At 34.1% G+C, this 72,089-nt stretch overlaps 2 protein-coding genes across 2 annotated transcripts; both read left to right on the top strand.

Moving 5' to 3' along the window:
• Window positions 1-2,681: 2,681 nt before the first annotated feature.
• Window positions 2,682-21,086, top strand: LOC137396289 (FERM domain-containing protein 6-like). The gene is made up of 11 exons (XM_068082485.1): window positions 2,682-3,143; window positions 6,504-6,594; window positions 8,069-8,136; window positions 9,982-10,058; window positions 10,731-10,896; window positions 12,668-12,889; window positions 13,760-13,831; window positions 16,202-16,367; window positions 18,011-18,286; window positions 18,641-19,344; window positions 20,465-21,086. The coding sequence occupies exons 1-11, from the start codon at window positions 3,051-3,053 to the stop codon at window positions 20,756-20,758; spliced, it is 2,229 nt and encodes a 742-aa protein (XP_067938586.1). The 5' UTR covers window positions 2,682-3,050; the 3' UTR covers window positions 20,759-21,086.
• A 25,006-nt stretch (window positions 21,087-46,092) lies between these two features.
• Window positions 46,093-71,034, top strand: LOC137396754 (uncharacterized). The gene is made up of 10 exons (XM_068083065.1): window positions 46,093-46,534; window positions 48,585-48,743; window positions 54,365-54,519; window positions 57,798-57,915; window positions 59,295-59,483; window positions 60,157-60,321; window positions 64,096-64,262; window positions 65,906-66,023; window positions 67,338-67,526; window positions 70,758-71,034. Exons 1-10 carry the CDS (start codon window positions 46,108-46,110, stop codon window positions 70,769-70,771), a joined length of 1,701 nt encoding a protein of 566 aa, XP_067939166.1. The 5' UTR covers window positions 46,093-46,107; the 3' UTR covers window positions 70,772-71,034.
• The last annotated feature ends 1,055 nt before the right edge of the window (window positions 71,035-72,089 follow it).

Below are 72,089 nucleotides of genomic sequence, written 5' to 3'. Positions count from 1 at the left end.
TATCAGACAAGGATATGTACTCCTTCGAGCTAAGGTTTAAAAATTATACAAAATTTATGGTAAGTTATAGTATATCAGTGCTGAAAGTGACAGCATTACTTAGACGATAAAATAGTTGCATAAGAACAATAGACATGGTTTTATTGAATGCGTGAAGTATATTTGTGAGAATATTTTGACGAATGAGGTTGCGTGAAAGTGTAAACAGAAGCCATCTTGTACAACTACGTCCCACTTGAGGAGTTTTGAAAAGATATTCTAATTTACGGCGGTTTTGTGTTGGTGGCAATTAACTGTTCGTTTTTGAGCCTTTAAGAGCTTGTAATCACATTTCCACATATTTTGCACCTACAACACAGAAGAGTAAGACTTGGTGAATCTTTTGGTACCAAATAACAGTGATGTGAATTTTGTTGCAAGTCAACATTTAGGTTAATTTCATTCATCGGTAGGCATTACCTTGTTCCGATGAATCACGCTTTTAGTATGCAACTGCTGGAGATACATCCTGAATGGAAACTGATTATCCTGTAACCAATGATCCTTGAAAGGATTTTTTTATATGAGGATCAACTTACCATCAAAAACATTGGAAATCATAAATCATAATAGTCTTGTTGATGTGCTCATCTGGTCATCAGATTTAACATTATTGAAATAAATTTTAAAAAACTGATTTTGAATTGTCACTGAGTTTCAAACTATTCAGTTCTGCAATCAAAGCAAAAAAATTAAATCTGAAACAAGCAATTTATGAAAATGATAATCTATTACATTTTTGGCAGTTTACAAAAGCCAATGACTATTCTCAACGATATTAAAATCACGTTTTTTTATATAATTTAAGGCCGTGATATGCCCTAAGATCAGTAGGTCAGGAGTTGACTCACATAAAGACCATTGTTGACATTAAAAAGGGCATCTAACCACAGTTGCGTCTGTGGCAAGTCAGGTCATCGGTGACTAAACTGACTTACCCAACTGCACTCTAGCATGCAGCATATCTTCAAATAAGGATATGAGCTTGTATTAGTGTAAAACATAATCTTTACTATCATTTTTTACCAAATTAAAAGCTGTGTCAGTTCACTCGTCTCTCTGAAGACAGAGTGGGAGGTTGGAAACACGATATCGCACCATATAGGATACGAATCAATTACAACGGGCTTCACCACCTGCACAACACACTATTTGCTTTCTGTTTTAGATTTATTGTGTAGATACTTATCCTCTGCGCTTTGTTGGCACTCCTTATGATCTCTCATGTTACATCGGGTTATTAAATTAATAGTTTTATAAAACAAAAGTAGTATCTGTCCAAAGTGAGAGTTAAAAAAATTATCGATAAAACTTGAACTCATGTCATTAGGTTTTGTAAAATGACACTCTCACACTCTCACTAATCGGCTGCTCTTTATAATTTTGAAATAACGGTTCCGATACATAATCTCTGTGCTTTATCGTCATACCAAACGATCTCTTGCTGCACATGAGTTTGCCCGGTAGCTAGAGTTAATAACCCAACCAACCAAACACACAAAAAATTATATGCTGTTGTAATCATAATTTCATGGCAAGTATTACCAATGTAATAATAATTCTAAAATGTCTATGCACAGTAGTTGTCTCAAGTCAATTTCCTAGTATCTGGTCTCAAGGAAAATCTGTGAACAGCAGATAGCAGGCTATAGCCCCTAAACCTTGAAACATGCAGCCATGATGTATTGGCAAAGCTGTCGAGCTGAGTGTCTCATGTGTTTACTTTGTAACTCTGAACTCTGTGCTATGCGTGTAAATGTTAGTAATTTGCAAACATTTGCTACAGTGTTCTGTTTCTGGCATGGATTAAACAGATTATGTAAAGAGCTGTTTGAAGTATGCAATTGTTTCCTGCAGATCTGTTTATGGCCTGCCTGATTTATTATTTTTGTGGCTGCCGTCAAAGTCGAGGTGTGCGTTTGAATGAGATTATCTTGAGCTTATGGGGCCAATTTTTGTTGACCAATGGGTCTTAGCATCCTGGTGTGCTGACACGTTTCAAGTTCTTGCTACCTTGAATCATCTGCTCAGTGTATTCAGCCTGGTTTTGCTAACCAGTTAGACAATGGGAAATTTATTTACAGTTGTTAGTGTGAACTTTGTACAGTATATATATAAAAAGAGTAATGCTGTATGTAATTAAATGATTCATCTATTTTATACTTAAAAAATTTTGATTAGAGAAAGTCAAAAAAATAAAAAGTTTTATAACGCTTTGGTCAACTTATACGAGTTACCGGCTTTCTCAGTAATCTTTTAGTGTATAGTCTTATAGTCTCACTTAATTATAACTCTTTCTTGTGGTGAAATGCAGGCAGTTTTGAATTAATTTAGCATTGGTTTGACAATCATCTGACTGGATCTTCAAATATGAATGTATCTATATAAAACTTGCAGATTTCATCTCGCTAGAATCTGAAAAATTTGCATGACCAGGTCTCCGGCACTGAATGTCACATGTTGCAAAACATTGTATCAATTGCATCATTTTAGTCTTCTCACAAGTTAAAAACAACTTGAGAAAACTGCGGCATGACCAGTTGGTAGGTCTGTAAAGATATTTGCCATTCCCAGCGTGATAGATATCTCTCTACATTCAATCTCAATTTACATGTAATGCAATACCATAGGCAGAGGCGTGTACGAGTGGATAGCAATACGTGTTCAACTGTAGCCTAACATAGCCATTGGGCGCATATTTCCCTGTTTTATCTACTTGTGCTTTTGGCCACACGCCCACAGAAGGCCATAGTTGAGCGAGTAACAACAGAAGATTTTAGTTAGCGTCAAAGAGTTCTCATTGACATACTTTTCGCAGCAGATTCCATCTCGCATCGGTTTTTATATTCCACATAGGCGGTATCTATCACAAAGGATTTGTATCTAATGGTAATTGCTCGACGGATGAGGTTTCTCCGCGGACTATTCAGAAACATCTGCTGAAGTGAATTACAAATACATGGCTGAGGTTGCTTTTGGAAACAGGCGATTTACTTTAACTACTCATCAGCATGAGTGGAGAAGGAAGGAAGTCTAACTCAAGCAAAAAGAAAATCATTACCGTTTACCTTTTAGATGGATCTAATATTGAGATTCCTGTGCAGGTAATCTTTCATTCACCTTCATATTACTGCCTATAACTTTACACCAATTATTCAAACTTTTTTTGACGACTTTTGTATCATTGAGTGTACATGAATGTAGTCTGATTATATGAAGTATTATACGTCATCACAACTTCATTAAAATGGCAGCTCAGAGATGTTTTAAAAAAATGTTTTTAATCTTCATCGCTACTAGTTACTAATAGATAGATAAAATTGAAAGTATAAAAATGTTAAATTTTTAATGCAAATAGGCCTACCTACTATTTACGCAATCTGTTAACATTGAAAGCATGTAAAGATGGTTTTAGCTTGTTTTTGCATGATCTTTGACCATCTTCATGACTGCTGAAGTGATCCTTAAATGGCTGGTATAACTGACACAACCACTAGTGGCAGACAATCAATGCATACTTTAAATTAAAGCAGTCATACCTCTTGTCATTTATTCAGAACATGTCAAAGATTTCTTTGTTTACCGGCTGAAGTGAGTCAGTTCAACACGAGTTTAGGGTTATGGCTGCTAATGGATATGTAAACAAAGATAGCTGATGTATTTGTTACGCTGTGAAACTGGTTAATATAGCTTAAAAACTGAGTCTTTAACACTAAGAAGTATATCAAATCATAGAGCAAAAAAAGTAGACCACAGAGCGCAATGATTACTCCTCAATCAAAAAATGTTTGAAATGTAGAGCTGCTTTCTAGCAATTTGTACATATTACGGTTAGAGATCACTTACCCGTAGCATAACACTTTTTCAACTTACAGTATTCAATAGGTTAGCATACTTCTACAGAGCATGTGTGACCTAATGTTCTAGAACGCTTGACACGCAAACAACAGGTTGTTGTTTGATCTTCAAAATAGACCACCAATTATAGCAGAAATGGCATTCAACCTTAATTTGCTTTCTGCAACTATACATGTTTTTAGTTGTGGAGGCTCCTTTGCAGCTGAATTCAGGCATGTCTAGCCAAAATAATAAATCTATCGCTGGTGCAACATGCCATCGGTGGTGCAACAAACCATTGCTGGTGCAACAATGCTTTTAAAAACACTCAGACATACGCGTTGGTCGAGGAATTGCTCACACAGCATTCTATCCCGACTTTAATAAAATTAGGTCAAAATGGAAAATAGGAGGTTATTACTGTCACTATACTGCTTAGTGTAAAGGGATTTAATCTTTATATCCTAATCCCTTGAGAGCCTATTTTAAGTCCTGTCACAGCAAAACTTGATAAAATCTTTTTTTACAGCTTTACGTTTTCCAGCTGTCTATGCTTAGACAATGCTTCTCGTTGATGAATCATGAAACAGATTTTATTACATAATGCTAGAGGTCTGCGGCTTCATCAGACTCTAGAAAATTAACTTGGTGGTCTACCACGATGTTTCAACATTTAGCACTGAGATAATTTATTTGTGTTGATATCTAAGCTGCAGAATGATCCAAAAGAAAAAAAACTTTCAAAACAATGAGCATTGGCTTATATTTGTAGAAATTCCAAACATAATTCATTCAAGACTTAAGTTTATAGTAATTGTCATGGTAAAACGAGGCAACTAAGACTAACCATTTGTCAGTGTGCTTCTTTTATCTTAGTTTGAGCTACTTGATTTATCTGACTAAGCACTTCTTAAATAGTCTGAAACTTTCTAAACATTTCCAAAAGAGTGTTTACACATCATCCATTTTCCTTGTTGATACTGACAGAATACAAAATATTAAACATTAACCACCAAGTTTTGATGATGATTTGAAAATTTTTACTCTCACTTCAATTTCATGTTCTTACAGTTTTCTTGCCTATTCTACATTGCAAGTCAAAGTTGAATTTGCATAGGAAGCATTCAGCTCACAAGTTTTTAAAGGTTTTAAGCTCAATATTTGACACTTACACTAAAAAACTAGTCAATTCAAATCAAAGGTAACTAGTCTGGTAACGATTAAAAACATTTCACACCAGTCCTTGATTTTAGGTGACAATCAACCATAAAATAGATTAAATTAGCCAGCAATTTCCCATCTAGATAGACCATTTTATATATCATGGCAATAGTTTAGTTTAAGTCCAAGTTGAAAGAAACATTTCCAGGAGAGAAGTACTGGAAAGCTAATCATGTAGTAGGCCTACAGCAAAAGAATTTCTTGAGTGTTTGCAATTTTTTTTTAAATCATTTGTACATATCCTACAAGCTCATTTATGTTTTCCTCACCAAAAAAGTCTGATTTTAACTGAGGTATATTGTGCGTTATGATTTACTGTTTATATTGAAATCCTGTAACTCGAGGTGGCTACAAAACAGTATTTGGACCAAGTTTTTTCTACATTATATAGATAGTCTGTCTTTATTGAGCTGAAATCAACAAGCTGGTTTTAACAACAGTATTCAAAACTGCCCAAAGTAAAGTTTTAAATGTGAAAGCCTTGGCCTATTAATTAATTAAAACTTCAATTTGAAAAGGAGAATGTTCCTCCGAATTCATTAAAGTATTTTAGCTTTTCTTGATATTTCTTCACAGTGTTTGGTTTTCTTGCGTGTAACTCTTTAAGAGAGATATATATTACACTTTGGCACACGTCCATTAAGCAACTTTTTGAAGTCCCCAAATAATAAAATCTGTAGCAATATAACCTACAAGAATTAAGAGACAATGGCATCTAGGAAACCTAATCCCTGATTGGATAGGCACTTTGTCTGCCCTCTTTTTGAATTAGGTGAAATAGCAAAGAGTAACAAGTGGCACCTTATAATAGATTGAATCTTTATCAAACCTACAAAACAGGTGAGCCGGCATCATTTTTTTACGCAGCATGCGTTACCTCTATTTTTGTGCTGATGTAAATCGTTTTAACATGAACACTATTAGCAATTGTTTTAGACTGACACACTATCGACATTGTTTTTAACAGTGACAATATAATAACTGCTGAGCGTTCACTGTTTAATAAGTTGGTAGAAAAACCCACTCAACTTCATAATGTTTCATTAAATCAAGATTACTTCAAATAAACTTGCAACAGGGGAAGTAAGTCTGTTCAGAGACATAACTTCAGCGCCGTTAATTTTTCTCTAGATTTTTTCTCAGAACTTCTAAATTACCCTATGGAAACTTCTATTGTTATAACTTGCCAATTTTATTTAGAATGCAAGCCTATCAAGGATCAATAAATTATTTCTATAATTTTAATTGCCAGCTTCCATCATCGGGTTGCAACTAACGGTTAAAATAGTTCAAAATGCTCTCTGACCTTGACCGAAAAACCCTAACATTATTTGTATCTTGCCTTAATATGATCAGCGATCATTGTTGAATGTAAAGACTTTCATTGAAATAATTTTGTTTTACAGCATAAAACAAGATACGGCGATATTCTAATTAAGGTCCGGAAGCACTTAAGTCTGAGTTCTTCTAATGTGTTTGGTCTAGCATATAAAACAGGTAAGCTTGGTTCAACATACCTACGCAGTTGAGTGAAAAGATTGATATGTTAATTGCTTGAATAAATGTCTGTTTGAAGCTCTTGAGCATTCCAGCTCATACTCAAGGGCTAGGAAAGCGCTCAATCCTGAAATAATCCTCTGCGGTTACTGCTACAATCGCAAAAGAATTGTGGCTGGCTGTGGTTGATTGATTCATTTTTTAAAACACAGGCTTTATAGGCTGAAAGTAGAGTTTTTTATCTCTCCTTACTGAAAGCAAGCTTAACAAGTTAAACTATGTAGTAAAAAAGGAAATTTCATGCAGGTCTACTGCACAAGTAAATATGGCTGTTTTAAACATGTCCCAGAACTGAAACCAATAATTCCCATCTAAATCTACTAAATGGAAATTTTTGCAGTCGAGATACAAAAAATAAATAGAGTAGTGTTATTGAGGGAATCTTAGCAACATGATGATCTCAAGATTTTTCACAAAACTGTGATGGTGTCTCTAAAGCTCTAGTGTAATGTGCTACTTGATATATGCTAGTAGGCTATACTAACTTTTCTTGTAAAGACTTGAGGCAAATTTCCATTGCTTACTCTAGATAAAAGTTTGATTGCAATGATGCAATTCCCTCTACACGGTGTTTTCTCAACATATATAGCAACTTTCATACATTTGATTACCTTGATATTCCTTTAGCTTTGGCCTAATTTTGATTTTTATCATTCAAGACTTTTTGGCTATATACTACATTTGGTGAACATGCAGCAACTTGCATGAACTTGTTAGCAACAAGGTGTTTTTGTCTCTAGAGTAGCTAATGGCAACTACTTTTGTTGTAACAATTAAATTAAAGTTGGTTAAGTTGGTTGACACATTGAACTGTGCATACGGAAATATGATGCGCGATTCTGGTTCATGTAATTGCTATTTTTAACATTATATTTACTAGTTTGTGGTGGTCAATAAAATCACTTGTAATTTTTAATAGTTTTATTTTAGCATAAAAATACTGGTTCCTGTTAACAGGTAACTTTAAAGCTACGACTCAGATAACTGCTATTAACAGAACTAGCCAATCACACCACATATGTTTTAAGTTGGTTTTGTAAAAACTATCAAACTGTTAATTTTATTAGTAATCAACTCAATAAAAAAATCATTGATTGCAGCCAAAAATTTGGACTGACATATTCAAAAGTTGCTGCCTACTTTGAAAACATCTAATACACCTAATAATGGTGCTTTAGGCAACAAATTTGTATTAAAGTTTTTAGTATAAGGTTATTTATTATTTTTTGCTAATGTTTAAATGCATTCTTTTGTTTTCCTATGTAGTTCACAACATTAATGCTAACAAAATTACCGTTTCCTGTTGCTTTTTCTATGGCCTGGTTATGCTATATCACCAAATGCATAGCCTATATATTGGCAAATTTTGTATCATTTGGAGATGAGAAAATGTTTAGTGAAGCTACTGTTGTAGAGCGTGGTGACTATGCTTTTCTTGACCCGCTATGGAAAGTCTGGAAAAAGGAAAGAATGACAAATCAGGTTGGTTAGTGTACTTTTGGTTTTTGTCAAGCAGCAATAAGCTGGTGATTATTTAGAAAGTTATCATGAATAGAAAAATAATAAACTGTCTCTGAAAAAATCTCATAAACATGGCAGCTTTAGAAAAATATCGAAAAAAAAAAATATTTTAAACTTTATATTATGGCATGAGATTAATTATGTGGCCAAATTAAGAAAAAAAATTCTGTATAAGTCTTTAGTTTATATATTAAGCATTCAAATTGTTTTTAGCCAAATAGAACTTTCAAGCGATGGTGTCTTCATTCCTTTCAGTAGTTTAGCAATTGCACAAAGAAAAAAGCTTTATTCTCAATTAACGTTCTGATGCCTAACTTTGTAGACACAAGCAAGTCCTCTTATCCTAGACAATATTAACAACTTTTCACCAACTGCGAAAGCAGCTAAAATAATTTGATTTCTTTTGAATTGAATATCCTGTTCAAGATCCAAGCTTGATATTGATATTTGATATTTGATATTAGCTTGACTTTGATATTTTTGCGGTATCTTAAAAAATAATAGTCCAAGGAACTTGAAGCTTTGGAATATACTGAAAACGTATTACGTACAAAGCGAACACATTTTTTAGGCATTCCAACAACCAAAAGTAAAAAACCTGAAGCAAAATAGGAAGCCAAGTTTGCTCTGGTGTATTGTCAGTTAAGAGAAATGCCTCTTCCCACTCCGAGTACTTTGCCCACCTAGACTTCAAAGTCTTAACTTAACGAGCAACTAGAACCTGTCACATTTTTAGTAAGCTATAATGAAATGATCCTTGACTAGATTCATTCATCAAACTTCAAGTTGTAAACAATGACAGATTTTTTATTCCTTCCGAAATTGCAATTGATTGCAGTTCAAACAAACATTTGCTTTAAAGAAAGAACACTTAGTATGGACAAAATATCACATGTTTAGTCAACTAATATGAAAAATAGCTTTAAGTTTGTTTTTTACTAAACTGGATATACTAATCAATGATGAATAAGAACATTCCTTTTGGTATTTCAGCTTATTGCAATAGAAATAAGCATGAGCCATCAACAAAGAAAGATAAGTCACATGCTCCGTGAGTTATGTAGAATCGATGATATACAGCAAATTTCATGACAGGCACTAGCAAAGAATGTTGAATCAACAAGCTTGAGATGTTATTAGTCGAGTTCAAGCATAGGGTCGTTGGCTGCTTGCATTCCTTCTTGTCTGACCAACAACTATAATCAAAAACATGTTTCCACATTCTTGGTCTTCTAAAAATACTAGATAATTAGCTTTATTCAAATTGAAGGGCTCTAGCAACATTATCATCAAAGCTCACTCTTTCGTTACGTCGTTTCATGTTATGACCTTTTGTCTGCATGTACATGAATAGAGCAATAACATTCAATCTATGGAAGGAAAGAAGGAATCTGCTTGCCTTTGTTTTGCGCATCTGCTTTCTCAGTTTTATTGTTTGTCACAGCTGTTGTGAGCTATAACAGGGGTTACACTAGTTGATTGGTCTTTTGATATGTCCGTAACACATATGGCAGACGCAGTACGCATAGCTAACCTCATTTCTAAAGCTCTCTCTTGTCTTGCGATATGAAATTGTTACTCCTTCCCACAATTATCCTACTCACAACCAGCAGAATGGAATGTTTTTGTTCATTGCCACCGCACTTGCCAAATTATCTTGAGATATGTAGCTATGGCATGATCACATTGGAATGAAGGGCAAGTGGCTTATAGAACTAGAAAGAATTTTTGAGCTGATTATTTTCTGACAGTTTTGGCATGACGTTGAATTATTCATCAAATGATGGAGATTGTTTTCTCTTCTAGAGCTTGGACTCCAATGGCAAGGGGCGTGTCATCTATCTCCGAGTACAGTATTATGCAAACGCATCACACCAGTTCCGGTAAAGTGATTTTTTCAACTGCGATTGAGTGGTTTTCATTAAATAATATCAGTCAGCAAACACAGACAACAGTGAAGTTTTTGAATGCAATTGACTTGCCAACACAGATTAGAACTGTCAAATTAAGCATACTTGTAAAACTTCATGCAGCGACTAAAAAGCACACACCTCCCCGAACTGACATCCAAGCGCTTTTTGATTAGAAAGAGCTCACATGGCATATCAAATTTAAAATATTGGTTAATTTGATGAAATAAAATCACCCATTTCAATGATATTATAATCACAGAGTTAGTTTCTGCTCATGTTATTTGTGAAAAAATAATTTACTAAAGTTGTTTTAATTTAGCTTTAAAGTTGAAATCTTTAAATGTTTTGCGTTTTAAACCAGTTGTCACTTAATGCAAGAATCAAACAGTTAAGGAATTTTATTTATTTTTGTTTCTGCATATCGTTGGTGTTGTTGCCAAATACTCAGGTGTAAATAATGAGGTTGAACTTCATCCAACTAATTGAAATGCAGTTACTATTAGCTTCTAAAACTATTTTATATTATTCAAATAAGAATTCTTTTTGTTTTACTATTTCTCCTTGGGCCAAGGTTTTTGTGCCAAACTTGTAAAAGTTGTCTTACAGGTCACATGTTTTAGCATTTTGTTTATGCTACTGCAGGTCAGAAACCGACAAGCAACATTATTACCTCCAGTTAAAAGAGAACTTCCTAAGCTATGGCTTCAATTATCCAGACAACAGATGCTTTCTGTTAGCGAGCTATGCAATATACTCAGACGAAATCCAATGGAGAGAGTTTGATCCAAGGGCGTATTTTCCTGCAAGGGTATGTGATGACGCACTTAAAAACATTGTTCAAGATTATGTAATGCTAGCCATCTTGCTAGAAAAAATACAAAGCAAACAGATTTTTTCTTTAATTTTTTTGCCTCGCCACAGCATGTATTCAATACTTTAGCAAACATTAAAAAATGTGTTTTTGAAAAACAATAACAATGAAATTTCAAAGCTAAAGTCTAAAATCGAAAGCATCGCAAGTGGAAAGAAGTACACTATGACAGATCGGGTGTTGCATATTATCTATGTTATTATATTATACATTGTATGTTATTATACTGTGTTGCATATTATCCTTATCGCTATGTTATTAGTTCTGATTTACTATTCCACAACTTTTGCAATTAGATCACAAGCTTTTAAAACACTTTCGTTCAACTCACTCCATAATTCTTAATTTTCACCATCCTTTTTGTCTTTTTATAGTATGTAATGACAACAATTTTGTTGACGATTACCAATGACAATAAAAAGCTATGCAAGCATACGCATTTTATACATTCACACACACAACCAAACACACACACACACACATACGCACACTTAATTGTACCCAAATATGTATGGGTACAGTTAAATATGCAATGAAAGTACTAGCAAATGCACATGGTGAAACTTTCTGGCCCTTGGCTTCATTTTGCATATCTGTGGTCTTTATTTATGCTTCTGGTTAGTAGAGCATTTCCCCATCAGTTGTAAGGCCAAATCGGCAACCGACTCTCGACTGACTGAAAGTTTAAGCAAGGGTTGTGTCATCAGCTGGGGCACGGGTTTGGGCAAGGGTTGTGGCATCATCGAGCTCTCCTTCACTCTGTGCTGTTGCCCCTGCAATCAACCTCTACACAAGATCTACTGAATAACATTAATTTTGCAAATAATCTATGCAAGTTTTTCTTTTGCAAAGTCAATTGTTTAGAAAATCAACCTAATTTTAGTCCAGAACTATGAGTAGGTTAACTATTGTAAACAATCATACCGAAAGAGAACTTGCACTTGACAGTGTTCAAAATACACTCAAGTAAAGTTAATTTTGGAGCATCATCCATTGTAAATAAGGTTTTGTGGACCTTTCCCATAAGTGATCATTTGAGTTAGAATGGTTTTCAAGCAAAAGAAGGTGGAGCATGAAAGTCAGTAAACAGCTTACAATGTGGAGGCCTAGTAACAACCCAATATGCAAACCATTGTAGCAGGCTTGAAAGGTGAATGTATTTTTATGCATACCTAACGTTATAATTTTATTTTATCTGATGCAATCGATAATAAGCAAGAGGAATTTGCCAGCGGCTTCCAAACAAGATGATACTTCAGACAAGAATGTGTATTGTTTTATCGGATTACTGAAAAACCCCAACAAACCGCCACAGGTGTATTTTATTGCGCCTGTAACTTTGCTTTAATAAAATGTGTTTCGCTTATGCGTCATGAAAATAACTACAAAATCAAAAATTGAGTTTTTATCTTCAACAAATAAAAATATGACTTTGGTAGATATATTTTATTGAGATGCCTTTCATCTTCACTGAAGTCTATGAGAAAGTTGCTACTAAATATAGACTGAGAGCTTTTTTCTCTTGCAAACTTACGCACACTGGCAGTAAAGGCTATATTAACCAATTGGTAGTATCTAAAACCGTTAAACTAAAAAGAAAGAATTATAATCGCAGGTCTTAGGTATCTAAGGCTTTAGTATCAAGTGATATATGCTATGTACAGATGAACTGAGCATCTTCATAATCTGTGAAACTATTTGATGGCAGGTGTTGAAAAGCTATGGCACGCAATTTATAAAGAAACACATGCCAACTATTGCACCAGAGAGGATGAGTCCATGCCAAGCTATGACAACTTACATCAATGAGCTCTCCAAGTCATCACCATACAATTACAACATGACATTCTACCGACTTCAATCTTCTAAATCAGACTCGGCCTTTACAGTTAGACTAGGCCTTTGCCCAGAGGGACTGGAAATTTATGAGGTAACTGTCTTGCTTCAAAGCTTCTCTATTTTGGTCCCTACTTCTCCTCTGTTATGTCATAAGTAATTGTAAGCACCTGTCAAGACTTGTTGTTCAAGCTATAAAACTAGAGTTTTCATTTGTCATACTACCACTATTACTAGTAAAGTAGTACCATACTACTAGGACACTTATGTATTCGCCCATCTAACTTTCGCGTCTTCTCGGAGTCATCCTCTCGCAAAAATTTCATTAGCGAAACTAAACTATCATAATGAACGAGCGAAAACGCGGAATTAAATAGCTTTGTTCATTGATAGTCCAAGAAACAAAATTAATGGTAGCAAGCAATCAAATTGCATTATCAATATCTGCCACACAATTCTACCTGCGGTTTACAATACAAACTAGTCTCAAATTGAAAGATATTTTCTTAATGGTGAACCGAACCTGAGGAATCTAATTATGTTTGTTCCACTGCATTTATTTTCACATCACTATATTTTCGCACTCATCAGAGCCGCGAAATTAAGTTGCATCGAAATTTTACTCTGTATGCTACTCACGAAACTAAATACTAGCAAAATATAAGTGTTCTAGGGTAGTTCATTGTTAGTCTTATCAAAATTTCTAGGTTTAAATGTAAGCAATGAAAAAGAGCTTTGATCTGGTTTAACTTATTTGTAAAACCGGTAGGGGTAACTCAAACCTCTACAGAATTTTGGTCTCTAACAATTTTTGCAAATTTTTGTGAAAACTATTTTAGAGTTCGACTTGGCTCTCAACGAGGTGCTGATGTAAATTTACTATTTCAGATTTTTTTACCATTAATCTAATTTGTGATAATCTGGCAAGGATTAGCCAAATTCGAATAGCACGTTTTTTTGACAGGTTGATGAAGCTGGGCTGGTTAACTTCTTAAATGGTTGCACCTGGTCACAGATCAACTGTATCCAAGCAGTGGTGAGTCAGTTTGTTTTTTATAATTATTTGAAGTGTACGGTTATTTTGCCCACACGCATCTACATGTACCTTTAATACCTATATGTTTAGACATATATACATTGTATGTATATTAAATATATATTACTTATTATTTTATTATTATATATATTACTTTGCTCTTTTATATTTCCATAAATATATAACTGTATCAAAACTGTATCAGATCCAGGCCTTTGTGTGTATTATATTAGTGTTCAACATTTCAACATCATACCTAAACACTTTGAAATTTTACTAAGTTCACTGTATTTCTATAAAAGGCAAGCCGATACTCTTTTAAAATTTATCATTTTTACCAATTTTATTAAAACAAAATAAAGGTAATTTATACAAATATTTTAAAATTGTTACACTTAATTGGCTACACACTAAAAATATAATGTTAATAGTCATTTCTCATTTTGGTTTAACGCTTCAAGATAAATTTGCACAAACCGTTTGTAGGTTTCATCAGATGATGTAGGTTCATCTGTATCACTGGGATTTTTTTTCATGTTTGAGCTGATCTGATTGCCAATATTTTTCAAGATTAAAATCTACAAAAGATCTACCTTAACTAAGTTGCTCACATCAAGCAGCAGTGCGATTATGGCGTTCATTGTTGCAAAGGGACTGGAAGAATAGAAAAATATGAAGCTGCAACTTGAACAGACTATGCGATATAAATCAGACTACTAAAGCAATGATGACAACTAGTGACACTATTTAACCACGATCAAGCTTTGTTAAATTCAATTTTGAACCATCCTTGCTTTCAGATTATTTAAAACATAATTAAGTTGCAAATAACTGAAAAGTACCAACACCCTCTGATAAATCTACTTAAACTTGGTGTAAGTTCATATTTGACAACCGTTATCCATTGTCCTCCTGATAAATATAGAAAACTATAATTATTGGTGTTGATGTGATTTTTTTTTGATAAAGTTCCTCAACCGGTTAATGATGTTCATTAGGCTTCCGCAGAGTGAATTCCATTAACTCGTCGTCGGAGCCATTATGGCAGTTGAATGGGACCTCTTGGCTAGGTGTGCCAGACAGATTTGGTGTTGACACCACAATTGGCTAATGGGCCAAGTCTGGGTTAAGCTTTTCTTCATGCGTTATAACGATATAGATGTGATCAAATTGTTTATATATTTTATTGAAGAGTTTTTATTATATTTTCCTAAAATAATTGTTATCATGTTTTCTTGAGCTTCCATTCTGTGGAGGATCTTAAGCAATATCAACAATTTTGGTGTAAAGGAGGGTAAATTTTCTTTTCAAAAAACTTTAGAAAAATTCATATCATTATATGAGAATGCACGCCCATTTCTAAACTTGGAAGTACTTTTTATGTGTCTACTTGGTAAACAGTAATTATTCTATAAACAAAAATGGTGACCAGCAAACAAATTCAATAAAGTGTTTTAAAATTTACTGAGCCTGTTGTTGACACAAGAAGCAGCTTCCTTAGCGTATAAGCTTAAATTATTTGCAATAGTTTCAGCAGTGACTCCTAACGGTGCCACAAAAAAATCTATGTTTTTCTCATTTATCAACTCTTTCGGTTATCAAACACAACCATATATTCCAACTATTGCAAAAAAATAATGCATTTTTGCATAACTTGTAAAAGGTTAAACCCTAATGGCACTGACTAGAGAGTAAGTAACTCTATCAACATGCTGGGAGATTTACAAAGACTGCTATGTTACATGTGTTTACCTGGCCAGTTGATTCTACGTCAAAACATAAGAATTGAATATGACGTAGGCACACCATCGGTTAGCAGCCCAAGTTTTCAAAATAGCACAGTTTCTCCGCTACTTGCTATACAGCTATGCGGTTGATGCGGTTAACATAGATTAATTTCAATGATCTATTGTTTTTCTTCCACCCATTGTTGAATACAGAATAGCCAATTAAAAGCTCCTATTTGTTACAAGTGCAATGCAGAATTTAACGCCCTAAAGCACTTCAATTTCTTTTTTATCCGAGATGTTTGCTTTTGGTAAATTGGCCCTTGAGGGTTTTTTCAAACTCCACATGAGAAACAAGTTTTGAGCAGTTTCACATTGTCGTTAGGCAAGCAGTTAGCTCTGTTGCAGATCTTAAATACTGTCAATTTGCGGTGGCTAAATATTTTTGTCAATCTTAAAAATATTTTTCTAACCACTGTGGTATAAGTGGTTATTTCTGCTAGCATTCTCAGCATTGCTAGAAATATAGTGAGGTAATCCAACATCTAACCAGAGATGTTTGTACATTGCACAGATATTTTTAATATATTATCTCATAATTGTGTTTTATGCAGTCATAGACGGTGATTGTATTTCATTTTAGAAACGGAAATTAGTAATACTGGTTCAATCAAGGCGGTTAGAATTTTACACGGATTCAGAAGATTGGTGCCGAGAGCTGTCAGAAATCATAAAAAGCTGTCAGGAATTGTACCAAGGAGTGGAAGAGGGCACTCACAGACTCCATAATGATGAACATCAAAGCATTTGTAAGTTAGTAAAAGTGTTTGATATGCGTTTTATGTTCAATTGTCAAACACAGGTTGAGCAGTACACCATGAAAGATATATTATCTTTGCTTTGGTATTCGGGGTGTTTAAATGAGAGCCATCATTGTTTAACAAGCTGTCAAGTTTTGCCTCAATGAAATCACACCCATGTTAACTGAATTTCGGTTCACCAGAATTTGACAAATTAAATTATTGTTCTAAACAAATTAGGTGAGCATTTTATTACGCCTAACTTTCTAGCTTTAAAAATTGCATTTTAAATGCAAATATTTCAACATTCTTTGATTCACCAGACATAACAGATATAATTGTTGAGTGTCACTACAGCACTCAAGTTCTATTGATTTGTTGACAAGTTTGGGCAGGTTTAGTAATTATTTTACAATCATTATGTTTTCATCGTGCTAGTATTTCAAAAAGCTTTTGTCTTCCACAACATGGAAATGACACAAGCCTCCCAGTCAAGAGAGTTTTGCTATTCGCAAACTTTTACCTGTTGTCTCATGCTTGTGAAAGATATAAATTGTGAATGATATTTGGGGAAAATGTTGCGTAAGCTATTCTATTTTCAATATGTTCTAAACTTCAGTTGTTCTTATATCTAATTGAGCAGTTCTACATGCATCCACCAACCCTCACCTTTTTAACAATTGGCATAGTTAATATGCAACTCGGGGATGCCTCCTAAAATACTTTTAGCATTGTAACTTAACACAATTCCAAACTCACATCATCCACGCAATGGAAGCATAGTGAAGGGTGCCCAATATGATATCACCATAGCTGACATAGGTAGTGTGCGAACTCATGCTACTTGATGCGTAGTTGAAAATTTTCTCTAAATATTTTGTCACCCGTTAATATTGACGTGGCAGTTTACAGTATAGCATGTTTGTTTAGTCATTGCTAAAAAAATTTCATCCGATTTATCCAAAAGACTTCAGCAAATTAAGTTTTAATATAATATCAAAAACTGCTATAAGTGAAGAGAAAAGACAACTTCAAATTTATTGACACAAGTAGGCTTAAACAGTTGCTTATTGCATACCAGATCATGGATAAAATAAGGTACATGCACAAAAAGTCCTATTCTGTTAAAACAGAAATCATGTTCATACTATACATTGTGAAAACTTTAATTAAAATTTTTGATCGCTTTTCAATAGATATATTTTTGGCTTGAAAATATATATTGCTGATGAAACAATTTACAAACAGTCTCAGCATAATTTCCATAAAATTAGTACAAGAAAATCTCACATCTCATCTCATTAAAACCACACTTCAAAGTGATTTTGGCTGAGCTGTTTCTACCACAACACTATTTCAGCACTAAGGATTTGCTAATTAATAGCATCAAGTAGTACTCTGATACCGTTAGCTTTTTGGCAACTTACAAAATAAGAGTCACTAGTAAAACCCATCAAAGCTTTAAGCAAACATTCCAATTATCCACTAATTTTCTTTAATGTAACACTGATATTGATTTATCAGATGTATTTGAGGTGAACAAAGAAGCTCTCTGGCAATCATTATGTATTGCAAACCGTCTTCAATTGAATACCACACAGATTATCACACCGTGGTAATGCGAAATAATGTGAAGAATTACGTAATTTCAGCATGCCCAGCATTCCGAGAGACTTATATATACAGTGATGAACATGACTTGGAGCTGGAATATGAACAACACCTTATGGATACCTTGAGATCAAGCAGCACTGTGAAATGTGATCCGGAGTATGTATCGACTGATGATATTTCTTTGTCAGACATTTATGGTTCCGCAACTAAATCAGATATGGCGACGCGATTTTCCATCATTAGTACAACTAGCTCTACAACCACTTCTGGCATCGTCAGTGATCGAACTTGCTTGAGCACGGAAGCAAGCCAAGGTGAGTTGATTTAAGCTATTTTATACTTTTAACAAGAACACAACAAACTTATTATTATGTTAGCTACTAGGTAATGAGAACGTGGTAAAATATTGAATGATGAAATCATGAACTTGCTCTTCAGGTGTGCAATTGACCTTTTTTCTGCTTAGCAAAATTCAAATAATTTGAATCGCACTTTTTTCGGGGAAGAATTGGGCTATTTTGTTAAAACAAACTAGCTAGGTGTTTTTTTAAACTGACTGCCAACCTTTGAAGTTATCACTTTGACAAATTTTAAATAATTTAATCGATTTAGCAACAGTGTACACCATACTTATGAAACTCTTTATTGAGTATTTGTCTCAATTTTAGAAGACCTCATTTCTTCTGGTACACGACCATCCAGCTGTGATTCTCTTTTGGACTCCGAATACGAACCCTCATCAGAAACCCGCTCTGTCACGGTCCAACGTACCATCAGTGAGCCCAGCAAAAACTTTGAACATTTGCGATTCAAAACTCGACGGTCTCCAAAGAGTACGCCTCGACGCGCCTTATCCGATGAAACCATAGATGAGCATGACTATGAAAACATAGCAATCATTCGAAAAGTTCTTGGAATTAATTCTAGTGTTTCCGAAGAACCATTCAAGCATCCACCCAACCGAATGCTTCCACATCGCTCAAAAAGCCAGTCTTCCCGAACATCAGCCGTCAACTCATATGCTCACTCAAACATTCTAAGTTCCATTTCTCACCACGTTTCTTCTATTAGTGCACCACTTCCTACTCAGAACCGATATAGCCTTATTTCTAGTTCACCAAGTATGGAGGAGCTCTTACAGGCCTATACACCTCCTCCGAGCTACAATGAGATGCATGCCAAACAAGGTGAGATATTACTTGCAGCGAGCAGACAAGCGAGCGAAGATTCGACTCGATCCACTTCCTCTGGGTTCATTTCACCAACCAGCCCACAGAGAAGTTCTCCTGCATTAAACAAGAGCTATGCTAAGAAGCACACTTCTACAAAACAGCGCAGTGTTAGCCACAAGCACCCTACAGGGAATACTCAGGTACAATCTCTTTTAATTTAGTTTGGTTAGCATTTTAAGTCAAACTTTCTTTCTGAATGGCAAGTTCTGGTTGGATCTTGAGTGTCTCTAGAAATCAAGAAACAGCTCTACTTTACATGATTTGATGTTTAAAAATATGTTGTGTAATTACAAATTAGATAAAATATTTTCATATGTTATGTAATTTACGTTATTTAATTCATGATTACATGACTTTTTTAATGTAATTATAAATTGCATAGAAAAGGTTTTAGCCAACAATTTTCAAATACCACATGTTTAGTTTGGCATAAAAATAATCTCTTTTTGTGCACAGTTAGCGTTTTTATTGGAAATAGGTAAGAGCTGTGGTCAAAGGTATTTTTGCATTCTCGATTTTTCTACAAAATCCATTAAAATGACACTGACAGTTAATTACAAGACCGACACTAGCAAAGTAAGTGGTTGATCTCATTGTGGCGCCATTAGATGCTAAGATTAAATTGCTATCAATTCCATCTTGAATATATTACTTACTTTGGAATTGTCTCCAGTTAAAGCGCAGTGTAACTTACAATGCTAAAAGCTTATTACCACCTTTTGCTTTGCTAAGTGGTTTTCAAAGATAGATCTGCATTAAAAAGTTTGAAGGTTTCCACAGAAAGTTTTTTTTACTTTTATCACTTGTGATTGTTTTTGATGTTTGAGGAGATCTTACTGCCAAAATGTTTCAAGATTACAATTGAAAAAACTTGATTACAGTCAAATTTCTCTGACCTAGCAAAAGTGAAATTATGGTGTCTATAATTGCGAAAAGACCAACAGAATAGAGACACGTAACACTGCAACTTGAACGCAATAGCCGATATAATCTATTGCAACAACAACTAGCGATGTCATTTTACATGTATATGTATTTTTAGGTAATCGGGATCAAGTTTTATCGATTTAATCTTGAAACATCCTGACTATCAGATCACCTCAAACATCAAAAACGCTCGAAAATGATTAAAAAATACCTGTACTTCCTGATAAAATCTACAAATTTTTTGCTCAAGTTCATAGCTTAAGATGTGTTTTTGTAATGTATACCTTCACTAGAAAAAACTACACCATTTAAAACTATTGATTGTGATTTTAGATAACAGGTACGCCTTCATTGCTGGAGAAACCAACCAATTGTACTTGTCAAAAGTTGTCACACCCCGAAATCGACAAACTTCGTCTTGATGTAAGGAAAGACCTCGTATCTCTGCCGATGATTTCTGCGCTTTGCAATGACAAGGAACTGTTAACAACCGCCAATAAATGTACTTGCCTGACAAAACCTCGAGCTTCTCGACCTATTAGCTGGCACTGCCACTCTAATCCTATATCCATCTTTCCGTCAGCCCCGGCAAGCAAGCACACAAACCAGGCTCAAATATGCCGATAATCAGTCGGAAATTTGCGGTGGTAAATTTTTTTAGTCTACTTCATTAATTTTAACCCATCGTAGCGGATAAATACAAATTGCTCAATGTTGTATATTTGATTTATATTTTATATAATGCGCTTATTTTTTCATGTCATGCAAGATGTTTCCAAATGTCATTAAATTATTCACAGACTATTTCATTACACCTGTAATCTATTTTTGTAAATAGTTTTGCTAACAATGTTTTTAACTAAACTTACCTACAGTCATAGCATAATACTTATTTTGGAAGATAACCATCAGTATTATTTCTGTATAATTATGATATATAGATGATGCATATTTATTTTCTGTAATTTAACTATTGTTGTGTTGTGTGAATAGATCGTTTTGGTGCTGATATATTGTAAGGATTATCAATAATTCAAAATTCTTCTATTAAGGATTCTTTAGTTTTTAAATTGTCAAAGTTAGTTTGGGCTTCAGTTAGTATGGTCCCCATCGGTTGGTATGCAAAACACCAACTTGTTTCTAGATAAGCTATTTTGTGAAATATGTTTTACAACAAATGCACACAACTAACAAGGTCCCTTCATTATTGTGAAAATGAACTTACACAATTTTTTAAGGATTTTATCAGAAAGTATCGGTATTTTTCTATCATTGCGATTGTTTTTGATGTTTGAGGTGATCTGATTGCCAGGATGTTTCATGATTAAAATCAACAAAACTTAAACGTGGTTAAAAAGTTCTGAAGAAAAATGACGTAATGACATCATTAGTTGCTATCATTGCTGTAGTTGATATTGGCCATTACTCTCAAGTTGCAGTGTTATGCGTCTTTATTCATTTAGTTTTTTTACAACTGTAGATGTCATAATCGCGAGTTCGCTTGACCTGAGCGTTTTAACTACGATCAAATTTTGTCGATTTTAATCTAGAAACATCATTGTGGTCAGATTACCTCAAACATTCCGAACAATTTCAAATAGTAGAAACATATCGATATTTTCTTATAAAATCTGCTCAAATTTTGTCCAAGTTCATCTTTAAAAATGCGTCTTCTGTTGAACTTTCAATAAATAGTTATAGACAGTCATGAACACGAAATGGTAAGAGTTTCAGCTCATACACCCAAAACAAGCTTTCCCAATAAGAGCATTTGCACCCAAGAGTGGACAACTTTTAATGGCTTGAAAAGAGTTTTTATCAAAGGAAACCAACCTTTAGTTTAGAATTTCATCTATTTTGAAGTTGGACGCACTTTTTTTTAATTTGAAGCAGCCGCCCAAAAGTCTTAGCCTGCTACTCTAGGCATGTTTCGATCGTTTTTTAAACATGCTTTTAACTGTATGCAAATTCAACAATTCGATTTATACCACAAATTAGTATTGTCTTCATTAAAAACAACTAATGCAGCAGCAAAAAATTGCATAGTCAAAGTATTTATATATTCTTTGCTATAGTTATTAAAGCTACACTTTGTTAAGTTAAGCAACTAGCCAGATTAGGTTTGCACTAACACCACCATCCTTGCTTGAAGTTTAGTGAAGTCAAAACAACCAATTGTAAATACCAGTAAATTATTGCTAACCACGTAGGTGCCAGCAAGAAAATATGTTGTCATACTGAAATCTGAAAAACAGAAACTCACAATTCCATTCATTGACATTATTTAGTAGCTGTTACATGTTCCACATCAATACATCAAAGGCTTCTAAGAATATGAGCTGGTGGTCCGCAACTGTTTTTAGAATTTGAGCGTTTACCCTATAGCACTCTCTCCCTCTCTCACCATCTCTCTCTCCTCTCTCCCTCTTTCTCTATATCTACCTCCTTCTCTCTCTCCTTTTCTCTTTCCTTCTATCCCTCCTTGTCTCCCTATCTTTCTTTCGCTATCTCTCTTCCTTTCACTCTCCATCTTTCACTCCCTCTTTCCTCTCCTTCTCTCCCTCTCTATCTCTCTATCATTCTCTCAGTACCAAAACATTGACAATGTCGGCAGTCATGGTTATCCTCCACTTCTGATTGCCAGGAACCTTCTTGACAAGTTTCAACAGTGGTTTACCATTGTCATTTGTTGACTGTTTTTACTGAGACACTTTCTCTAGATTGCTAACTATTGACTTGTAGAGAAGCGCCTCCGCTTTTTGCCAGGTTTTGTTAAAGTCATGTGGGATTGTTAGCCACCTTTTTCCTCCACGCTGGAGTGCAAATAGGAGCAACGGTTTAGTCACCATGACCCAACCGGACATGGTACATGAGCAATCGTGGTTGGATGCTTTTCTCAATATAAATGGTTCTAATGTGGCTCAAACCCCTGAGATATTGATTATAAGCAAGTAGCTTAACCACAGAATGACGACTGTTCCTATACCATAGCTTCTGAAATATCATGTCAGACGATTTGGAGTAAGCCTAACTTTAACCGACACTAGCTAGCTATCACTGATATTATCGATTAGAATCGAATGCATGCTGTATGCTAGCAAGCTGAGTATCAAGTGGCCTAACCACAGAATGACGACTGTTCCTTCACCATAGCTTCTAAAATATCATGTCAGACAATTTGGAGTAAGCCTAACTTTAACCGACACTAGCTAGCTATCACTATATTACCAATTAGAATTGATTGCATGCTTTATACTAGAAAGCTGAGTATGAGCACATATATTATCTTTTATATTTATAGGCTGTGCGGTTGTTTAAACTTGATGATGTTCAAGCAGCTCCACAAACTACATCAGCTTAAGTAACTCAACATATAATGTTACTTACGATTAATATTTTAAAATAATAAGCGTACTTGACTGTGGTTGATGAGGCTTATGCAAACTTTTAGGACAGACAACTTCAAATAATTTTGATTTAGGATGGGTTATTTGGGCAATGAACGTATCAACATGAATGCTTAATGTGCAGTATAACATAATATTCAATTTTTAGATTCCAATTTTATTTAATAAAAGTTAAATCATACTAATTGCCTAGCTTTTTTACATAAAAATCTTCATTGTGTTCAGTCACTACAAACTACTCTGGGTGTTCCACAAATATCTTTCGGTCTTGCATTGGAAAAAAAATGTTTATACTGCATCGTAAAAATTACTTACTGCAAAAAACCAATGTGCACTGTGTTCAAAAAATGTTAACTAAAAGAGTAAAACAACATTTATTGTCAAATTTATGGTCAATATTGAATGAGCAAAGCATTGGGTTGCATTTTTTTTCAAGATGCAAAATCATACACAATTTAATATTCAGTACTGTTTTTCAATTAAGACACACATAAAAAAATGGTTATATCTTGCACAAAAGTTTTAAAAGTAATGTGAAAACAACTCTAAAAATGTTGCATAATTCCAAAAAGCTTGTAGAAACTTATAATAATAGTTTTTCTTAACTTATGATAAATAAAAAATCCAACTTCGAATTCGTAAAAAAGCGGCCATTTCATTGTTTTGCATAGTTTAAAAATTCTTAGTTTTATTTAAAAAACCTTTTAGCAAATGTAGCAAATAAAAGTGAATACATTTTTTCTAGATTAACACCAGTATATGGCTGTGATATTCTCTTTAGCATGAACAAATATTAATGAATGAGTTTAAATAGCATTACAATAGTTCCATGCAAAGTTTGCTTCGAATGATAAGATACATCAAGGTTTTTTGGATGAGAACTTTATCAATGAGTTAGTACAACGTCTTCTCAGTTTCCTGCAAACAGAGGTTGTTCACGTTTTATAGAGCAATTTTACACAAACGACAACATCAAGCTTATGGCTAAACATATTGGAGTCCACTGGTAAGGGAACCTTAATGACTGGAGACATGCTCAGTTGTCGACAGCATCTCGAGGTGCAATGCCAGTTCTCTCAATGGTCTTGTTTTGGAGATGAAACCCAAACTGTCATTTGCAAGTTGTGTGTTTTAGACTGCTAGGCAAAGGCCGCTCTCTCAATTTTTCTAGCGATGACTTCAATGAGCAGTCCAAAATAGGATGTAAACAAACTTTAGCAGGCATAAGTAATTTTCTATTCACATGAGATTATTCAAAGGAAAGTACTACAGCAGATTGAATACACTTCTTCAAACATAAATATCCTAGAAATCTGCTAACTTACATCACATGGACTGTACACCTGCTAAAAGCCATATGAGCGATTTAATATTGCACTATTTTATAATATTTTGTCTACTGTAAAATAATTGTGAAATCAAAGGTGCTTAGGATTTTAGCTTAAAGCTTAACCTACACAGAACCTTTGTTGAGGCTCTCAGAAACTATCAACATTTTCTATCATTTGTGTTTGTTTTGAGGTTTGAGGTCATATGATTGCCAGGATGTTTCAAAATTAAAATCGACAAAATTGACTGCGAATAAAATGTTTAAATTAATTAAAAATACCATTATTAAGTATGTAATCACAAAGAAACCTACAGAACAGAGACGGGTAATTGCTGATATTTAGTATCACAGCGATAACAACCAGTGACACCATTTTTTACGTATTTTTCTTTAGAGTGGGTTCAATTGCCATCATGTTTTATAGACTTAAATTTACAAACATTCTCGCAATTAGAATACTTAAAACATCAAAACAATTGGAAATGATAAGAAATTTCCATTAATTTCTTATAAAATTTACAAAAAAATTGTGTAAGTTTATCTTTAACGTTGTAAAGAAGATAGTCCTACTATTTTGGGTTATAAAATAATCTTTGAGTTGACTAATCCTCAATCCGCAAGGGTTTGTATTGAAGACTGATCGGTAAGGATTATACTATCACCTGTCATCAAGGGTATTAAAGCAAAGATAAAAATACTATGATAGGTGGAGTTTAGCATATTTCTCAGTATGTGATATAGCAAGTTTGAGAGAACAACTTTTAGCAGCATTGCTGTGGACGACAGCAGCGGTATCCACAGCAGCCATAAAGTACATTTCAGCAATGTGTTACGTAGCAGCAGTTTGTCAAATCACATCAGTAACTTCTACTAGCAGTGCTGTTCAAAGTAGAAATCTTGCATCAGATGGCAATATTGTACATTGGAACGTTGTTGAACACAAAATTAGTGGTTTTCTTGGAAGCAATGTTATATATGGGAGCAATCGACAATATTTTATTTTCTTTTATTGCAACAAATCAGATGGTTTATTTGCGGAACTGAGTCTATGCAAGCAGATAGACACATAAACCTGGTATGCATTCCGAAAATAGTCAGAGCGTCTTAAAGCGTCTAAAGAAATATTATCCTTAGCATTTTGCTTGATTTAGAACTGAGTAAAGAGCGGTTGATGGAGAAATCTAGAGACTATCTAATAAGTTTACCTAAAAAAATTTATATTTTACCAATATTTTTAAATAAAAACTAAATTAAAGACAAAAAGAAGTTCCAAACCAAATATCTTTATAATCTAGAACAATAGTTCATTTGAACTCTAAACATTGAAATAGTAGCGTAGAGTTTCAATAGTTCAAGGTTTTTCAAAATTTTAAAAAGAAAGACGTTTCGATTGTTTAAACATTTTAGTTGAAAATGTAGTAAAGATACTGATGTTAAGTTCTCAATATCAAGGTACAAACCTTAGACAAATCCAAAAACTTTCACATCATAGAACTTTGCTTTTTAGGATTTTGATTGGTTTTGAGTGCCCTATACAATGCCCGATGCCCGCTAAATTACATTAGCCAATTAATTATTCTGCAAATACCTATTGTGGTATTCATATGAGCTGTGACAGTGTCAAAACTCTTTGCTTAATAGAACTTATCATGAAATAAGCATGAATAGAAAGGTTTAGAAACAGTTTAATCAGAACCATGGAACTTTTGAAGTCAACTACAAATAAACTCAACTGTAAAAGCATCAAATTTAGGCAGATTTTTTTGTTGAATAAAATCATAAAACAAGCGCGAGTAAGAATTATTCATACTGGTTACTTGATATATATAAATTATTTCCTAAATAAAAGTACAACATCAGGTAAAATATTTAGGTATGTCAATGTAGTGGTAAAGAGAAAGCAAATAGCGACTTAACAATGGGCAAAAAATAATGTAAATTTTAAAAGAGATCAATGGATACTAACATATAACTCACCAAAGAGATTAGCTAAACTGAACTCTCTGCTATTATGCCACATTTCACCAGTCTATAGCATTGCCCAATTGCTGAAGGTTTCTGCAATTAACGTAGAAGTACAGAAAAGTTCTTTTCTTTTTTGCTGATTTCAAAGTAACTGACATTTTGGACATTTATGAGTACTTTGGTATTTGAACTGATGTCCAAAGCAGTGAAAGTAAAGGAAATGACGATGATATTTTTTCTAACAATTTTTATGAGTTTATTACAATATTTAATTATAAGAATAATTATTCGACTTATAAGATTTAATTATAAGAATAATTATTTGATTTTATAAGATTTAATTAAAATAATAAGCATTCGAATTTACCAGATAGAAGTATATAGTGGCCGATGTTGGGCAATAGGTTACTGTTATTATTTTTTCTAAATAGTTTTGTTAAATAGATTTTCTAAAAATCTATATAAATATCACAACTTCTTGATATTGTTAGCTATGACATTTTGAAATGTAAAAAAAAATGTGCATTGGTTTTCTATTATTACTGCATTACTATACTAATAATGTTGGTTATTCTATTAATATCAGTGCATTTTACTTCTAATATTGCATTTTGCGTACTGCGAGGCTCCGATATAAACATATAATCTTTTCCTTTCATTGTTGCTGTTTGTTGTACATATTAACACCCAGTACATTACAGCTACCATTGCAGTTATCCTATTGCACTGCTGTGCCATTTGACTGCAAATATTGCATTTTTCCACCATTAGTACCCTTTTTTTCAATATCACTTCAGTCGCAGGCTGTATGACAGGGGACTTAGTATTATGAACCTACGGTATAATAAGTAGTGCAATTAAAAGCCCTTTAGAATATTGAGGCATGCGATAACTATTAATGTAATGCTCAGGGCTAAAGACAGAGAGTTGTGTCAACATTGTGAGGACAAATCCTTGAGCAATACTACTTGCTTATTAGTACCAAGCTGGGCAAATAGACACCCACCGTATGCAACCACTTAGTACAACAATTTCAACTACAAGGGTCAGAGAACCAGAAGTATCGTGCTAACAAGGGAGGTCAGTGATTACTTAAAGTAGCTTAGATGCAATGTCAGTCTTGATTTAGATATCCTTGAACATAAAAATGCCAAACAAGAATCATGTAGACATACGCCAAAAATAACAGTAGTACCACTTAAGCCTAAAAACCAACCTGTCTCTAGTGGTTACAAAATATAAATATTCATGTTTAATTAACTATAGCTTTTCACAGAAAACAACTTGTCACAAGCTGCAATAAGATCCTCAGTTAATTCGAACTGTCAAAAAAACCTCATTTGATTCACTGGATTGATTTAAGCATTGAATGTTTGAATGTCTAGCGATACAAACTACCTACTATTTACACATAAATTATATGAGGAATTGAGGTCTTTGTTAGCATTTTCCTTAGAAATGAACCATAACATGAATTATGAAAAAAGAATCTTTATAAACAAGCAATTAAACAGAGAAAAGGCTCCTCTAAGTGCTAATCTGCATTCATGCAATCGGTATGCATACAGTGAATAAATACAGACAAAGACTGGCATGAATGAATAAAAAGACATTGGGTAAAATAGTGCAATGCTACTAACTAAAGTTATTAGTTAGAACTGGATGAATTATCACTTGTCATTTGTTACCAATTAAATAATGATTGGTAACAAATGACATAAACTTCTATTGCCGAGCTTGATCTCATCACAATACTTTGACTAGCAATAAAACAGGTGAATGGACAAGCACTGAACAATTGAATAGAGCATCAAATAGCAACGCTAACTAGTAATAGATTGAGTGAACTTTTGGCAGCACCTCAACAAGCACATGGACTAGACCACAGAATCCAAGTTTTTAGGAGTTGATAATATCGGTGATAATAATGGACTTTTTTGGTTAAAGTTAATTACTGAACGATAATAATTTACATTTTAGCAGTCATGTAGATCTGTTAATCTGGAAGGGAAATTGCCAGTTATTTTAACAAGACAGCTGGAGGATTTAGGTCTAAATACGGAGGGTTTTAAAAAATGTTATATATCTAATGTTAGGTCTTTACTGTAGTATGGTTCACCTGCTTGGCACACATTTATATCAACTACATGTAAAAAGTTTATAGCTGATTTAATGTGAAGCATAAAAAATATTTTACCTTGAAATGTGCTTTAGGATTAAACTAGCTTTGCTTTCACAAGCACTGTTGAGGCTTTTTTTGGTGTTTTTGCAAATAATATGAAGGTATTAGTAGGTAGCCTGATCATCCGTTAAATTAGAGAATAGATTTTTATAATATCACGAGGTTGTCCTGTATAACAGGCACATGCTCTGTTTAGCGCCTTGAAATAACACATAGCCTGCTCAAAAAGATCAAATAATTTTCCTGGATTTTTTGATAAAGTTTTTTACAATGAAAACATATTTACATAAATAACTGTGTGGGCACAATCATTTCAATGCTGTCATCCATATAAATGTTTTATTATATGCGTGGATAATGAAATGAAATAAATTTTACTTTACCTTACCAATGACTAATGTACACATATTACCTCGATTTGCAACTCCGATAATGCATAGATAAAGACCTCAATTATAACCTTGGGCATTCCTTTAACGGCTGTTTGACATTAGTTTTAGCTGCTACACTGGCTAGCACAACTACTATAAGGTTTATGACGACCTCAAAGAGTGTATTGGCCAATTATAAACTAGTTAAGGAACTTGCACTGAGCTAGTGCATTGACTGGTCCTTCAATCATTACAGTGACCCACCCTTCAACTCCTAACCAGTTTAGCCTCTCAGTCAACACATTGGATGGCAACTTAAATAGCACAGTGATCTGCGGCATAACAGAAAAGCAGGAAAATATCTAGTGCATAGACTAGTACTTCAACTTGTTGCTACTCTGGCCAGCTAAAAAACTTGAAAGATGATTTGTACCTTCACTAGAGTTTTGACCAGCGTATATATCATAATATTAATTTCCGGCTAATCTAGCACATCAGCTAGTATCACAACTGGTATATTGAGTATTACATGAACTATTGCATTAGCTAGCATTTCAGCTACTAAATTGTGTCGAATAGTGTAAAAGCACTACTACAATGCCAAGTATCTAGACAAATTTGAGGAGGAGCAAATAGATATTTTAACAAGCACTTTAACTTTTTCACTATTTCATTGATTTTCTTTTAAACCGATACAATTACTAGTATATACATTTTCAAATGATTGATCTGACAATCGTCTAGTACACCGTTTTATGCATAAACAAGTTAATGTACATTGAGTAGCAAATTGACTGCACCTTGATTGGTGCTTCAATCAATGCATAGAGCTCACACAGAATCTCAAGTTGTACCACTTGAGATTGGGATATGCAGATTGTCACTTTCATTTGTACATTTATTAGCATTTAAATTAGTAAATCGACTTGCATTTTTACTAGTACTTTAACCAGAATTTTAAATCTCAAGTCAATAACCAAATATACTAATTAGCCTCATAATAACTAATACAAAAAGTACCATTTCTACCATGATGTTGACTAGTGACTCCATTGGCACACGGGACTGAAAGCTGACATTGATCTCTACATACACGAAACAATTTACCACTCAATTAATGATTAGTTCATGCAACAAAAACTATATGGGGAGCGCTGAGACAGACAATAGTATTTGTTGTTTCTACACTTAGTGAGCATATTCAATCATATGGCATCATAATGAAGAAGCTTTTGTTCATCAAATCCTAAAGCGTTGATTTATGAATTTTTTGCAAAGTTGTGGGGTACTTTCGGTGTCTTTAGTTATTGCTGTACCACCAACTAACCTACCTAGTGGTACTTGTGTGAGCGGCCTTGCGGTAGCAGCATTTTTGATGGGGTTTCTGTTTGGTAGTCTACTTATAGTGGCATAATTATGCTGTAGTTAATGACTGACTGGGTTTGAGGAGAAAAAGGTAATTTGTGGCCATTCACTTTGTTGAGTTGGTAAATTTATTTGCTCTTGTGTAGTATGATGTTTTAGAGCCACTGGTGGTAGGTAAACTCAGCATTATGGCTCTACATGGCAATCAATCTTTATCAATTTTTTAAGCTGGTATTAAACAGTGATGAATTTTTCACAGTATAAAAGCGTTATTATATAATTAAAATATAATATTAATAAATATAATTAACATATAATTAAATATATAATTAATAAATGTAATATCATATCGCCGCACTTGATAAAATTAAAATCAAGTGCGGCAATATGTACATTGCATTAAGGAGCTGAAGTTGATAACCGGGGAAGGGGGGGGGGGGCTAAGTTTTATAGTTAGATGTAATCAAAAGTAAAAAATAATTGGTTCTCTTGATGTCAGCTGTAGGTGTAAAGAGTAGAACTGTTCTATGGTCTCAGATTTTTGGTGCCGAGGATGGTAATCCTACTCATAATAATGCTTTAGGCTTTTTAAGAACAGTCAATAAAACTGAAGAAATGAGACACGTTAAAATTGTAAAAACTTTTACTGAAATTCAGGTAAGTCAAATATTTGGTGAGAACAAGTATGAGTATTGAATGAGCGACCAGATTTTTAACAGAAACGAAACTCTGAGCTAGTTGTGATAATTTGAGAAGGTAATTCACTTTAGCACTCTTTGTTATAGGTCTTAGACTATCTTTTTTACAAAATGAGTATACGCTTGATCCAAATTTAGACTTGGCAACGTTTATGGAAAAAATTACATTTTCTGGGAAGTGTAACATAATATACGCTTTCATCTCCTGGGTAAGCTGCATATCTCATTTATCTTGGTCTCAGTTCACTAGCGCTCTGAGTGATTTGCCTAGTTATTTGTTGTGACACTCGATCGTCCTACTTGCATGGGTGTGGTGGGGGTGGTGTAGTATGGCGCTTGAACTACGCTTCTTAATCTGTCTAGATCTGATGTGGCAGATCTTGAAGACGTCCTCATCTAGAGCACTAGCTACTACTGTGTCCACCAGGCAAAGCAGCCTGCCGTTTGGTGAAGTTGTTGGCTAGTAGCTGAATTATCTTATTACCCTCAAGTGTCGTTGGCAGTAGCCTCAGAGTGCACTGCTACCTTCTTCTAGAGGCATTTGACAACCAGCAGACACCCTTTGCCTTCTTTTGGTTGTTTACTTCTTGCCATGTTTTGCTGCTTGTTACACCTCACTACTGTTAATCAGTTTTTTACAGCAGCTGTCAATTTCATCGAAGTACACATCAGGAGAAGGCAACTGGTTATTCTGCCTACCCAAAGTGTGGCGAGGCGCGTGTTTGCTATATGAGGGTTTTACTGACAGCTAGCAGGTAGACTGTCCATCATCTGGGTTGATCTTGAGGGGATGTCCTGCAATTTCAAAACTCTACTCGGGCAAACAATCACTCAAATAAAAGGCCAGATATTATGGAATTACCAGAATTTCTGTCATTTTAGCTTCAGTTAATCATTTGTCAGCCCGCAACGTTTGTTGGTATTTAGTATAAGGTGGCCAATGATTCTTGAAAAGTCGCCTTCTAGCTAGTTCTCCGACAATTGTGAAAGAGTGCGCTTTAATCTTTGACAGCTGCAGAAATAAATGAAGCACCCTTGATTTTTACCCAATATATATATTTTTGAGTAAATACATATACAAGCAAGTAAAATGAGTGCGTCAAAAACCAACTGCAAACAATGAGTATTTCCTATGCTTTGTCTTTTGGTTTTTTCTGCAGCTCCTATATACTATGACCACTGATTCATCCTGATACTTTTCTACAAAGGTCAATTTTGTGAGAGGCCAGTCCTTCAAAGGCTTTGTCGGGAGGGATCCGGTTTGTCCATGGTCGATTTGGTAAGAAGTCAGTCGGCCATGTCATTGCTGACTCGGTGGTAGCTTGGCTTCTGTAGCTTTGGCTCAGGGTTACTATCTTTTTTCCTTCTTGACTCGGCAGTCACAAGATCTGAGTGTTTGACTCGGTGGTTTTTCTGCAATCTCCTAACGAATTGCGGCCAGCTATATGTGCATTCGGCAGAGTTTACAAAGTTTTTTCCCATCTTCCTCTACAGCAGGCTCTCTACTAGTCCAAGAAAGGTAAGCCAGCTTCTTAGTGCAAACACAATCGATTGGTTATTAAAGCTCTCACTGACCCTGGGTTCCAAAGCTTTCCGCCATAACATTATGTCCTCTTGGTCTTTACTCAAGCCATGTCACAAGATTCTAGGGTGGCATCTGCCAGCCTGCGTCAGCATCCCGTCTACCATGTTAAAGGAAATGGTAACCATAATGTTAAAGGAAATATGTAACCAAATGGTTTGACTCCCAAAATTTATGTTACGTTTTCTTTGAGTCAACAGCACAAAGGCTTACTTTCCATGGCAAGTTTTTTTGGGTGAGTTCATCATCCCTCAGATCAATGAGCTAGCAGCGTCAACTGCATTCGGCAGTCTACCGACTCAGTCTATCAATGTTTCCATGGTGGAGTACCTTTTGATGATTCAGTGTGTATTGAACCTCTGCAGTATCTCTAACCAACTTGACACTAGGTTCATATGGCTCCTTTTATGTGCACTGCTAGGGGAGCGCAACATAGTCGGTATGGAGTAGAAACTGCCAAGTATATATACAGTACTGTATACCATTAGAAGTGTATTACATTCTTTACGGGGGCTAATAACTTCCTTTGAGCAATACAGTAGTCTCTCTCGGCAAGCAGCAGGGTCTTACTGAAGCAGGCAATTACCATTTCTGATTTGTCTTAGACTTTTCACAATACTGCTCTGCCATGTATTCACTTGCATTTGGATCTAAACTGTACAGCTGATTTGGGTTAGAGTATCCAATGATGAGTGCAATAGATACACCTTGTTTCAGTTCATGAAAGGCAGACAGCTTCTCATCTCCTTTGCATTTTGCTAAGTTGGCAAAGCCTACATGTACCAAAAGTAGCATCCCACTATGTTTAGGAAGCCCTGCAGATCTTTAAGCTCCAACAAGATCAGCCATTCTTGGAACGCTCATGTTTGTTCAGGGTCAGTAAATACTCCTTTGCTTACCTCATGACCCAGGTAATACACTTGAAACTACAATAGTTTACGCTTGGTCAGCTTGAGCTTGACTTCCGTTAGTTGCTAAAACTCTCTTTATTGGGTGCAATTGTGTGTTTAAATACTGTAACAACGACAATTGTTTTGATTAGGTAGAGTAGCACAGTCCACATATTGAGCCCATTCCTCACTCACTCCATCTGCTTCAGAAAAAGGGGTCAAGGAAGAATTTAGTGCTAATGGCAGAACTAACCATTTCTATTAACCATAGTAGGTTGCAAGTGCCAACTTGTCTCGCGCTGCAACATGTAAAGGCACTTGCCAGTAGCCACTAATCAGATCCAGCGTAATGAAGAGTTTGCTGCAGGTAAGGGATCTAAAAGGCTGTTATCGATCCAAAAAAGAGTAAGCATCCTGCTTTGTGACGACATTTAGTCACCGGTAGTAAACACCAAATGGCCACTTCCCATCTTCCTTACCAACACCACCAAGCTCTTAGCACCTTTGACAAGCCAAATGAACCTGTTGCTGTGGAGATCATGTACCTAGTGTTCTACCTCTAACACTTTTTCTGCTTCTTTAGTAGAGTTCTAGGCCAAATCTCCTTATTATGTGCCAAACGGGCCCTAATGGCATGTCAGTACTCTGACCAAAGGTTCTGCTTGATCTGGGTTTTTATAATGCTTTCTAGCTTCTTTGAACAAGTCTTCTAGATAGGTTGGCAACACTACTTCTCGTTTTATTGGCATTCTGAGCTGCCAAGCTTGGGGAAACCAAAAGTGGTCTCACTTCAAACTGATGGCTCTTCACTCTCGTACAGAGTGCAGAGTGTCAGGGATTGGTTGTTGAGATTCAGATACTGCATTACTAGGCTTCCCTTCAGCCTGGACCAGTTCCTGTTTAGAGCTAAGAAGACCCATGATAAGAAGACCCAATACAGCCCACAATTAGCCCTAACCTCTTATAGTTTTAGGTGGTGACCCAACACAAAATTTAAATCAGAGTCCGTGGCACCACCATCATGTATCTTACCATTTGCCCTTGATAGGTAAGAGTCACTAATGTCTACCTGTACATGTCAATGACTGCTTGTTGACAAAAAACCACCAACTGCATGAACTCCATAGCATGTTGGTGGGCCACTTAGAATTACATACTAAATACGGCAATCTCACGCTTGTAGCTCACCACAAAAAAACCTCCTTGATCTTCAAGTCTTGGAGTCATACCGGAGACCAAATTACCATATGATAGAATGACAACATTTCCCAGGCAGCCATATGACTGTGACTGTCATTCTCAATATACAAGTCTCATGCTCTTTGAAGATGCCTGTCAAACACTTGCTAGTCCAGCAACTTTGTGACTATCTTTGTTTCCATCCAAAACTGGATATACCCCCGTACTAGTTTTCTGCAAAAAAGTAACAGTTGCTAGTGAAATGGAATCGATCCAGAGCCTGTGTTTATTTCTGTGTCATTTCCCTGTCACTTTTGAGAGCCTTTTTCACTTGAACCGAACTTGAATCCTTGTGTCTGGCTAGCTGGCTAGCACACCGTTTGCCGGTGTTGCAGTTTTTGGGTGATTTTGTGCAAAAAGTAGTCGCCCCTACTGTTTCGACCCATGGGCGATCTCCTGACACTGTGGTTTTTGCCGGGGCAATCTATTCTAACAATTGACCTGTCGTATTCTGTCTTGTATTTCACAGCTCCATCACTAGGGAGGCTTGGCTGGGGTGGTCTCCTTTGAACAACATTTTTTTGTAGCTTTTGGACCTGCCTTTTCATCTGCTGCACTTAGAGGGCAAGCACAATGACGGCTTGATCATGTACTCTGCTACTTTTGGCTGGCTCATCTTTATCATACTGAACGGAAGGTTGCTGAGGTTTTTTCACTCTGAATCTGGAGCAACTTCATGCTAGCTTGTACTATGTTGATCAATGTGGAAGTAGGCACAACCAGCAAATAGTTTGCAGTCGGGATTGTTTAAGGTGCTGCAAAACATTTTTATGGCCATGTTTGTTAAATAGTGTCTGGCATGCCACTGTATAGAATCTGAACCAGCTGCTGCGCTCAAACGACATGCTTCTGAAGAGTGCTCTGTGTGGCCCTTTTCAGAGTGCTCAATTCTGGCTGAGCCTGGCTAGGAAAAATACCAAACAAAGTCATGAGCGCCTCAAGAAAGGTGTCAACTTAGTTGGCCTGTATACACTTCTTCACTTCTTCTTTAACCTTTCCACTGCCACCCATGTACAAATTTGGCTTTCGGCTTACTTCCAGCCAGTTTACTGAGAATTGGCAATTTAGCTGCATGATAAGTGTACTTTTTTCAGTTTTAAACCTTACCTAGAACACTTTTATTATATATTTTATGTTTCCAATGTGTTACCAAACAGAACTATGCAAAAAATGCATTGTACATATACTATGCGCATTGCTAAAGTTATGTGAAGCAACTACCACTACAACGCTTTAACGATCCTCCACAACAATTCTTATTCTTACAAAACTGTGACTTTCACCACCATTGGACTCAGTGCGGTCACTTTCATTATCTGATTATTTAATTAATTTTGAATATGAATTTGTAAAATATTAGCGACAAACTCTATTATTTTTCTAACACAGGAGGTAATTGGGGCAGCTATATAACAACTAAACAGTTCAATCATCAGAAAAAAAATTTTGTTTTTACTTGAAAGTTCCTGATCAAAGACTACAATTTTTTTTCGATTATAGGCTATTTTTTATAGAATTATTTAGGCAACAATTTTAATGTCTTAGAAATACTAACAATTGTTGGTTATGTTGTCACAAATCATTAGTATTCAGTTACACCGCAACTGCAGTAAGTTTCGCAAAAAATGTGTCATTGCAGTCGATGTAGAATTTACATAAACTCTCAAACGGCAGTGACAAAATTAAGCACTTTGTGTAGTTGAAGCAACCTAGTTGCTTCCATCTAGCTGTTGACCTTAACAACAGCGACTTATGGAATATTTATAGTTTCCTGGTGCCAGCATATTGAGACGTGTTGAACTGATGAGCCGGGGTTAGGACTCAAAGCACTATCATCAGCCTTTCCAATATGTCAGCCAGACAGTCAGTACTTCTATCTGTGCTTCAGCCTCACTGGTTGACCATCCGTTTCCTTTTTCCTTTTGAGAGGGACGTTTTAAAGGTTCAGAGACATGCTGCAAAGTTGAAGCAGTTCAGCCCCTCTCAGGGTTTCGCAGGGTTTCTTTGCTCTAGGCACTAGTGCTCCCTAGGTATCTTACTACCACTAAGACTGCCTTGACATGGTTGAGTTTGCTTACTCCTGTGGAGTCGGGCAACCAAGAGATCTTACTGTTGTCAACTGATTAAAAAAATGTTGTGTATAGTTCAATTACTCCACATTGAACCAAACCATTTAAGTGCGAAGAATATATATTTATTCCAATAAATATATGAGTGTAAGTACAGCTAATTGCGTGTCCGTACATAAACTGTGCATGGGTCTTTCTCTTGTTCTTTTTTGTGGTCTTATCACTCTTCTTTCATAGTTGCCCAGAACAGAGGCTCTATTTCATTTTTTGTTGACCAAGTTTGTGCCATCCAAGCGGCCAGCTAGTATAACTCCTTTTGGCAGCCAATCAGTCAAGCTCCCGGCTAGCTCTGACAGTAGCATGGTTCTTTTTATTCCTGTCATTGGACTGACTAAACAAGTCTGGGTCTCTTCTATTTTGGTTGGTCTGGGATCTCTCATCCCAGAGTTGCAGTTCTTCATTTTGGCTCTGAGGCCAGATTCCCACGTCTGCCACAACACCTCGACTTGTTTTATAAACATTAAAAATATAAATGCTTAAGCTGATGATCAAAATATTAAATAATTCATCGGGTTGCTGCAAAAAGAGTTATTTTTTATTGAGCACTCACACTAATATTTCTGAAAGAATTTCTGATGACATCATCAAAGAATCAGAATTGACTTCACATGTTGCAAATATTGAAAATTAGTGTAAAGAAGTTCAATCATCTCATTTACTGATGAATGCACCAGTACTAATGTAAATTTAAAGTTGAGCAGCGACGCTAGAGTCATGGCATTTTTTTTATTTTCCTTATTGCAGCATGTCTGTTTTAATACTGGCAAGACGTACACCAGGGCTTTTATACCGGTTGTATTAAAAGTACATATCTGTGAAATAGTAAGGCAGAAAGTGAGACAGTTCTTATCTATTGTTGCACATAAACTATACAAAATTGAAAGCTTTTTCATAAAGAAAAAATTAAACTATTGAGATGACAACTTACTCAGCTTTTAAAACTTATTCAAGTTCATCAAAAGGTTTTGGTTCTTGTTTTGCTAAAGACCTAATTAAATTGTTTTAATAGCCTATATAAGTACTACAACCTTTTGCAATTTAATAAGTTTTATTGATCTGCATTTTTGTTGTTTTACTTTCCCTTTATTGCAAAGAACTCCCATTTCGTATTGAGACACCAGTAATTTTGAAAAAACTATGAAAGTACGAGCAATACTTAGTTGGAACTGACCACAGTCAATCATGGCAAGCATCAATTTATAAAAATAACATTGCGTTGTTCCATTGATTTAAAACAGAAACCATATTAATATAATAACAGATGCTCTAATGAAAGTGCTCCTATGCCGGTAAGTCATTCATCATAACTAATTGAGGTGAAAATAAATTACTTAAAAAAAAACAAAGTTTTCCCTATGGCTTATAGCAGTTCTTTTGTACTGATGTGCTATTAGACTTTTACACAAACCAAGAAACTGAGATGTTCGACATGTTCGAGATGATCATATACGCACATTTTAAAATGTAACCCGTATCATCAACAATGGTTAATTGAACATCAACAGATGAAACAAGTGTAAACAGTTTCAAGTTTCATGAACATGTTGTATTTTGTTAAATTTAGCGAATTTTTTAACAATGATTTTTTCTTTCTAATACTGGTTTATTGGACAATTGTTTTATTATTGACTGAAAACATCCACAAAATGAAAATCTCCACCATCGAAGTTGCCTAAATAAGCAAATTGTCAAGCTACTGTGTCGTAGTCAGCTGGTCTTTTAAACATTAGGTATTAGGAGATATGGCATCACATACTGCAAGTATAAAATTGTAGTAAAGTTCATTTCAACTATTCTAATTCTTATGATATTAATAGTAAAAGTATATTGACAGGACTGTAAACATTGGCGCTCAAGAAAAATCTAACGTGTAACGCTGTACCATCAAGGTTGATGAGACACCATACACATTATATTGAATGACTGAAGTCCAACTAATTTTTATAATTTTCCTTGCAAATCAAGTGTATTTACAGCGTCAATGCTTACATCTGCACTCTATTACATGGTGACTTGATTTGAAGTATGATTGTTTAATAAAATGAAAAATACAATATTTTTTTAACTTGTGACTTTATTCAAGGCTTTTGGAGCGTTGAGTCAAAATGATCTACACTCTTAGGATGGCTATTCAATTACCCTTTAGACTGTAATCCACCTCGGCAACCCTTTCTTCTGTTCTCATTGGCCACTGTTATATAAGGCACACATGTTTTTTACATGTGTCAAACTCTCTGTCTGTAGGCCAAATTCTGCCCGCGGTATCGTTATTCATGGCCAATCAATCAATATGAAGGAATACTGAACAGAACAACAGATCCAATAAGGTAACACTTCAGTTGCCTTGCTGTGTATTTCTTTTGGAAATTAAGTCTAGCAAATCAAAGATGTTACAAAAATAGCCGTTAGTTTAATATGCCCCTCACTATGCCAAAGAAAAAAGGTGGATATTGAAAGTAGAGCCTTTAATGACCAAAGGGAGGCTGAGTACAGTAGACGCTTCTATAACGCATACCTCTTATAGCTTAAATTCCAAATAGTGTACATGTACTGTCAATAATTTATGTAAAGTTTTTGCATCATGCTATGAAAAGACTTTTTACAACCTATAGTGTGAAGTCAAGACAAGCTCTCAAATTTGATTTGAATTGTAACATATCTTTTCGCATTTGTGAATAAAACAAAGATAGTATATTGCTATATGTATTATATACAGGGCCTGCAACTCCCATGAGCTTTTGATTTGGCATCATAGATCTTCAAATGTGTCCAAAAAAAAAATAGGTAGCTGTGAAATTTTTCATAAATACTGAAGGGCGATCGATTAGTGCAAGTGTTACAGCGATGCTTTACCAATTTGAATGCCATGAGTTAGAGTATCATCTAAAGTAATATTTTTTACTTTAACTTTGACCCCATAAATACAAATATACAATTAACCATGTAGTACCCCTCTTTTTACAGTGGATTTTTTTGATTTATTGTAGATATTTAAAACATTTTTCATTGGTTTGACTTAGCAGAATATACTTTGCTGTTTAGAAGCAATAAGCAATTTTTTTGTAAATGAATATTAAATATGTTCGTTCCCATCAACTTATTGCAAAATTATCTAAATCAAAGGCTATAAAACAAATGAAATTGATCAGAAAAAGAGAAAAAGATGCAAACCAATAATACTGCAGTTGCGGACCGCCCACAAATTAAAAAAGTAAGTCTATTTTTTCTTTTTTATGGCCAAAGGAGTGAGTTTGAAAAGATATTGGAATGAAATAAGCACTCTATATGTATTTTACTGTTCATGTAACGTAAAACCCTTATAGCGAAAACATTTTCCTGGAGCGGAATATTTACGTTGTAGGAGCGTCTACGGCACAACTTTGATGTTTATCATTAGAGAATATGACCACATCAGAATCATAGGAGTTAACAAAACTGAATGATTTAAAACGTTATTTCTGAAAAGCACTCTTTCCATGTAAATTTTCAATGTTTTATGAAAAAGTTTAATGTTATTCAAGTTGAAAGTTAATATTTTTAACTTTACCATTTGAGGAAAAACTATAAACTTGAACCTAGAATAGCAAAGTTTAATATTTTCTAATCAAGTTAAAAATAGAAGTATGTTCATATTTTTAACTTGAATAGTTTAAAAAGAAGATATTTCAAGGATATTTCTGATATTAAATATAATTTACTTAAGGTTTAAGTTTGCTTCGAAATAATAATCTTGTCCGTTTTTATTCATAGTAATGTTTCAAAAGCATTCAGTTTTAGCTTGCTCAATAAATGTTCACCATGATGGCCTGTGACCTAAAGTGTGTTTTGAATTTTGGCCCTTTGTGCAACTGAGTTTTACATCCCTATTTTAAATACTAAAAATATGTTTCAACTCTTTTGTATTTAGCACCCTGATCTGCTCTGTAGCATTCAAAAGGTTTTTCCAGTCTTGGTCTTCCAACAACCTGATTCATATCTCCAATAATTTATATATACAGTGCACCCTCGAGATACGATGTTAATCCGTTCCAATGTTTGCATCGTATGGTGAAAAAATCGTATGTCGGGGTATAGAAGCCATTGTAATTATACAATGGAAAAATGCAAGGTAAAAATCGTCCAAAATTTTATAAAAATGCGGTACATATTGAAAATTAGTAACGAAATAGTATGTTAATTTATGTTTTAGTATGTATTTTAAATTAGTTTACTGAATTTCAACTTATTATCACAAAAATTTATCTTTCATAAGTTTCTGTCTTCACTTTCATTATAAAATTTAGCGTATCTGGTTGAAACCTTTTTCAACCAGAATTCAATAAGAAAGGCCGAGCGATGCAGTTATCGAAAGCGGACGGGTATAACTGGAGTGTCTCAGAACCTACATGCAACCTCAGAACCTTTATGCATGCATAAAGGTTCTGAGGTTGCATGTAGGTTCTGAGACACTCCAGTTATACCCGTCCATCGAAAGCGGCCTCTCACACACCTGACCATTTAATGGCTACCGAAAAGAAAAATGAAATTTTATTTACTATTATACAGGACGTACATACCTTTGGAGTAACGTGACTTTAGCTGGTACATGTAGCTAATAAAGCAGAGAGGAGGTAAAAACGTATCAATGTTAATTATGTTGCTGTACACTTGAAGGTTAATTTAATACGTAATGAAATTGAATTTTTTGGCAGGCAAAAGAAAGTTGTCTAGTCCTGTCCAATTTTTCTTCTGATTTAAAAGAAAAAATGCTGGTGCAATGCAGAAAACTGCTAGCTAGCTAACGCTTGTAGAAAGATCCAGAGAAGGTGCTACAGTAGTTTTTCTTGTATGAAACGTGCACAAGAATCAATGTAACTATACGTACAAAGTTGGTATGTATTTATACACTAGAAGACAAGGCTTTAACAAGTTTCAGAAAGTAATGTGAATGCATTAACTATCTTGAGTAGCTAGTTATATGAGTTACATACATACGATGAATTGTATTCACATAGGAGATAACAAGCCCATCTGCAAAGACATGGTTAAACAAGAAAATAAAACAAAATCAAAAGGAAATAAATAAAATGAATAAAATATGAAAAACGTGCCACACAAGAGATAAATAATATATAGTATACATTTATTGTTTTAATGTACCATTCCACATCAGTAAATTAAACACTTGAACCATTTCTGCCAATGTGGGGGTTTTCTGTATCTTCTACCTCTTCGACCTTACTAATTGGTTGCTTCTTTTGAATGCTGATCGTGTGCATGGCCTTCTAACTCCTTCAAATCTTCAGTCGTAAGCTTCTTCTTGTGCTTGCTTTAATGGAGTTCTTGTTTTAATAATTGCAAATGCTGATTGGTTGCGATCATATTCCTTGACAATGTTAATAATATGGATGCCTTCTTCTTATTTACGACATCCAACTTTGTTGACATATAAATCATTTTTCCTTCGTTTTGTAACATTTGTGTCGGTCTCAGATTCCATAGCTAACGAATTATATGTAGATACTTGTAGTTATATACGTATGCTGACTTGAAAGTTTATAGTAAAAGATAGAATAACGCTACAAATGAATATTTGCTCTCGCTTGTGTATTTAACACGAAATTTTCCACGCGGAATACTGACATGAGAGAAGTCAATCATCGTGTCTCTTCTAAACGTTCTGAAAATGTTTTCGGCAAACTATATTTCGGTGTCTTTTTTATTTCGACGTGCGTTATGAGCACACCGACCGCCAAATTTTAACTCGGGCGAAACTTTTCTCACAATCGTATGGTGAAATAAAATTCGTATAGCGAGGTGAAGATCTCACAATGTTTGACTTCGTAAGGTGAAAGAATCGTGTATCAGGGTAATCGTATCTCGAGGGTACACTGTACATATATAAAAACAAATAGAATAAAACGGAATCTAAATACCCTCCAAAGTATTGATAAAAATACAGTCATCATCACCATTTGTTTTGAAAATTTCAACTGTAGAGGGTCGGTACCAGCATAACTAGAGCCACTGTATACATCTCTATCTATACCCTCTAGGTTTAGTAGTTCATTGTTAGCCATATTTTCGTCTGACCAACTCGAATACGATCACACTGAACATTTGCTACCACAAAGGTTCTCTCTGTTTAGTCAAGGTTTCCAGATAGAAGAAGCTCAATCTATTGTTCAAAAGTTTTTTGGTTCTGAACTTCAGATATTTATTTCAGTCTCACAATTTTACCTCAAATTGAGTGACAAAAATGAAATTTCTTTCATTGAAAATTTTTTTAATATCTCACTTAGAGAGGAAGCTGTCGGCAGCTTCATTGCGTACATGAAGTTGCATTGAATAAAGACTGGTGTGTGTCTATGTATTAGGAGTCAATATTTGGGACACTGTTAATCATCTTCATATCATTCCTAACATGTAACACACTTTTGTTAGCACTAAAATAGTATTAGATTCCATGCAAAGTTAATTTACATGTATGTAACGCAATGCAAATGTGCTTACTCAAGTGTCACATTCCAGCACTTGAATAAAGCATATTGCTTGCCTTTTCTAGTTGATTGCAATAAGTTTGCCCTAATAGCTGCTATGGATGAGGCTTGTGCAGAGGCACCCTTAAACAATTTCGGATGTTGGTAACTGAAAGCCTAGACAACTCCAACCAGGTTGCAACAATGCATTGCGGTTTCTTAAAAGGCAACAAAGGCAATCCTAATAGTCGGCAGTTATTAAAGAGTGAAGTTTTTTCCCTTTGGAAAGCATGCTTAATACTTAGAATACTAGCTTGCATGTGTTAGACATTGCATCATCATTAGTCATTTCATTAATGTGTTTGGGTTGTGTGTTAATATGAAAGTACTAAACAATCTTTTTTGTCAATATAATTAAATTGTGTAAATAATAAAACAAAGAGATAACTAATAAATTTGCTAGTCACAGCCTTGTCACTATAGGCAGTTTGTTTGACAAAATTTGTTATCCGGCACTACGAGTTTCACTCTAACCAGTTTAGCATTTTTTGATGCTGGTCGTTTAATGAATAGATTTGAAGATGAAGACTTTTTTTAGTTCAGTTGACCCAATTTTCATGTGGAACAAACTTGATATAATTCAGACATTTCTGTTTTCTGTTTATCATTGCAAAATGCTACGCATCAAGAATGTGTTATTTGGTGAAATAAATTAAGAACTATTTTACAATCCATATCTCTGTGTATGCCTCAGTTACTCTAAACCCGCATAGATATACTATTCTAGTTTAAAGTTTTGTAGTCAATAGTGTAGCCAGTAGTCAAACATTAATATAGGCCTATACTAATTGTCAGTACATAACAATAGGCTAAGCTTACGAACATGACCCAAAATCTATATAAAATGTTCATGTGCAATGTATATTTAAGTAGTGCAAGTTCTAATTGACTCTTTCTCATTACCACCCACTTGATGACACATGACCTGTGATTAACACTAGGTAGGCCTACATGTAGTCTAACAAAAACTGAAGTGAGTAAAACAGAAACTGAAAAATATAAAGGTTGACTGCTTAGAACTTAGCTATTGCTATTTCCAATTGCTAAAATAAGCATACAACCATTTTGGTATTTAACAGCAACTGTTGCATAAGGTATTACAACATGTTTTGTTATTGCTATTCACTGGTGCCATTCTTCTAGTAAACCCAAAAAGTTGCATCACGCTCATTCAGCTGCTTAGCACCTGCTTAGGTCATTCAGAGAGTTATAATCATATGTATATCCAGTATCAACGAACTAGCTATGTTGAGTAATTGCAACATACTATAACATTTCAGATGTCCTTAAAGCCTGTTTCTCATACACATTGCAAAGCACCGGCAACAGCCCTGCACTTATTAGCGGTGAAATGGTAACATACTTGTCGAGTACCGCGGAGGACCGCTGGTACTTACCGGCGGCAATGCAAGAGTTTAGCACTGTTCAAATTTCGCGAAGAGCCACAGACAAAACCATCCCGAAATGCAATGTACAGGTGAAGGTCAGCATTGTCTGAACGGCATAGCGAGCGAGCATTTTTATGTCGCTATTAGCGATGCAGCTTTATGTGAACATAAACTGCCGAGCCTAGCGTGCAAGCGTTTGGCTGCGCAGTATTACCGCCGGAGTCTCGCAATCGATATTGGAACCAGGCTTTAGTGACATGGAAATTGCATCAAATATAAAAATCTTGTATAAGAAGCTAATCAGCATTATTGTTAATGCTTGCATCTAGCTATTCAGTGATTCATGCAGACATTGTAGAATGTACAACCACTCGGCTAATTCTGATTTAACCAGTTGAAATGTGTCAAAGAGTCTGGAAAAACATTCAAACGATAAGTATTTAACTTGTTTTGACATGTCAATGTCAAAATGATTGAAACATTCACACTTGTTAATTAAAATTCAAGAGATGAACTAATAAATTCAACAGAACTTTTGGCTAGCTCAATGAATGATAACTCCAACAACTTCTACAAGAAAACATTATTGTTACTCTTTCAACAAACAGTTTAAATAATCTTCAAGTAGAGTCCCCTACACAAGAATAAAAGTTTAGGTTAAGTAACAGGTCCGTATTGACAGGTATTTATGTTATTTCAGTTTGGCCTTAATCTAATACTTGAGGTATACAGTAGCTGCTCTGCATGAAACTGCTAATAAGGTTATCCTATCACATTAGCACTATACCTCTTGACCCGTATTTTTTCATGGTTCATTAAATTTTACACTACGTCAACAAAGACTGAGCGAGGCGTTTGTCTTGATAACCACAAATCCTTTCTATCTTGATATTATTGATTAGCTTTGCTGCCATGCCGAGGTACATAGGAGACGTTAGTGACGATGAAGAGTACATAGATGTCATCGATGTCAAGCAGAATGACAATCCGCCTTTGCCAAGAGCTCGAGAGCCAGCATTCAATGGACGAAAACTGCCTCAGAGACCCACTAGAACTCGCTGGACACTTGTTTCTTTGGGACTTCATGTTGTCTGGCTTATTGTAGCCTTATGGATAATTATATTTACTGCGAAACAACCAGCAGCTGTAAAAGGTCAACAAGAAGAAAAATTGGAGCTGCTAAATCAAATGTACGAAGAGCTAAATGAAAGAATAAATGCTCAAGAAATATGGATGGATGAAAGAAATGATACCTATGTTGCGATAGAGGGCTTCATCGAGACTGAGAAGCAGAAGAAGAACTCAACCAACCAATTGCATGACAGACAGGGCTATAACAGTATGTTTTTTTAACTAAGATCCAAAATATCTTCATGCTAGCTTATACACCTAATATACCATGATAAACCTTCGAGTTACAGGGTCCTTGACTTACAGTTTTTTCGCCTGTCGAAGTGGGATATAAATTTTTTCGGTTAATTGCTACAGCATGTTTCTTGTCATATGACATCAAGAACAATGTCTATCTGACATGCAAATTTGAACAGCTTTGCTGAGTCACTTTTGTTGAATTAGTTTGAAAAAAGTATTAATAAGGTGGGCTGAAAGTTATGATTAAAACAATGCAACAAGTGCTAAACTAGAAACAGATAGTTACTATAAAATAAGACAGAGGGAAAATTAAATTAAAACTTAGTATGATGATAAAATTCAGGTTTTAGTGAGTGTGTGTTTAGTAAACTAACTTCATTGAAGTTAAATTCAAAGTTTATGTCACGTTATGTGGCATAAAAAAGTTTTGGTGTACCGAGGGCATTGCTGTCAGGTATGTTTAATACTGGTGTTAGCCACTATGTCTGTCTAAAAAGTAAGAGCTACATGCAGTACTGTACATAGTAATGCTACAATTTATTACAGATCTTAATAATTAAATAGGTAACTATAATTATTAAGGTTACTATACTATTTTCCTACAAATTTTAAACGTATAATTTAAGTATATAAATTTTTGATGCTCTTACCGGAGTTGAGTTTGCATTAGAGAATTAATATAGGTTCTTTTGTATCTTTATACAACATTTTCACCTTATGATTCGAACACCAGAATGATTTAGTGTTTTATGGTAGGGTCCACTGTAACTGTTTTACAATTAGCAGTAAATTTTAGTAGTGTAGACCAATAAAAGCAACTATACACCATTTACTTACATCAAATGACCAACAGAGTATTTCAATATTCTCAAATCTATATTGAAATTTACATTTCAGCTTCAGGGCAAGGGAATAAATTGAGTCTGCTATTAAACGCATGTACACAAATAAATTTTATTTATCGGGTTTCAAGTTTTTGTATTATAAAGTACTGATTAAGATTTTTGATCTTAAAAGCTTAAGCTGATGCTGCTTAACACAAGTAGAATAAACAAAATACGCAAAAAAATCACCAACAAAAATGCTCAATTGTTGAAAAGCTCATTATAGAACAAAATCGATTTTTAATACTTAATCGGTGCTTGCTTGAAATATTATACCATGCATTTTGAAAATTGTCGGAAGTTTTTGAAACTCATTTAGAAAAATGCAAAGGAATGAAGTTTTATTTTTACTTGAAGTAGCTAGTAAAATTATTCCTGCCTTATCTGGCTATTTATATAACTAATATGGAAGCAGAAGACAGCAGGGCACAGGGCAAGGGAGAGCCTTTGCGCCTAACCTACCGTGCTGAAGCCAAAATGAAGACTCGGCCCTCCAAAGATAACAGGGGCTTGTACAGGCTTTGCCATGCAGAAGCCAACTGTATTTATTTATATACTTGGGAAAATGTATTTTTTGCTATTCATACTGTAAGTGGTTTGGTTATTGGCAGATCAGTAAAGGATCCAGCAGAGTCTTTACACCATATCTACAGTACAACTCTCACCATCACTATAGATATCATTACCCTACTAGTATTGATGACTTTACCTGATGATACTAGCTAAAATCACTGATAATATTAGCTCTAATGCTGATACCATTGCCATTACTATCTCTATTGTTGCTGCTATTGCTGTCACTGTTGCTATTGTTATTACTGCAGCTAACGCTATCACTATAACTATTGCTCCAAGCTGTTATTACTATGACTCTAATATTACTACTGTTTTATAGTACCAACACTTTCATTATCACTATCAACCAAACATGTCTGCCTTTGACTTCTTCTCTAACTTGGTTGATTAACTTTACCTGTAAAGTAGCTTAAATTTCAATTCAATTAAACAGGAAAGGCAGCTAAAACATTTTTTCTAGCAAGTATAGAGAAAGAGAAGGCAATTCAGAATATATTTTGAATAATCTTCTGTATAGTCATTTTTGGTAATTAAAGTGATTGGAAATTTTTATTACAGCTCGTACGTTGCCAGTTTATGAGCAAGAACTGACCACTAGCAAATACCTTTATCAAGAGAATATGCCAGACATGACAGAAATGACCATGTGTTTCCGGTTCTATGGAGAAAGGGAAGATGATCGAAAGAATGATTACCTTGTCAACATAGCCTTACCAGGTTAGGGTCTACATTTTTGGTGTGTGAGCATCTTGAAGCGGACAGGTATACTTATCGGTGTAGTGGTTTTACGTGTTATACTTGTATGAGAGCAGGTCTCTATCAGACATTATTTCTATAGCAGTATGTGTCATGGTGATACTTATAATAAGTTTATCCTGGTAGCTAGTGTCAAGGTTATGGGTGCTACAGTTGTACTTTTCTATTCTACACGTACTAGTTATGGAAGGATGTCATCATGTAAACTCTACATGTGAGCGATATTTGCTTTTCATGCAAAAAAGTGAGGAAAACTCTTGCTCACATTTATAACTACTAGGAAATATGAGCAACACTTTTAAAGCTACCTCTGAAAGCTTTGGGTAGGATGTTATTAATGAGCACCAGAACTTGCTAAGAACGCCATCTTCAAATCTATCATGTGCACCAGGGTCATTGAGAAGGTCAATCAACTCTTTTTGCATGTCACTATCAATATCAGCTACATTTAACTTAAATGGGTTTCTAGCCAACTTCAAATCTGTGTCATTTAAATCAGGCAAATATTGTTGAAACTAGCAAGCCAGCTGAGAGAGTTGGTCTGCAACCAGATCTTTCATGAATGAAATTGAATCATGTGAAGGCAATACTTCTGACAAGCTATCAAACATATCAAATGATCCAGCATTGACTTTCTCCACATGTCTAGTTTCATGATGAATGCTCTAAGCTTGTCTGTAAAGTTGATTATAGTGGTAGAGTTCCCTTGAAGGGATGTGTTGACAGTGTTTAATCTTAAGAAGATATTTCTCAGATATGCAGCTTTCCATTTCCATTCTGAAGTCCTTAACTTCTCACTGAATCTTGAAGCTTTCTCAGAAGCCTGTGTAGCAAAGAAAGCTGCAATCTCATCAATCAGCCCCACAAATCGATTCAGGACATTGCTTTTAGAAAGCCATCTCACTTCTGTGTAGTAAAGGAGGTTTTCATGATCTGCATCGCAATCTTGACATAATTGATTAAACAACCTTGTGTTTAGGGCTGATGATTGCCTAAGTTTGTCTGAGTGGCACAACTAGTTGGCTTTAAAATGATACCAATTATAGCTCTATAGCAGTGGTTTCAGCAAAGTTATTGATAATTAGAGCCAACTAAACCAAAAATTTATTAAGCTTATAACTTGTATTGTACCCCCTAGATTTCTAAAATGTACCCCTAGGGGTACTTGTACCCCAGGTTGGGAACCCCTGATGTAGAGCATATATAATACCTGGTCCGGTATTATGATTAACCTAACCTAATTATAGGGACAGTTGTTGCTGGTGGAGCAGTGTCAATGTTGCAATGTTTACTATATGATGCTGTATATTGCTTCATAGTATGCTTCTATTATGAAGGACAGTATGCTTGCCAGCTTCGCGCCCTTTGAGAGATTATTATGTGTAGTTAGTATTTGAAAATCCTGATTAGTGTAATGGTAGTGTAATTGCGTCTCACTCAGGTATCCGGGTTCAACTATTGAGTGAGGCAATATTTTTTAGCATTTTTCTTTAATTCGATAAACCAAATATTTGTTAAGGGTGTGTATAAATTGTTATAATTATTGAACCACACGGTATATAAAAAATTCATACTAAATCATTCATCATAAAATTTTACATTAGCTAATCCCAGGAACAGATACATCAACATCGTTGCAGAATAAGAACAAAGACTCAATCGACCATTTTTGAAAAGGCTCTGAGTTGGACAATTTATCAATATTATCTTATTTTAAGGCATTATTATTACTAATAAAATATTAATAACCATTATAACAAGTATTATTGTTAAAGGACATCCGTTCAAAGTCCTTAGATCTAAAATTAGTAAAAATGTGTAGCGGTAAAGGGTCTAGCACAACTTTTTATTTGCAAGCAATAAATTGCGATAAAAAACTATGCTAAGGATGGGTTGTTAACATATTTTTATTTGCTCAACACATGCAGGTAATTGTTTCATTTTGTTTAAGTACAAATACAATCCTTTCTGTAATAGTGTGGTGGTTAAAGTGTAGGAATGTAAATAGGTTCAACTCGGTTTAACTTGATTAACTTGAGCTCAACGTGAGGCAACATATTCCTAACACTTGTGGCAAGTTTTTGGATAAACGTACATCGCTCTTATTATAGTATAAATTGTTTTGATAAGTCTTTAGGCTATAGACTTTCTTTAGGCAGTTATAGTTGTATGTCTCTATACTACATTTATGACAGAAGTCGGTCTTTGAACTGTATAAATTACATTTGCATGCAGCTGCATTATATCTTATGTACTAGGAAGTCTTGAGGCCATAAATTTTATAATTGTACAACACTACATTATATCTGTTTTACTAGGAGGTCTTGGAGCTATTATATACATATTATAATAGTTTTATGCTAATATATTATATTTATTGTACTGGGAGGTGTTGAGCTTTACATTTTATAATTGAATGTCACTAGATAATATGTATTGTACTGGGAGGTCTTTAGGCTTTGCATGTAATAGTTATATGTCTCTTTATTACCTTTATTGTTAAGGGAAAAATTGATTTTATTTTCGTATCCACACATTTAATAGAACATATATACGGTTGACAGTATTAAAATGATTGTGTTCATTCACTTAATCATGTATAAATGTTGCCATTTTTAAAAAAATTTCAAAAAATACTAAAATACTCTTGGATGACTTTGGAGTGTGTGTGTTGTCTTCTAGCGGTAAACAGAGATTGCGTATGAGATTATTAAAAACAATTCAAAATACTAGTGGTAGGTGTCTAGACAATAATATCTTAGTCCCTGTTATTTAGACTATGATATTGCAGCGTTAGGCCTTGTGGTTTCCCTTATTATGGTGGTATCCTATCATCACTGCACAAGTTATTCTACTTTTACCAGCAACTGGTAAGCAGTCAAGTGCTCAAAATTTACTGCCTGACTTTAATCTTCGAAATTTTATGGTACTACATGAACGGTACTTTTATATCATTAGTTTCCTGACTAGCATGAATAATTTTTGAATTTAATGGCAACTCACTTTTTTCTTTTCTAGTTTTTGGTTTTCCTAAACTGATGAATAAAAAAGTTTAGCAGCTTTAAACAGTGGCTAAAGAGTTGGGGCAAGATCTTTGCATGTTTCATTAGCTAATCACCTCACATAACTGCAGAGTTGTATAGACAGGAACTATACATGTAACTTTTTTTTTATTTATAATCTCATTTTAATAAAAGAACTTTTTTATTGTAGTAAGCCTTTATTAAATTAGCTTGCTTTTACATGGCCGATAAATGTAAGGTTTTTATGCTTCAATGGGATTTGGAGTCTCTTCCATTCTAAATCATAAAAGTGGTAAATCCAACTGGATTTGCCGCCATTTGCTAAAGTTGTGCGAAGACATTTACAGTGAGACTACCATGAAACTTCACAAAAACGCTTGCTGCCAATGACTTTAAATTGATAATACCTAGACAAGCTTGTCTTACAACAAGTAAAAATATCAGCAAATGTTACCTTGCCTCTACATAGACTTGTTCCCAACTTCTTTGTCATACGATGGATTGCTCATTCGACGATAACGAGATAGTTAACTTTTTGTTTATTTTATTATGGTTTATGGTTAAAATAACCTGCAGTATCATTTTCTTACTTCTAATTACATTATCTATGCTGTTAGTATCACAAATTTATCTTGTCTTCAAATAGAAGCTTTTTCCTATTCAAATCGATAAAAAGTTCATCATCATCATCATAAAAAAGACCATTGGTCATGTGACTCTGAAATAATAACTGTATAGCAAGGAGTAAATTATGTTGCTATTTTGTAATGTTGGTTGCAGCAATAACGAAAACTCAAAGAAACTACTCATACGTAAGTCAACGTGGTTGAGTTGATGCAATAAGTAGACGAAACATGAGTTGAAAAGCGACTGTCAGCTCTATTTGACTGCCACTATAGGTTAATGGTTGAAAAATAGAGCGCCACCCTTTAGTTGAACCCCATTTCCATTCGATCACCACTTTGACACTCTTATAAAGTCTTTATAAAGTCGTAATAGAGAGTGATCATTAAAAAAGTGTTCACAAAATCATATCAATACCAATACATCATTACATAGTGATTAATTCTTGTTTTTGTTCTGTTCGTATCAAAGCCTGTTTTCCAGCTTTCAAGCTACATGTATTTTGTTTCCGTTATAATTGAAAGCAATATCATAACATAGTTAATAATTGGATAAAGTTAGCAGTATTTTTGTTCCAAGCAATTCTGACACTTCAACATATTTTAAACATGGTTTACATTTAAGATAGTATATGAACGACTACTTTTAGGTTAAAAGTTGTGCTTAATGTTCCTGCGGCTAAAAGTGTATCATTATTTGTGCGAAATCAAGCACACAAAGATTTTGATCTGCTGAAAAAAAACTTTGATGCTAATACTGACTAGTTTAGCAGTGCAAAAAATATTTGAGGTCAGAAGACCTTATGGAAAGAAATGAACAGCCAGAAGAAGAGATCACTCTAAATGAAAGCAACAATCGGAACACAACTGAATGATCAAACGAAGCGAATATTTTGGTTTAAAAAAGTTAATTTCTGTTTGCAAATGTATTACAAGCATGGTTTTTTATGTAACTTGCTTTTGAATATATATTTGTAGCATTTGATGGAATATTACATAACTTATAAATATGCAGAATTATAGCATATTATTTGACAGCATTATTTTGGTGATCATAACTCGGCTTGCAATGGATCGATGCTCATAAATATTCTTCTACTACTAAGAAGCCGGTTTTGACCAGCTTTGGATTCTAGCAAACATATCAATGAGTACAACGAGATTTTATGCCGCATCGTTAAATATAATCATACAATGAAAATATGCCTTTAAATTTTTAATGAAATAAAAATTTTAAAATTCCAACAAAGAGCAAAGCGTTGCACCGGCTATATTTTCATTGCAGATTTACTGCAAGCAGTATATATCAACAGCTAGAAATATATTTTCGCTTCCAATGCAAATCTATTCGAGTTTTGCAAAAAAATGGAGCAAACTTAGCAAATTCCATGCATCAAAAAATGCTTTATGATGATCCGCTCCAAAGAGGGTACAAAATATAGGCATCATTCAGGTTTAAGTTTACTTTACCAAAAATCTGACGAATTCTTTGAAAAATACAACACCACGCTCTATTCCGACGTCACTTCTAGTGAAATGACACTGCTGGGAAAAGGTTAAGTAAAAAAGCACTATGGCATTCCAATAGATATTTTATGGTAACTAATGTAGCGGCATGCCTGTACTTATGTAGGCTCAAACGCATATTTGTTAGCTTTAAAAAAGGAAGTGAATACTTGTGAGCAGATTATTGTCCTCTCTGTTACTAATCACTGCAGTTCGGACCACATAAAGTTGGTCAACTCTCTCGACTTTGTTTCTGTTTAATTATTAATCATGATTGTATTGAAAGTCCTTTATATAATTTTTTTGACTAAAACCTGAACTTGTCATAAACTGTGAGGTATTGCGATAAATAGAAATTGTCTCCATAAAGTGGTAAAGTCCATGATGTATATCAAAATTCTATTTCTATATCAAAAATCTATTTTTGTAGACAAAGATGAACTCCATGTTGGGTGGTCTAGTAATGGTGATCTAGCTGTATGGATTATTGGAGAAGAAGCTTTTCTTGCTAATAAGAGTGCTGATGAGATGTGGGTGGGCTGGAATAAACACTGTTTTACGTGGAAGGCAGGAGATAAAGTGAAGGTAAGTTAACAGAAAAGGCTGCAGGTACACTTATTAAAGCCAATTTCAGAGTCATTCAAATGAAGAGGAATATTACAGCAGCAGTTGATTTGCAAATTAAAAATTGCAAATCAAAAAATATTGGTAACCTGTACATGTATCGTACATCAAAAAGTAAGTTACCAGTGTAAGCGCTTACAGAGACAATCTGATTCATGACCTTTAAAGTAGTTTACCAGATAATGTTTGTAAAGTATATTTAATAATGCTCATTAGACGAGGGCATTACAATGTAATACATTGTGTTGTGTAGGAAAACATTGTGATACATTGAAATACATTGAAACTTTTCTGTGCAGTGCAATATATCATATTGAATTGCAATGCAAAGCAATTAACTATATTGAACTGTAATGCGAAACAAAAAGGATATTCATTGCAATTCATTTATTTCATTCCAGTTCATCGCATCTCGTTGTATTGCATTCATTGCATTTTAATCTCTAAAATTTTTATTGTATTGTAAAGCATAGCATTTTAATGCGCTACCTGGCATTATCTAGCATTGTATAGCACTGTATGATATGCAGGGCACTGTATAGCGTTGTATAGAGTTGTGTCACGTTTCCGGCATTGTTCAGCGATTTGTGGAGTGGTATGGCATTGCATGTTGTTGTGTGGCATTGTTCGGTGTCTTACAACGTTTGACAGCATTATACGGTGTTTTATAGCATTTCACTCTGTTGCACAATATAGTATAGCAATTTACAACAATCTACAGTGTTGTGCAGCACTATATGGCATTGTATGGTAATGTACAGCAATTCAAAGCATTACACTGTGTCGTATGGTACTTGACAGTGATGTACAGTGTGGTACCACATTTTATGGGGTTGTATGGTGCTGTCTAGGATGGTATGGCATTGCATTGCATTGTATGGCATTGTATGGCGTGTTTGGTTGTGCATTTTTTTCATAACATTGATTGGCATTTTTTCGCAATGATTTGTGCAGTTTGGCATGAATTTGTGGTTTTTTTGGGTCAGTTTACATATTTTTGAATTTTTTTGCATTTTAATATGGTTATGCAGTGTTCTGTGTTAATTTGCATTAATAAAAATACAAAAAAATGCAAACACCGTATAAAAAAACTGCATATTTTGGCATCAGTTTGCATTGTATGTTTTTCTTTGCATCCAATTGTATTGGACTTTGTCATACTGCATTGTGCTGCACGTTAGTTTATTCTGTTGTATTCTCTGTATTAACTTGTTATGGGTTGCATAGAGTTAGCATCTATTGTACTAAAATGTAATATATCATATTAGATACAAGCGCATGTTAGTGCATCATATAGTACTAAGGTGGGTTTCATTATGTCATACTTTCGAGTTTATATTACCGCATGGTATTGTAGAGTATCACTTTTCATTTTACTATAATATCTTTTATTGAGTTTTATTCTATTGTGGTGCATGAAATAGTCTGGTATAAAACCGTTTAGTATGATATAATATTATATATATAATATAATATATCTCATTGTGTTGTATGGCATTGTTTGCCTTTTTATTGTATCATACCACAATCTATTGCATTGAATTGTACTGTATCATTTTCCATTCTGAACTATTGTATTGTATAGTAGTCTGTTGTGCTACTTTACTATCTGTTGGGTCCCACTTTTATTGGGTTGAAGTCTTTGTAATGGATTTTCTAGTACTGATTTATATTATATGGTAGTTAATCGCATCGTGTTGGATCGTATCGAATGTTATTTTATCATGTATCATATCACATTGGATAGGCTTGTATTGCAACATTTCAAATTTCATTTTATTGAACTGTTTGGTATTGAATCATAATATATCATTTTGAATTGTGATGTAATGTTTAGCATCAGAATATATAGAATCATCTTAGGTTGTATTGTATTACATGGCAATATATGACAATGTATAGCACTGTATTGCAATGTTTTTTGCAATGTATTGCACTGCAATTCATTTCATCACAATTAATTACAATACATTGCATTATTATTCTTTGCATTTTATTATGTTTTATTTCATTGCATTGCCATTTTGGTTGCTATTGCAGTCTTGCATTGGAGTTATCTTATGTGTAATTTGTATTGCAGTGTATCATATTTTACTGTATCATAAAGGGTGGCATTGTATTATATGTTGCTGTAATATTTTGTATATTATTGTTTTGTAATGTGCATCTTTGTTTTGCATTGCTTTATGTTGTATTTTGTTGTACTATATATTATTGTATAGTCTCATAATGATCATATTGTATAATATCTCATCCGAAATTGTAACGTATTTTACTGCACTATATTTTATTATATAGTTGTACCTAATAAACAGCTTCTTTTTAATTTTATAGTCAAGGTATTTTGCAGAGCAATCTCAAATGACATATGAGCTATAAACTTTTTTGCTTTTGCCAAAAGCTTTTGATCTGAAAGCACCTGATGTGTCTTGTCTGTATCAGACGTTGTCTCATCTCGTTATTTTAAGCTAGCTGTTTTTTTAGCTTTGAGTACCGACAGCAGCCTTTTGGTTTTCTAACTTGTAAGGGTAATCAAAGCCGTTAAAAACAGGCTTGCCAAAAGTGAGCTAACAGTGTTTTACGCAAATTTTCTTTGGTCAGAAAAATAAAAGTTTTGCATACCAAATTCTAACAAGATATTTGATGGCTTTTCTCTTCTATGTAGTATATTGAGCAGTTTATTATCTATCACTTTTGGTAGCGTAAAGGACCGTGCACATGCTTGCTCAAATCATCATGTAGCTGCTCAATAGACCATCATCAACAATAAGATGTATAAACTATATGTGATTAACTTTCACTGACCTCTTACCAACAAGCAATAGAGTTGCATTTTGGATATTGCGAGTCTTTTTGCTATCTTCACGTATATCCACGCAAGATCACAGAAACTGCTAGTTTGCGGAATGACACTTGACTTTGATATGAACAACAACTGAAGTTGGATCTAATGCCATTAATAACTATTTAGTCAAGATGTTAACGGTTGCGTTTTTCAGAATCAAATGTTCAAAATGTTGGAAATTCATTGTATCATCCGCTGGGTGCGCTTCACAAAATGATGATATAGGAACTATTCGATGTGGCCCATCGCCGAGCTAATTGTTGATTTGATTGATAATGTGTACAGGTCTTTGCTGAAGCATTTTCTGACTTTTTTATTATGACAAGAGACAACTCACTACGGATTGATAGTACTATCATATACTTATTTAATATTATTTATTTAATATTGATAGTGGTACACCAGTCCACAGAATCATGGCTTGATGGAACTCATATCAACTGCAACTGCACCATCACAAACTATCTCTTATGGAGGCTACATGACTCTACTCCAGGAACAAGACAGAATGGGTACAACAATCTATTTTAGTCATTGTTTTTCTTAGTCATCAGAACCATCTTTTGGAAGTTAAGGCTTTTTATAAAAGGAAAGTCGTAAAAATCCTTAAGTCTCACACAAATAATCGATTTCAACATTGCTATGCTGACTTGATCTTCACCTAGTTGCATTTTAACAACCTCGCAACCAGTTGCATTGCTAATAACTCAATATATGTAGCTTGATGCAGAGTTGCATGGTCATCTATAAGATAATCATAGCTGCTAGAAATCAGCAGTACCCACACACAATATGTCAATGACATTCAAGATACGAATGTCTGCATCAATTCGCAAGTCATCTGCAAGATGAAAATGGTAATAATCTGCAAGTCAAGGAAGTTTGGTTACTCATGAACTTTCATTAAATGTTTTGTGCTTGCATAATGGTAACAACTCTTGCAAATGATGCACAAGAAAATGCTGCACAAGCTAATCCATTTCAAATATTTTTCATTCTTCAGTCATTTACATTTCAACTTGGGCAGGTGTTAATGTGCCAAATGCTGCTAAGAGTGGCAAGCCTGTGCCACTAGTTATTGACGTATTAGTCAGTAATTAGCAATGCAGTCTTTTTTTGCCTTAGCTTTCTTAACAAAGAGCTGGCAGTAGTGTACATTGAAGCGCTTATCACATGGAAGCTGAACGAGCACACAACTCCAAGTCCACTTCATGCGCACCATAAAAACTTAGTGGCAGAAAACAGGTTTAAGTATTAATACTTTTTCAATGCCTTGCTAACTGAACAAGGTAGTTTTATTTTCAAAATTTTTTTTATAACGGTGTTATAATTCACCCTCAGTGATTGTCTCACCTACTGTGGTTACTCAGTAGTTTAGACATTCATTGGAAAAGTCAGCGCAATATTATGTTGTTAGTCAAACTTTCGGGAACTAGTTATTCTGCCTGGCCTCATGCAAACTACATATTAGTTACAATACTTGTTTATTTACTTCTATAAATACAAAGTGTTTACTTGAAGATCATGTAATAAAGATGGTCCAGGCAATGGGATTATATAGTAATGTTGTATTTATGCATATTTCGTGTCTGAATAATTAATTACCTAGAGTGTATATATACATACAGACTCTGTGTAAAACATGTGAATTGGGGTAATAATCAAGTAAGTCAGCACTCTTACATTTGTACAAATAATAAAAGCTCCTAAAGATTGTAAATAAGAGTTTTCTTCTCCTGGTTGATGTTTCAATTACTTATCTACCAGCGCTACATCATCTTCTTATTTCATAAATTAGACAATACATATGGGCTGTATATAACATTAGAGCTTTATTGATATATGTGTTGGAAAATTTTTGGTAATAGTTTCACTTTTTAATTCATTTTAGGTGGAAATTTTGACATCAGACAGACAGTCACTGGTAAGATAGCGGAGTTCAATATGTGGGACTTTGAAATGAGCGTCGCTCAGATCAATAGAAGAACATGTGGATACAAAGGAAACATTGCATCATGGGACACATTGCAGAAAGACAAAACTGAAGGAATGACCACAGCCACATTTCCTGCATGTAACGGTGAATTGACCATTTTTTCTTAAAGACTTTTTATCATAATAACTTTAGATTGTGGAAATATATGAAAAAGCCTGAATAACATAGTAAAAAGTGGTCAGCTACGGTTACGCTTCTTAACAAGAATCACAACAGCTTTCATGCTGCTTTGTGTATATCTTGACCTATGATGTGATTTTGCAGTTTATCTTAGACGTCTGCCCATGTCTAGCGAAAATTATCTAGAAATTAGGTTGAGTTATCAGTACCTGAAAGCACCTGAATTACAAGTTGAAAGTAATTTTGCTGAAAAAAAATTGTAAATTCGTCCCAAACGCTTTTATCCTCTTTGATTCGTTTACTTGAACGAATGCATTTTTAAATGAATTTTGCAATAAATGAATGCAAAGAATGAATTTTTAGATGTTGTGCTGCTGTTTACTACATATGCTATATACTTTACTTATGTAACTTCAATATTCTCAGTTTAAAAGATTTAATCAATGCAAATGCAAATAGTTCTGCACCCAGTGAAATACCACTGGTTTTTGTCAGCGATATTTTCTCGGGTCTGTTCTTAACTAATATTTATGTTACAGCCAAAAACGGCACTTGAAAATGTAAAGAATGCTTCAACCACCTGCTCGGGTGTGCCACAAAAACAGCTAAATATAGTAAAAACTTATCTTTGTTACAGAAGAATCAAATGATTTAACCGTGTACACTCAGAATCAGTCTATATTAGACTATCTCTATCAGAGTGAGCTGCCAGGACTTAGTGAGCTAACAGCTTGCTTCTGGTATAACAGCGCTGAGGGTACATCCAGACGTAATATCTACCTCATCAGTATTGCTACTCAAGGTTTGTGACAAAAAGTTGTCCATGCATTTCAATTTTTATTTTATTTTTAATTTTTCAAACTGTAACAGCCAGTATTTTGGCATTGCATAGGATGTGCCAGAAATCTTAATGACTGGATTACCGGCATTCCTATGGCTCTGTTTACAAATGTTGCTTCTACACAACAGCATAAGCCAATCTAATTCATTCTTTTGCAGAGGTTGGAGCAAAGGTTTTACTTCCATTTTAACCATTTTAGAATATCTTCATCTCATTCCTTCATTATAATAACAGTTTTGTATGGATCGACAGCCCCAAAAAAATCAATGTGACTTGTTTGTTGGTAGGTCATGAGTTATTACTATACAGATTAAGAACTATATAGTACTAACCATATTCTTCTAGGGTATTTTAAGTAATGAAACAATGATGATTGTGAACTCAATGGATATGATGCTACTGTAAAGATTTTTGGGTTTTTGAAATCGTACGAAATTTTATAATTTTAGCCCAAAAACTTTGAAACGCATTTTATTCTCTTCGGTGGCGTTTGGTGTGCACTGTCAAAATTTATTTACTAGTATTTTACCAAATACCATTGCATTATGAGCATAATTAGATATATTTATTATAAGTCTAAAAGCTTTCTATTATCGGAATAATTATCCAGGGTTACTGACACACATTGACATGAACAGCCAAAGTTTAAAGGGTAAACTTCTCAGAACGAATACACAAGTTTGTTTCTCAAAAAAATGGTTCATAGCAACGGTATCTTTATTGAAGCTAAACATTTTATTTGAAAAGATGACATGAGAGAAATAAAAAGGCTTTTAGTTTAAAAACACTCTGTGTTCACAATGCTAAGGTAATAATTCTTGCACAAAAAGAATATCAATTACCTAAGAAGAAAGTAACGATAAGGATAAATAAAGAGATAAAATTACAAAAGATATTGTAGTTTACAGTTGATGGGCACAGGGAAACTTACATCAGATTGTTTGTAATAAAATATAATTTTAAGATTGGCAGTATTTAACCATTTAGTATTAAAAAGATAGTATTCTCTCAACCAATGAAAGTAGTTCAAGTTATAACTGAATATTGCAATGTACAGGGCAAGAGCGGGAGTTGTCTATACAATGTGAGAGCAACTCGCAGAACATTACTATTTTCTTGTGAAGGAACTAGGTGAACATTAGTTTTTTTGTTAGTACCAGGCAAACAGAAAACAAGCAAACAGAAGTCAGGCAAACAGAAACTCATGTAGTCAACAGTCAGACCAGTTTCAACTACTACATGTAGTGTTGGAGCACTAGAACTATCATGCTAAACAGGCAAGCCAGAGATTACACCAAGTCATGCAGATACAATGCCGGTTCTTATTCTAAGATCCTTGAACACACTAATATCACAAAAAGATTTATGCTAACATATAATAAAAACAAAAGTAGTGCATTTTACAAGTTCAACCTAGAACTAACTTGTCTGAAGTTGTTACAAAATAATCATCTTCAGTTACTTATAACTGTCCATAAAAAGCAAATTTGTCTCAAGCTGCAATGAGGTACTCAGTTAATTCTTGTTATCACTCAGTTAATTCTGCGTGACATTTAAAATTAACTGTGCAGAAGCTCTGAGAAGCTCAGTTAATTCAACTGTGTGATTCAAACGTTGATTGTCTAGTAATACAAGGTTCATAGTATTTATACACAAATTGATATGGAGAATTGTTTTGGTTCGAGCTCTCTTTATAAATAAAGCATTGCATGGAACATGGAAAAAAAATCCTTTCAAAATATCAATTAGATCAAGAAGAGCCAACTCCAGGCAGTAAACCACAGCTATGCAGTCAGTATGCATAGAGTGATTAAACACAGACAAATGCTGGCACAAGTAAATAAAAAATACAGTAAATAAAATAGTGAAATGCTACTAGCTAAAAGTTATAAGCTATAATTGGATGAATATAATAATATGTGGTGAAAAATTGCTATGTGCAACTAGCACTGCATCCCCTCCTAGCAAACAGTTGATGAAGTTTTTTTTGCATAATCAGAGTGTTTGCTTATTTGCTTAAATTAAGATTGGTTTCTTACTCTTTAATAAATTGTTAAACCTTTTTTTTATTGCTTGTACCACAATCAGGTTGTTTACAAGCAGTCGTCTGTCGTGAATTTGTATTGATCTACCTCCATTTCAAGTTTTTCATAGCTACACCTTTATTATAGACCTATCTGGACCTTCTTTAATTGCGTTTACATCCATATCCTTCTTTGTATAGCAGCTGAGGTGAATCGGATTTTGTTCCATTATTGTGCTGGTTCTGTTCCAAAACTGTTCTTTAACTTTTTTCAATAAGGATGTCATCCATTGAAGATAGGCCTTGCCATTTTAGTATTTAAACATTTATTATGCTGTTTTGCCACTTGAAGTTTATGATGTCTTTCAAGTGTTTTGTCATCACAACATGTAGTTTCTTTACTGTGGCTTAATAAATAGTGCGGGTCTTTGCGCGGTAACAGTGCATCTTAGGTCAGTACAACGCGCATACAATGCATGCTCAACGCACATACAATGCGCTTGCAATGCACAAACATTGTGGATAAAATGCGCATAAGCTATCATCACAACGGTCTATTGATAATAAATATAATACTTTGTGGAATGTTTTAGACCTGTTTTATTAACAGACTATAAATAGAATATTACATAACAATATAATATCATTACTACTATTGTTATTATTATTACACATTAGTTTTATTAATAATATTAATGTGTTAACAGTGTCACGTTGTGGCGCTTGCGATGTTAATTACTTGTCTCGGCATTTTATCTGCAATGTTTGTGCATGCAAGTGCCTTGCATGCGCGTTGCGCATGCGTTGTATACGGGTTGTACTGACTTAAGATGCACCGTTACCATCTGCACTATGTAAGAGAGTTGATTGAACCACTGCTTGATTCTTTTAAACTTCTCCCTGACTGAAAAATACTCGTTTTTCATAAGTCTCTACTAAATCTTGCCATAGGTAGCACTAGCGTTTGGATCCATGCTTAAAAATGTAGTGGAAAACAAACGTAAAAATAGAAAACATTGTGGGGACTAGGACACAGCACTGCCTGATTCCATTTGTTACCGCAAAATCTTTGATGGGTTATTACTTTGAACCACTCGTGTCTGCATCTACTCTGTAGTGTTCTTATCAGATCAGTTACTTTCAATGTGCATCAGGATTTTTGTAGCACAATCTAGAGACTATCTTACGCAATTATATTATCAGAGGCTTTTGTAAATTCTATGAATACTGTGTAGAGCTTCTCATTTTGTTAAGGAAAAGGAACGAAGCTACTAGGTATCAATCATAACATTAGGCATGCATAAAGCAATTGTAAAACTGCATCCTATGCAAAAGTAACAATCAAACTTTAAAAAAAAACTACATATATTAGTAATAAATAAAGAACTATTTCTTTGTATTTGTTTTAAACATTTTAGTTTTGGGTTAAAATTTTTGTAGCAGCTTTTCTCTGGATTCCCTTAAAACCTAACCGGTTTTTTAAGTTACAGGAATTGCACTGGACCAACTTTTGTTCAGTTATAAAATGTATATTTGTAACCCAGATCAGAAAAAGTTGTCAGATAGATTATAAAAAATTGTTACTTAGAACTACTGCATCAACCACTTGGCATGTTAAAATTTTCCGAAAAAAATTGGACTATGATAAAAATATCACATTGCACTAGATGTATTACAATTGCAACAACTTTAATATTCAATATTCTTTGCAGGTAAATCCAACGAGTTCCTTGTTGGATGGACTTCAAGAGAAGAATTAATCATTGAGATTCACGATATTTCTATGAAATTAGACTTGGTAGAGACTGATGATATGTCCAAATTGTGGGAATTCTGGCATAAACACTGCTTTACATGGAAAGCAGGAGGTATGTTCAAGGTAAAGTAGATATTATTGAGTAACAAGACAATGTGAACAAAATACATTATTTCAATAACAAAGTTGGTTTTTAAAAATGATAAACCGAATTGTGAAGTTTTAAAACAAAACTTTTAAAACTCTCAAGGTGGATTGTTGTGTGATGAAAGCGTGCAGGTGTAATGACGAGATTTTAATTGAGTTATTGGCATCATACTCTTTCATTCACAGATAACACTGACACATAAAAGACTGAAAACAAAAAATTAACTAGTTGAACTAAATTGTGAGTTGAAAGATGAAATTCTGAGCCAAAGTTAAATTGAAACATAGTATTATTATGGTTCAAATCACTCAAATTTAAATGATACCGATTTTTGTATCTCTGATCAATTCTCATAACCATACTTCAAATTAACATTACGTTACCTTATGCATAATCTAATGTGTACCGCTAAGGAAATATGACCAATTTGACTTAACTGTACTCATTCATAGCCACCAACTGCGATGAGTCAGTCAACAAGACCAAAGGGCAAGACGATCATGCAAATGAAACTCGACAAAGACCATGCCAGCAACTGACACCGACAATACCGCACACACAACAATAAGCTCACTAAGCCAAACCAAAAAAACAGGCCTTTTATGCCAATAACATTTCTAAATACTATGCGCAGAAAATAGTGCTTGCCATAGCAAGAATATTATTAGATATGAAAATATTAGGCTCATTTAGTGTTTGAGATAAGATAAGTTCAGTAAACAACATTACTTTAGTTAAAGTTTGAAGTACTTCGCTATTACTGTCATGATGGAACAATTAGAGAAATCGTAAGCTTTGACAACCAATGTAAGAAATGCAGCGCATCTACCACGCCTCAATTATTTCCATTTGTTAAAAATAACAATCTCCAACCTCCCCAGCTATAAAGTGCTGACAAAAAGGAGAAAGCTACCAAATTTATAGTTATAAACAAGCTGCAAGGAAGTAAGCTAAGCAAAGTTTTTTCAAAGATGCTAAATGTATATGATAAGTGTATAGGAGAGTGAAGTAAAATTACTTGCTTTATGAAAGGTGTTCCACTTAATTTGGAGAATATGAAAGGCCCTAAAATTTGACACTCTTATGCATGTGAAATGAGTAACACTAGTGCTCATATGCTATTTCGTATCAGTCTAGTTCATTGTGGTTTTGTTCATATTACAATAATTTGCATGAGATATTGCATTGTAGCATTTTAATCTAAGTGTATTAACCTCAATCAAATTTAGTCAATAATATTCTTGAAACATCCTGACAGTCTGACCACCTCCAGTATGAAAACAATCAGAGATAATAAAATAATACCGATACTTTCGGGTAAAATCTACTAAGCTTTTGCGCAAATTCATCTTTAACACTATCTTATTAATTTTGCTTGTCACAAAATTTATGGAGGTGATTATGTTTTGAGATGACTCAATAGTTATTTGAATGCAGTTTAGAGCTTTGTGTAATGAAATTGTATAATTAAAATAGCTTCATTCTCAATAATTATTATTAAAAATTTAATACAAAACTTGTCTAAAGCTCTTAATAATAGTTATCCGTTGTAATTATTATTGTCCTAGTAAGTTTTGTTTCATAGAAATATTTACTGTATTTTGCTGCTTTCTCACAGTGGTACACGGATAGAGAAGGAGATGGAAACCTAGATCTTATCTCTTCCGTAGAAGTTACAAACAAATCAATACGCTCTAGAGGTAACATGGTGCTTTTACAGGAACAAGACTCATTTGGTAAGAGCTTGTCAACATTTTTCCAGTTTATTTTGATTGCTAGTATTACAGCAGTTTATAATTGTATTATGAAAATTTTAAAATTTAGTAAGCATATGAGATTAATTTGCCGCAATATATATTAACTAAAGCACTAGAGTAACTATTTTACCTTTTTTCAATTAATTATTATACGCAGTTTTCCATTTCTTACCAATTTATTTCTATGACCAGTTTAGCGCGTGATGTATTGCTTCAAAACAGTGCTACGGTGTTTATCTGGTGGCCTATTTAATATTTTATAAATATTGCAGCATTTAAAAACTAGTGCTAAAAAAATTATGAATAGTTGAGATAGATATAAAAGGTCATGTGGTCCATGTTACTGTTTTATTTTTAAATACATTTGCTTGCATTCGGCAGTGAATAAATGATCAATATGGTACATCTACTTAAAGTTTTCTTCCAGTGGTATTAATTTTACTTTCTTTCAGCAAACACATTAAATGAAAATTAAGAACTGTCATCATATCTCTTAAATAATGGTTGAAACTGTATTGTAATTACATTTCATCAATGGTTATGTCCCTGTTTTATAACTTTTTTTTGCCTTCCGACATCAAACACATAGTTTTTTGTATCTATCAAGCGGCATACTTTTGCCATTTGGCATCATTACAATTTTTTCTCAAAGTACAAGTTTAGCAGTCAATTTGTTGAATACATTGGAGTAGCTATTTAAACTATAATTTCAAACGTCGGAAAATATGCTATTCACCAAAATTCTTCCCGCAACGTCTATAAGTGATATGATGCTACTGCTCTCTCAGTTCAGCGATACTCGTTATAATCTATATCAAAAATGAAACAAGAAACAGATAAGGGGATAAAATTTCGCACCGCTACGAATTTAAATTTTAGCTTACCAAATTTATACTAAAATTTAGTTCTAATTGTGTGTTTAGTGACTAAATGTAATTAAGTTAAATTCAATTTTTACATTATATGTCTGCCTCAGAGGTAATAACTCTCTATAATTAGTACTGCTCATAGTGCATTGTAATGTTTTATTTCATTGCGGATAATAACAAGTATAAATACGCTAAATAAACTAATTACACTTAAGGTAGTGTATATAACTATAGTTACTAAGGTTAGCATACTATTTTTCACTAATTTCTAATGTGTATAAATGATTGATGTTTTATCAGGGAGTTTGCATTGGATAAGTATTATGGATTTCTAAATACCTCTACGTGGCATTTTTACCTTACAAAGCCAAAACAGGAATGAATCAATCTCATATGGCGAAGTCTACTGTACTATAAATTACAGGCGGAGCTCTTGACATCAACCAAGTTGCAACAGGAAAACTGGCGGGGTTCAATATTTGGGACTATGAGATGACTCACCAGCAGATAAATATAAAAACTTGTGGAACTAAAGGGAATGTGGTATCAGATGATACATTGGAGCAACGGGGAACCATGGTAACAGCAGTTCAAGCCTTTCCTTCATGTCAAGGTGAGATTGAGAAACAAATGGAACAAAAACTAAATCAAACAAACTATAAACAAGGCGCTTTGGTTTCTACTTTGCTGTTAAAATAAGAGTATTGTTGTGAACTCTTCATCTTAATTATTGCAAACCAAAACAGGTGGTTTTGTAGAAACACAGCTGAATCCATAAATTATACTATATGGGATAGATCAAAGATAAAAGCAGTTTCATGAAGTGATAAACTATTATCTGAAATTGAAATTATGTTTCATCTGATTAAATGCAGTCTCTAATGTACATAGGATCTAATTAAATTAAAAGATCACTTTGTGTTACTTTACCTAAACAATTTAAAATTTGAAGCTGATCCACCAATGTGAGCAAATTGCTCAATGTCTAAATTTTGACGAATATTCTCAGCAACAGGATGGTTGCAAGTTTGTCATTAAATCAAAACTGCAAAGTGCAAATTGAATAATGATAATAACAGTGATACTAGTGTTCATAATATATCTCATAGTAGTAAACATAAACAACAAAATTGCACAATTGAATGTTTAACCTATTAAAAAGTGAAACCTACTGTACATAATTTCCTATAAAGTTATAATTTGTTAATCTTTGCTGCAGAGATCTTGTTTGACGTATGGTTATATAAAGTCTGCTTCCTCACATCTTCATTTCGAGCTGCCTGGTGATGATAAACCATTTTAGCAAAGCAGCTGTATAGGAATTCTTCATTAACGGAAAGCTTGTTTTAGTTTTAAATACACCAACAGCTTACCGTGTGCTCTGGCTACAAAGAAGCCAAAACTTGCTTTAACTCTTCAACTACCAAATTTATTTGTAGCTTTGACCGAAGTTTTTTATTCAGGCAAGTGTTGGCATAGCGTCACTAATTTGTAAGAACTTGAGAAAGAATGAAGATATTCACCTAATTTAAAAAACTAGTTGTTAAAAGAAAATACCTTATTAGGACATAAATAAAATTATAAAATTATCTTCACTAAAAAGCAAAAACAACTTTAAAAATTTTACAAACAGTATTTTGCCAGCAACTTCGGTAGCCATACTTTGACTGTCACCATAATATTTGGTTAATATTACAGTTTTTTACATGAAATACATGTACTAGAAGAGTCAGAAACACTCAATATAGAGTTACTAGAATCCCAACCGCTAAGACAGTTTAAAGCTTCCACCGCTGTAAATGATTGTGATATTCTTGCTCGTCAGGTTTTTTCCACGGTGAACTTTTTGTTTGACAATCGGTGAGCCACTAGTGAGAGGCCTGCTGATTAGCCTATATCGTTAGCAAAAAACTTGTTTTCAAGGAGACCAGATCTTATTGGTCCATCTGAAGTGAAAGCTGAGTAATTATAAATAAACTAATGCACTAAAAGCTGATGTATAGGCTTCCGGCCACAACGAGAAGATAACCCTTAGCCGATACATTGGCTTGCGGTAGTGAAAAAGTTAAAGACACACTTAAATAAAATTATTTTAGTAGGTTTAGTTAAAAGAGTATAAATATTTTTTTATCATTAGTCACTGGTTTTGGTGTTTGAAGGAATCCGACCGCCAGGATGTTCCAAGATTAAACCGGAAAAACTTGATAGTGGTTAAAGCGCTCAGAATAAATCTCTTTCAAAATAACGTCACTGCTCATTATCGCTGTTATAATTTATATTAACTATTGTGTTCAAAGTTGCGGCCTTGAGCATATCTATTCGGTCGGTCTCTTAGCAAATATAATAGTCACGAAATTCCTTCTCTGATTTGAACGTTCTAATAGCAATCATGATTGTCGATTTAATTTAGAAACATTGTGGCAATCACACAATCTCAAACATCAGTCAAAAGCACGAATTCTAAAAAATACCAATGATTTCATTAAGATATACCAATACAATCAACTAAAATTTTGTGTAAGTTTATCTTTATGCAATTCTTTGTTCTTTTATGATGTCAGTCTATTGGTGTCTGCCATCTATGTAAACAACTTTTATCGTTGAAAAAACGAAGCTTCTGCCCTTAATTTTTGCAAACGATGCTTGTTTTTACCATTTTTTATTATAATATCAAAGCAACATCAAAAAAGACTATTAAATAAGAAAATGACAATCGTTTGCTACAAATACGGCAGCAGTTTCACGGCTGAGCGAGTGTGCAAACGAATCGATGACGTAAAAAATGATAGATAGAAGCATTTATTATTTGCTCCATTTTATAATACGTGAACATTTTTATGGGTGGAACTTTGCTATTTTTGTTTTAAACAAAACTTGAAAACTGAATGCCAATTATTGATGCTCAGTGCATCTGTTTGTTTAATACAAGTACGAAAAGACATTCAGAGGTAATTCTCACCAATCTAGCAACTAACAGGCACCTCTAGAGCTGAGTACCACTTCTACACGTGTTTCAAAACTCTGTTAAGGAGTAAAGTTTTATGAAAGTATATAGTCATAATTGGAACAAGTGAGGTATTAGCAGTTCTTCTGTCATACAGAACTAGAAATTTTTCCATAATAAACATATATGTGACAGTTTGCACCATTTTCAATACAAATGAGGCATTTTGTACAGTACACAATGGATTCCCAAAGTGAAAATTGTCACTGCGGCTTAGACTTTTTTTAAGCCAAAGCATTTTCAACATTCATGAAATTGTAATGTTTGTTGCATATGGTTGCGATTACCTTTACGAATGTCAACAAACAATACTGTTTAAAATTCAATCCACCATCTTTGAAAACCAGTTTTTCAGGTTTGTGTTGATCATATTGACCAATACCACTGTTGATAAAAAGCTGCATCTAAGGCTAAATTGTTTCCATTTCTATTTCAAAAAAGTTTGAAAGAGCTGAAAAGTCAATCTATTACATAAGACTAAAAAAAACAATTTTATCTCATTTGTATTGAAAATGACATGCCTTATGTTGTTCTTCAACTTCAATAAATGGTTATTTTCTTTTTCAAAAACCAAAATCTGCTTAGCTGTTGTTAATTTATATAATTAAAAGACTGCATTTTAGTAATTAAACTGATAATAACTCAGACACACCTCTGCCTAGGTAATCATTTTAAAATTTCAAAGATTCAATTTTGTTGTCGTGTTGCTGCAGTTTAGTCCATCAGTAAATTTATGTTTAGTTGCTAGAGAAAAACCTAACATATACAGTGCTGCAAATGAAACATAAGCTATTTAATGCTACAATTTTAATATAGGATTATTCTGTTGCCTGCTTACAGAGTCCACTGACTAAAGTCATTTTAAAGAAATATTGGTGCAAAGACAATTGGAGCAACTTCATCAACCTTGCACAGTCCTATGTAGTTTTTTCCTTTGTTTATTTTCAATCTTTCACTCATTTGCAATTTTTTTGCAATCATTTTACTTGCTGTAAGAAGTTTCTGCTGCCATAACATATTTCATGTTTATAAAACCTAGTGATCATTTTTGCTACGATCTGATTATATTACAAAATGAAAATCATTTTTCAATAAACTTTTCCCTCAGAAAGTTTGAAATGGACTACATGTATTTAGTATAACTGTTTTATTCATTATTCTGCTGTTTGCGAGTCAGCATTGAAATATTTTTTAGAACATTCAAAAGGTTCTGCTAAGCTGAAGAGATAAATAAGTGTTTCATAACTCAAAAGATCAAAAATAAATAAATATGTAAAGTTTGGCCAGCGAATAGCAAGTCAGATTACATCCACTAATAGCGGTCTCTGTGGCTATCTTTGCTACGATACGACATGTATGCGTGTAAACATATTGAGAAAAAGAGAGAGAGAAATCTGTTCAGCGGAAAATCAACTAAATTTGCTAGTCCAGTGGAAAATCAACCAAATTTGCTAGCAATATATTTGCTGTCAATTCTTGGATCTTATTTGAAAGATACAGATTATTTGAGATGTAATTACTGTAAATGTAATTTACTGCTCGAAACTAAATATTGGCTCACATACACTGCTATATACTTAGATATACATTGATGACGGAGTAGTGTCTCTTGAAACATCTGACAGTATCAATTCTCAACCGTAGCTTCAAACTTGACACTGAGCGGCAATTGTAGTAATAACACTACTTCACATACATAAAAATTACAGGTATAAGGCTTGGCGATGCATAAGCACAAATGTAGAGAAAAGAAAAAATAATTACCGGCTTGTTAACTCAGAGAAAATATTTAGATTTGATTCTGATTTACCCTGAAGACCAAATCAAGCTTGTTGATGCATAAGTACAAATTTATAGTGAATGACAGGTAACTACTGTTTTTTTATCTTGGAGAAAAATATCTTTTAGATAATAGGCACACATGAAGAATAAGGGAGAAATAATTACTGTTACTTTAACATGGAGAAATGTATGCTAGGTGTAGCATAGCCACCGATATACGTAGAGTGTGAGACAGATAATTACTGTCACTTAACCTTAGATAAACGTATCTTCAGCTATGCATTGGCGCAAATGCGAAGTAAGGACAAAATAATTTCTGTTACTTACCCTCAGAGAAATATATGCATGGTCGTTGTTAGTAGCCACCTCAGTCAGTAAAAGCCGTATTTG

Source organism: Watersipora subatra, chromosome 5 (genome assembly GCF_963576615.1).
Source record: "Watersipora subatra chromosome 5, tzWatSuba1.1, whole genome shotgun sequence".
Classification (NCBI taxonomy): domain Eukaryota; kingdom Metazoa; phylum Bryozoa; class Gymnolaemata; order Cheilostomatida; family Watersiporidae; genus Watersipora; species Watersipora subatra.
Note: the sequence above shows the minus strand (reverse complement) of the source record. Positions and strands in the feature narration are given on the sequence as shown.

Bases quoted from the DNA above. Each gene is read 5' to 3' on its own strand.
- LOC137396754 (XM_068083065.1), top strand. From the start codon at position 46,108: ATGCCGAGGTACATAGGAGACGTTAGTGACGATGAAGAGTACATAGAT. The intron at 57,916-59,294 runs GTACAACAATCT...AATTCATTTTAG, and splicing joins CCAGGAACAAGACAGAATGG to GTGGAAATTTTGACATCAGA. The intron at 66,024-67,337 runs GTAAGAGCTTGT...TATAAATTACAG, and splicing joins ACAGGAACAAGACTCATTTG to GCGGAGCTCTTGACATCAAC.
- LOC137396289 (XM_068082485.1), top strand. From the start codon at position 3,051: ATGAGTGGAGAAGGAAGGAAGTCTAACTCAAGCAAAAAGAAAATCATT. The intron at 3,144-6,503 runs GTAATCTTTCAT...TTTGTTTTACAG, and splicing joins ATATTGAGATTCCTGTGCAG to CATAAAACAAGATACGGCGA. The intron at 10,897-12,667 runs GTATGTGATGAC...ATTTGATGGCAG, and splicing joins GGGCGTATTTTCCTGCAAGG to GTGTTGAAAAGCTATGGCAC.